The sequence below is a fragment of the Nycticebus coucang genome, chromosome 20 (genome assembly GCF_027406575.1).
Source record: "Nycticebus coucang isolate mNycCou1 chromosome 20, mNycCou1.pri, whole genome shotgun sequence".
In the NCBI taxonomy this organism is placed as follows: Eukaryota; Metazoa; Chordata; class Mammalia; order Primates; family Lorisidae; genus Nycticebus; species Nycticebus coucang.
This window is the reverse complement of record NC_069799.1, coordinates 30,881,967-30,954,055: the sequence shown is the minus strand read 5'-3', so window position 1 is coordinate 30,954,055 and position 72,089 is coordinate 30,881,967. Positions and strand designations below refer to the sequence as shown.

The 72,089-nt window shown below is 41.2% G+C and overlaps 1 protein-coding gene and 1 pseudogene across 2 annotated transcripts; one reads left to right on the top strand and one right to left on the bottom strand.

Moving 5' to 3' along the window:
* The window catches only part of LOC128572561 (uncharacterized), a 15,263-nt pseudogene extending 789 nt beyond the window's left edge, over positions 1 to 14,474 (bottom strand).
* A 24,094-nt stretch (positions 14,475 to 38,568) lies between these two features.
* LOC128572721 (zinc finger protein 729-like) lies at positions 38,569 to 64,372 on the top strand. Of its 2 annotated transcripts, XM_053572784.1 has the most exons (4): positions 38,569 to 38,731; positions 59,212 to 59,338; positions 60,105 to 60,200; positions 61,579 to 64,372. In XM_053572784.1, the coding sequence occupies exons 1-4, from the start codon at positions 38,729 to 38,731 to the stop codon at positions 64,125 to 64,127; spliced, it is 2,775 nt and encodes a 924-aa protein (XP_053428759.1). In that variant the 5' UTR covers positions 38,569 to 38,728; the 3' UTR covers positions 64,128 to 64,372. The 2 variants fall into 2 exon arrangements, with proteins under 2 accessions (XP_053428759.1, XP_053428760.1); XM_053572785.1 differs by lacking the exon at positions 59,212 to 59,338 and having other exon boundaries at positions 38,600 to 38,731.
* Positions 64,373 to 72,089: the final 7,717 nt, after the last annotated feature.

The window sequence follows — 72,089 nt, the reverse complement described above, 5'->3', positions numbered from 1 at the left end:
AGTTGTGTTCTCATTGACATGTGTTGGTATATTTCTGCATTTTGTTTATTTTTATTATTGTGTGTTTTTGTGTGTTCTTGGGAGAATGTCAGAGCTTGACTCAACAATGACCAAACTTTTGGAAGTTTCTTCTTCTTTTTTTTTTTCGTTGTGAGATAGTGTCTTACTATGTCACCCTTGGTAGAATTCACTGGCCTCACGATTCATAGCAAACTCAATCTCTTGAAATTTTCTAGCCATTCTCTTGCCTCAGCCTCCCAAGTAGCTGGAACTACTGGCCCCCACATCAATGCCTGGCTATTTTTCAAGATAGGGTCTTGCTGTTACTCAGGCTGGTCTGGACCCATGAACTCAGGCAATCTACCTGATTCCGCCTCCCAGAGTCCTGGGATTACAGTCATGAGCTGGACAATTTTTTTTTTTTTTTTTGAGACAGAGCCTCAAGCTGTCACCCTGGGTACAGTGCCTGTAATCACGGCTCACAGGAACCTCAAACTCTTGGGCTCAATCGATTCTGTTGCCTCAGCTTCCCAAATAGCTGATACTACAGGCACCAGCCACAATGCCCTGCTATTTTCTGTTGCTGTTGTTTTTGTTGCAGTTGTCATGGTTTTAGCTGTCCCAGGCTGGGTTTGAACTCGCCAGCCTTGGTGTATGTGACTGGTGCCCTACCCACTGAACTGGTGGCACTGCCTGAGCAAGAAATATTTTTTAAAAAATATATTTTACTGACATTCTGAATGTCAAGGGTAATAAAACGGCAACTATGATGGACATTCAGAGAAAACTAAAGACTTACAAAATTGCATTAAAGGGTAGATTAGGCACTGGCTTTAGTACATAGTTTTCCAAGTGGAGTACTTTAAATGTGACCATTGTGATATTCAGGAATGAGGTATGTAGCCGAGTCCTGATACAATAAAAATGTCAAGTTATATTGGTGTACATGAGGAGAAAATCATTACTTTCCTCCAGCAATTCATAGAAGAAACCATTAACAGTGTTAATTTTCTGGATGCTTCCTATGAGTTTATAAATACACACTTTTTAAAGAATAAATTATATCATTCTCCATTGTTCTTTTATTTACTATTTTCCTAGCTATGGTTAACTGACATGTATTTTTATCAGTCTGAGATCAGTTCTGAGGCCAATTTCATAAATTCTCAGGACTAGTGTCTATTGTAGGTCAACAATTCTTACTGTTAAAAATTCAGATCCCAACACAACTGAAACAGGTAAACTAAAAATTTTAGTGCACATGTAGGCACTTGTTTTGAAGACTTGTTCTGGTTTTAAACTGATTTCTAGTTTATCATGATTAAATTGTTTTCATTTACTGGAATAATAAAATGCTATTTTACAACTACAGTGAGAACTGGGTTTGGGAAGCTCAAGGTTGGGATGAAAAATTAAAGACAAATCTGACCTGCAATTCACACATTTTCACATACTAAAAATAAATTTTATTGAATAAAATGCAAAATTATGTAAAATTAAAAATACTCAAAACCATTAATGTTTTCTTATGCTCTATAATATGGAAGTTTAGTACATTTATATGATAAAATATTACATGATCCCAGTGTAAAATGCCAATGAAATACAGTAAAACTGGCCAGGCAGGTAACTCTCACCTGTAATCCCAGTTCTTTGGGAGGCTATGGCAGGAGGATTTCTTGAGCTCAGGAGTTCCAGACCACCCAGAGCAAGAGTGAGACCCTGTCTCTATTAAAAGTAGAAAAACTAACCTCAGCACCCATAGCACAGTGGTTATGGTGCCACTCACATGCACCGAGGCTGGTGGGTTCGAGCCTCGACCAGGCCAGCTAAAGAACATTTGCTACTGCAACAAGAAAATAACTGGGTATTGTGGGGGGGCATCTGTAGTCCCAGGTACTTGGGAGGCTGAGGCAGGAGAATCGCTGAAGCCCAAGAGAGTTGGAGGTGGCCGTGAGCTGTGATGGCATGGCACTCTACCAAGGGTGACATAGTGAGACTCTGTCTCAAAAAAATAGAAAAACTACCCAAGGGTGCTGGTGACAACTGTAGTCCCAGTTCCTCAGGAGGCTGAGGAAAGAGGATTGCTCTATGTCAACTATTTGAGGTTGAGCTATGCTGCCATGGCACTCTAGCCAGGGTGACAGAGTGAGAGTCTATCTAAAAACAAAAATGCAACAAATGTCACACAAAGGTCAAAATGTATATTAGATTTAGCATCGTATAATAAAATAAAATCCATCAGGACGGTCCCAAAGGAGTGGGGCACCAGCCCAATATGCTGGAGGTGGTGGGTTAAAACCCAGCCCCAGCCAAAAACTGCAAAAAAACAAAAAAAAAAAAGAAAATACAAGTTGAAAATAGGCAAATAATATTAAACGAGGAGAGGATATTTTTTTCTTTTTGTTAGTGACCAATATTAAAAGTATAAAGGAGGATCAGGGCCTATAAGTCAGTGGCTGGGGCACCAGCCACCTAGACTGAAGCTGGTGCTTTTGAACCCAGTCCAGGCCTGCCAAAGAACAATGACAACTACAACCCAAAAGTAGCTGGGCATTGTGGCGGGTGCCTGTCATCCCGGCTACTTGGGAGGCTGAGGCAAGGGAATCACTTAAGCCCAAGAGTTTGAGTTTGCTGTGAGCTGTGACGCCATGGCACTCTACCGAGGGCGACAAAGTAAGTCTCTGTCTCAAAGTAAAAAAAGTATAGCATATCAAAAAGCATTTAATACACCTTTTCTGCAATTTTATGCAAAGAAAATCTAAAGTAAATGACAAGATGATCTGCCAAGGCACAAAAATGTATAAACATTTCTCACTAGAAAGTGCTATCTTGGAGGCGGAGCAAGATGGCAGCTGAGTAACAGCTTCCTTGCATCTGGGCACCATGAGTCTGGGGATATAGGACTCCAGGCATCTCTGGCTGGTGGGATCTGCCTATCATCACTCCCGAGAGGATACAGGGAGTCAGCAAGAGACTTCTGGACCCCAAGAGGAGGACTAAAACAGTGGAAAACTGGCAAGTGGTCGCGTGTGTTCAATCCGTCTAAACCCGCCCGCAACTGTAAGTTCAGTAGCAGCAAGACTGCAAACCAGAAAGGCCTTACCTGTGAACTGTTTTGGTGTCTTTGGACTTGGCACTCAGCTGAACTGCCTTGGGGAGAGCCTGAGCGTGAGTGTGGAGAACTTTGGCCTTTGTCTGGGGCCCCAGTCTGAGCCGCTGAGCCAGACAGAGCTAATAGTGTTTGGCTCTGGGTCACGGGCAGCCATTGTGAGCGATCTGCCCCGGCAAGCTCCGCCCTCAAGGAAGCAGAGCTGGAATTGGGTGGGAGCTGGTAACCCAGTGACCAAGTAGCCTAAGGGTGGGGTCTGAGCCGCCTTGCATCCCTAACCCTCGGGGGCAGAGGGAGACCAGTTTTGGCACACAGGGTAAGTGGATAGCCACTTCAGCAGTGATTCCAGCGACAAGCACTTCCCTGGGAAAGCTTCTGCTCAGCAAGTGAACAGTTCAAAGTGCCTTTTAAGTGGGCTGAAGAGAGATTTAGAGTGTCTGCCTGCTGGAATTTGAGAAACTAGCAGCCTCCAGTCGTATCAGAACTGTGACTAACATCTCATACCCCAGAAGACCACGTGTTGCCCAGACAATATTCAATAACATATACATACTGCTTTGTTTTTGATTGTGGTTTTTTTTCTTTGTTGTTTGGTTGGTTTTTTTTGTTTATTTTGATGTTGTTGATTGTTGTTTTGTTTTTAAGTTCAACCTTTTCCATACAGATCCTTTTTCTTTCTCAATTTTTTTAGTTTAATTATAATTTCCCATTGCTGCCTATTTCAATAATTAGAACTTCATTTTTGTTAGTGTTTCTACCACTATTATTTGGTTTTTCCAGCCAATTTTATCCCGTAAAGTTTTCTGTGTGCTTGTTTTGGTTTGATTTATAGCATTTTTGTCTTTCCTCTCTACTTGGTGGAGGTGGGGTACTGTGTCTGATCAGGTTAGCAAAGAGCTGCTGACCTCAAGGGAACCACCCAACTGGGCACCCCCAGAAGGTGGTTTTTTTTTAAGGTTGTATCAAAGTACCCTACTGTACACCTATATTGTTCTGTCTCCCTCTTTCTGTGCCTCTCTTCCTTTTATCAATATTCCTTTTAACCACCCCCTCTCCTTTTTCTATTTTTCCTTTTTTCTTATCACTTGGTCCTCCTTTCTTTCATCCCTTTTTTGCTCTTCAACCTTCTAACACTTCTGGTCCTGTAACCCTAAGTCCACAAGCACAAGAACTTAAAGAGCAAGAGGAAGTGAAAGGAAAATTAGGGCAAGGAAACAGATAAAAGAAATCACTCATGAGGAAGAATCAGCAGAAAACTCCAGGCAACATGAAGAACCAGTCCAGAACAACCCCGCCAAGGGACCATGAGGTAGCTACTGCAGAGGATTCCACCTATACAGAAATGTTAGGAATGACAGAAAGGGAATTTAGAATACACATGTTGAAAACAATTGAAAGAAATGATGGAAACAATGAAGGAAACTGCTAATAAAGTAGAAAATAACCAAAAGGAAATTCAAAAAAAAAATCAAATAAGAGATGAACGATATGAAGAATATAAAAAGGATATAGCAGAGCTGAAGGAACTGAAACAGTCAATCAGGGAACTTAAAGATGCAATGGAAAGTATCAGCAACAGGTTAGATCATGCAGAAGAAAGAATTTCAGAGGTAGAAGACAAAGTTTTTGAGATAACTCAGATAGTAAAAGAGGCAGAAAAGAAGAGAGAGAAAGCAGAATGTTCACTGTCAGAATTATGGGACTTTATGAAGCGTTCCAAAATACGAGTTATAGGAATTCCAGAAGGGGAAGAAGAATGCCCCAGAGGAATGGAAGCCATACTAGAGAATATTATAAAAGAAGATTTCCCAAATATCACCAAAGATTCTGACACACTGCTTTCAGAGGGATATCGGACCCCAGGTCGCCTCAACTCTAACTGAGCTTCTCCAAGACACATTGTGATGAACCTGTCCAAAGTCAAGACAAAAGAAAAGATTCTGCAAGCTGCCAGGAGTAAGTGCCAGTTGACCTACAGGGGCAAATCCATCAAAGTGACCGCAGACTTCTCTAATGAAACTTTCCAAGCAAGAAGACAATGGTCATCTACCTTTAATCTACTTAAACAGAACAATTTCCAGCCCAGAATTCTGTACCCTGCTAAGCTAAGCTTCAAAATTGATGGAGAAATCAAATCATTTACGGATATACAAACATTGAGGAAATTCGCCAAAACAAGACCAGCTCTACAGGAAATACTTCAACCTGTTCTGCACACTGACCACCACAATGGATCAGCAGCAAAGTAAGAACTCAGAAATTAAAAGACAGAACCTAACCCCCACACTGATGCAAAAGATAAAACTAAGCAATGGACTCTCACAAAGTAAGATGAATAGGAATACTACCACACTTATCAATTATCTCCATAAATGTTAATGGCTTGAATTCCCCACTGAAGAGACATAGATTGGTTGACTGGATTAAAAAACACAAGCCATCCATTTGCTGTCTGCAAGAAACAAACCTGGCTTCAAAAGACAAATTAAAGCTCCGAGTCAAGGGTTGGAAGAAAATTTTTCAGGCAAATGGAATTCAGAAGAAAAGAGGAGTTACAATCTTATTTTCAGATACATGTGGATTTAAAGCAACTAAAGTCAAAAAAGACAAAGATGGTCACTTTATATTGGTCAAGGGAAAAATACAACAAGAAGACATTTCAATTCTAAATATCTATGCACCCAATTTAAATACTCCCAGATTCTTAAAACAGACCTTACTCAGTCTGAGCAATATGATATCTGATAATACCATAATAACAGGGGACCTTAACACTCCTCTTACACAGCTGGACAGATCCTCTAAACAGAAATTAAACAAGGATATAAGAGGCTTAAATGAGACCCTAGAACAACTGTGCTTGATCGACGCATATAGAACACTCCATGCCAAAGATAAAGAATATACATTCTTCTCTTCACCCCATGGAATATTCTCCAAAATTGATCATATCCTGGGACACAAAACAAATATCAACAGAATCAAAAGAATTGAAATTTTACCTTGTATCTTCTCAGACCATAAGGCACTAAAGGTGGAACTCAACTCTAAAAAAAATGCTCTACCCCACCCAAAGGCATGGAAATTAAAGAATCTTCGGTTGAATAACAGATGGGTGCAGGAAGAAATAAAACAGGAAATCATTAACTTCCTTGAGCATAACAACAATGAAGACACAAGCTACCAAAACCTGTGGGATACTGCAAAAGCACTTTTGAGAGGAAAGTTCATCTCTTTAGATGCCTATATTCGAAAAACAGAAAGAAGGCACATCAACAATCTCACAAGAGATCTTATGGAATTGGAAAAAGAAGAACAATCTAAGCCTAAACTCAGTAGAAGAAAAGAAATATCCAAAATCAAATCAGAGATCAATGAAATTGAAAACAAAAGAATCATTCAGAAAATTAATGAAACAAGGAGTTGCTTTTTGAAAAAATAAATAAAATAGATAAACCATTGGCCAGACTAACGAGGAATAGAAAAGCAAAATCTCTAGTAACCTCAATCAGAAATGATAAAGGGGAAATAACAACTGATCCCACAGAGATACAAGAGATCATCTCTGAATACTACCAGAAACTCTATGCCCAGAAATTTGACAATGTGAAAGAAATGGATCAATATTTGGAATCACACCCTCTCCCTAGACTCAGCCAGGAAGAAATAGACCTCCTGAACAGACCAATTTCAAGCACTGAGATCAAAGAAACAATAAAAAATCTTCCAACCAAAAACTGCCCTGGTCCAGATGACTTCACTCCAGAATTCTATCAAACCTTCAAGGAAGAGCTTATTCCTGTACTGCAGAAATTATTCCAAAAAATTGAGGAAGAAGGAATCTTCCCCAAAACATTCTATGAAGCAAACATCAACCTGACACCAAAACCAGGAAAAGACCCAACCAAAAAGGAGAATTTCAGACCAATCTCACTCATGAATATAGATGGAAAAATTCTCAACAAAATCCTAGCCAATAGATTACAGCTTATCATCAAAAAAGTCATTCATCATGATCAAGTAGGCTTCATCCCAGGGATGCAAGGCTGGTTTAACACATGCATGTCTATAAATGTTATCCGCCATATTAACAGAGGCAAAAACAAAGATCACATGATCCTCTCAATAGATGCAGAAAAAGCATTTGATAAAATCCAGCATCCTTTTCTAATTAGAACACTGAAGAGTATAGGCATATGTGGCACATTTCTAAAACTGATTGAAGCTATCTATGACAAACCACAGCCAATATTTTACTGAATGGAGTAAAACTGAAAGCTTTTCCTCTTAGAACTGGAACCAGACAAGGTTGTCCTCTGTCACCTTTACTATTCAACGTAGTGCTGGAAGTTCCAGCCAATACAATTAGGCAAGACAAGGAAATAAAGGGAATCCAAATGGGAGCAGAGGAGGTCAAACTCTCCCTCTTTGCTGACAACATGATCTTATACTTAGAGAACCCCAAAAACTCAACCACAAGACTCCTAGAAGTCATCAAAAAATACAGTAATGTTTCAGGATAGAAAATCAATGTCCACAGGTTAGTAGCCTTTATGTACACCAATAACAGTCAAGATGAGAAGCTAATTAAGGACACAACTCCCTTCACCATAGTCTCAAAGAAAATGAAATAACTAGGAGTATACCTAACGAAGGAGGTGAAGGACCTCTATAAAGAAAACTATGAAATCCTCAGAAAGGAAATAGCAGAGGATATTAACAAATGGAAGAACATACCATGCTCATGGATGGGAAGAATCAACATTGTTAAAATGTCTATACTTCCCAAAGCAATCTACCTATTCAATGCCATTCCTATCAAAATACCAACATCGTACTTTCAAGATTTGGAAAAAATGATTCTGCGTTTTGTATGGAACCAGAAAAAACCCCGTATAGCTAAGGCAGTTCTTAGTAATGAAAATAAAGCTGGGGGCATCAGCATACCAGATTTTAGTCTGGACTACAAAGCCAAAGTGCTCAAGACAGCATGGTACTGGCAGAAAAACAGAGACATAGACACTTTGAATCGAATTGAAAACCAAGAAATGAAACTAACATTTTACAACCACCTAATCTTTGATAAAGCAAACAAGAACATACCTTGGGGGAAAGACTCTCTATTCAATAAATGGTGTTGGGAGAACTGGATGTCTTCATGTAAAAGACTGAAACTGGACCCACACCTTTCCCCACTCACAAAAATTGATTCAAGATGGATAAAGGACTTAAACTTAAGGCATGAAACAATAAAAATCCTCCAAGAAAGCATAGGAAAAACACTGGAAGATATTGGCCTGGGGAAAGACTTCATGAAGAAGACTGCCATGGCAATTGCAACAACAACAAAAATAAACAAATGGGACTTCATTAAACTGAAAAGCTTCTGTACAGCTAAGGAGACAATAACCAAAGCAAAGAGACAACCTACACAATGGGAAAGGATATTTGCATATTTTCAATCAGACAAAAGCTTGATAACTAGGATCTATAGAGAACTCAAATTAATTCACATGAAAAAAGCCAACAATCCCTTATATCAATGGGCAAGAGACATGAATAGAACTTTCTGTAAAGACGACAGACGAATGGCTAACAAACACATGAAAAAATGTTCATCATCTCTATATATTAGAGAAATGCAAATCAAAACAACCCTGAGATATCATCTAACCCCAGTGAGAATGGCCCACATCACAAAATCTCAATACTGCAGATGCTTGCGTGGATGTGGAGAGAAGGGAACAGTTTTATACTGCTGGTGGGACTGCAAGCTAGTACAACCTTTCTGGAAGGAAGTATGGAGAAACCTCAAAGCACTCAAGCTAGACCTCCCATTTGATCCTGCAATCCCATTACTGGGCATCTACCCAGAAGGAAAGAAATCCTTTTATCATAAGGACACTTGTACTAGACTGTTTATTGCAGCTCAATTTACAATCGCCAAAATGTGGAAACAGCCTAAATGCCCACCAACCCAGGAATGGATTAACAAGCTGTTGTATATGTATGCCATGGAATACTATTCAGCCATTAAAAAAAAATGGAGACTTTACAACCTTCGTAAAGGCAGGATGGACGTGGAAGACATTATTCTTAGTAAAGCATCACAAGAATTGAGAAGCATGAATCCTATGTACTCAATTTTGATATGAGGACAATTAATGACAATTATGGTTATGGGGGGGGAACAGAAAGAGGGAAGGAGGGAGGTGAGTGGGGCCTTGGTGTGTATCACACTTTATGGGGGCAAGACATGATTGCAAGAGGGACTTTACCTAACAATTGCAATCAGTGTAACCTGTCTTATTGTACCCTCAATGAATCCCCAACAATAAAAAAAAAATAAATAAAGTGCTATCAAAGTTTAGTGGATTAAAGTCCTTCATGTGCTGAGACTAGAAGAGTGAAGATCTCCATCGTTTTCTGAATCAAAGAAAGAAGATAACAATATGTATTCACTTTGCTGCTTCTAATTTACAGAAACATGACTAATAAAACCCTCATCTGTTTTTAATTGTAAAGAATGGCATGACTGTTATAAAACATCCAAAAACATAAACCATGTTACATGATTATAAAATTTGTCAGTCGTCATAGCCCTCAAGGAAACTCACAGTTCAAGTTTCTGATTATATTGTTTAAATTCTTATATTAAGACCTCCACTACTCCTGTCATTTTTTTTTTTTTTTAGTGTGTGCCCAAAATTGTGAAGCTCATCCCCTGGAAAAATATGAGAAGAAGAAGACTTTGTCCTTGCACATAGAGCTTTATCCTCTGCTGAAGAGGGTCAAGAATCCTGCAGCTCAAGTCTCATGTGATCAACTGACAGCCTGTGACCTCCTGTCCAGGGATGGGGTGTGCCCATGTCTTTCCTAGGAGAAGCTGTGTGTTTCTTCACCCATAGCCGGATCCTTAGGATCGGACAGTGTAGGGTAAAGCCCTCAGCAGAAAAGAAAAAGTCCACCTGGGTGGCCATGGCATAGCCCTGTACTGCTGAGATCACAGGCTCCTGCACCAAGTGAACTATGAGAGGTGCTCATAGATTAGCAGAAAATGTATCTGCTGTGACCTCACCCAGGGTATCTATGTCTTGATAAACCACCTCAGACAGCATTGAGGGAGGTCACCATTCTTTTGGCAACACAGCAGGTGATTTTTTTTGGAACTTTAATCTGGATGATTTGGAACTGTAATCAGGGCCACTTGCTGTACCCAATATGGGCCCTTAGGGGATCCCTACCACAGACATCACAGTCCTTCTTCATGTCACCTCTGTACAATTTCAGAGACCATTGGTTTTTCTAAAGTCAAGCTGTGCTCCTCTTGTAGACCGTACTCTGTGCAGGAATCATGTGAGTGAGAGATTCCTCAAAACAGTGAATCCAAGTATGCTCATTCTAGAACCTTCCCATGCATTCTAGGTGAATCTAACTTGTCTCTTCTCCTCCCTGACCCCATCATACTGCCCAAGGCTGACCCCTCAATGTTCTCTGAATGCAGGATGCTAAAATCTTCTCACCAGTGAGAAATCCACTTGCCACCAAAGCCCTGTATAAATTACCTGTTTGTCTGTTTCTTGCACCAAACAAGCAAAATTCTACTTACTGCTTTTTCTTGGAACCTACTCATAGAAATGATTTTCCTTTTTCCAGGAATTCCCTAATCTGAGCTAAAATCAGATTCTGTGAATAAAATGAGTGTTTGAGTGAGCACCTCTAAGTGAACACCTTAGAAGTGCTAGTCCATGATGGATAATCAGGAGCTGAAGATGTCGCCCAAAATTGATTCTTCCTTTTCCAGAGTCTTGTCTGTGAAAGAGCTCCCAGTTCCCTTGCCAGGGAATACTGTGTTCAACTTTCCCCTGTCACCTCGCACATGGAAGAATCAAATCTTTTTTTTTTTTTTTTTACAGAATATAAAACTAAATTTATTTTTCATAAATGTGATTATGAGAATATATTAATAGGCAGTCAAGTTCACCCTCCTCACAATGAAATCACAGGATAAAATAAAAAGAAACAATCCTTACAGATACAGAATATTTAAAACATTTATATCAAGATCTTTGGGGGCGGAGACAAGATGGCTGACCGAAGCCAGCTTTCCACAGAGACTCCCGTCCAGAAGGAGAGTTAAAGGACAGAAATTGAGCAAGTAACATGGTGGATTAGAGCTGCACCAAGAGAGAAGTTTGAAGAACGCACATCAACCCCGCTGAGGCGAGCTGCGACCCCAAGGATACAAACAAAAGGTACAAAATCCATCACCAAGTGGACAGGACTCCCCTCCCCCATGAGAACAGCTTGGAGCCCCACAAACAAATGAACAGGGTTCAAAGGTCCTCTCACTCCACTCCACTGGAGAGACCCTCTAAAAACTGGACCTACTCCCCCTACTAGGGTGCCACGGCATTATCCTGCCAGGTATATCAAGATCTTCATTAAACACTGTCTGGCATTTCTCTTTATAAAAAGGAGACACAGCCCTCATAAATCCTATAAACACATTTAACATAAACAAGAGTAAAATTGAAAGGAAGTACTTTTAAAAGTTGTAAAATTAAACCACCTATTTAAATTAAGATCATCAAGAATCTACGAGATTCTTTTTTTTTTTTTCTGGCCGGGGCTGGGTTTGAACCCACCACCTCCGGCATATGGGACTGGTGCCCTACTCCTTGAGTGACAGGCGCTGCCCAATCTACGAGATTCTTATTATTCATGAGAGCAAGAGCTGGGTGAGACACTAACCAGGGTAGTGCTGTGGGAAAAATGATAGTCATTCATTTTATGTAACTTATAAGGCAAAATGAATACTATGAAAAACACTCCACAGCACATTTCAAAGTGTGAATTTTAGTAATATTCCATGGGAAAGAAACAGACTCTGTTACAGTGCTGGCTTAAGCACAAACACAGAGGTGTGACTGCTCAGAGCTGCCCTTCCTGTCTATTTTTAGAGGTTTAAGACTCCAGCCTTAAATAGTTTTGATAATAATACTTGTGGGTACAACTCAGCATGTAAGACATAGTCAAGGAAAAAGCCAGTTTTTTCCCTACTGTGTAGCCTAACTCTTTGGAATTTCTCTTTAAATTAATCCTGAGATCTTATTCATGGGATGTCACCAATTAAGGATCTTTAATAATCTTTTGTTTTCTGCTGTTTACCTGCTACCTTGAACATGCGAAACTAAAATCAGATGATCAATTAAAGAAGATTAATCTGTTAAAATCATCTTCCCTATAAAAGCAACTATCATACTCATTTGGAAGATGGGAATATTACTTGAATTGGAAACAGGGGGACACATTGTTGAAAAAGCACTTTTGGTTCACCAAGCTATCTTGGAGATGTGTCCTTAAGAGACTTCCATACTTGGGTGTAACGATTTCTTGTATCATCATCATGTTGTGGAGGACAGAAGTGCTGGCATTCTGCAGCTACTTAGGAGGGCTTTCAGAAGCTTATTATTTATAATGAATGCGCGTGTGCACACACACTACCTGTGTATACGTTAACATATGTGAACCTGCACACATTACATACCTGTACATACATACACACAACGCAGACTCATACACACATCCCACTAAAGCTGACCTTGTAGTCCAAAGAGATTCTCAAAATTACCACCTTTCCCAAACTCAGACCTTCTATTTTACTCCCACAACTCAAAATTATAGAAAATCATATTCTGAAAGTTTCATTCCAATTTGCAATATAAAACAACTGAGCAAACCAAATTCTATTAAGAAACAGAAGGATATCTAGGACTAAAGTACCATCCTTTGTACCCTTCAAAAACAAAAAATGTACATTAAAACATTATAAAAATTTTACAAGCACTTCTTTTTTATATTTTTAGGATAAAGAAAAGATCCTGAGTATAAAGGACCCAAACTTCCTGTGATGTGTACTCAGGATAAAAGGCAGATTAGAGAATGACAGAGCAGACCCCATCCCCCCTGCTTCCAAATCCAAAATCACATGGCATTTACAGATCAGAGAAAGTGACAGATTGTTTTATTTTATTTTTTCGTGAGACAGAGTCTCACTCTGTTAAGCAAGCTAGAGTGTCATGGTGTCACAGCTCACAGCAACCTCCAACTCCTGGGCTCAAGTGATCCTCCTGCCTCAGCCTCCATAGTAGCTGGGACTACAGGTATGTGCTACTGTTCCTGGCAAAGTTTTAAAGATTATTCTTTCTCTGAGTTCTTGGGGAAAGGAAAAAGACAAGACACAGGCCCGATTGTCTTTGGAGCGTTACTCTCTCCCCACCTGCTTGGCCTGACGGTCACTGAACCTGGTGCCTGTTGGCTCTGTCCTCAACTAGGCACAGCAGAGGGACACAGATAACTGCTTGCTCCTTACGTCCATTTTCGGCCCCGCAGCTCCTCATGTGTGGGATGAGACCAATCCGAGTTGATGCTTACACTTCTGGTTTTGCCCTCCCACTCCATCCTGCAGCCCTACTGGCACAGTGGCCCCAGCAGCAGGTGGCCCCGTCCCATCACGTCAGGAGTTCTCCTTGAGCAGCCCCAGTTTCCTGAGAACTGCACCGTGATGCCCTGGGGCTGAAAACCCGTGGCCCTGGGGAGGGGGCCCGACCGCCTCCAGGCGTCCTGGCCACAGTCGGGCTGCCGGGCAGGGCCGAGTCTGGGCAGAAGGTGACCATCTTCCCGGCCGGCACAAAGAGACTGGGCTGGCTCGTGAGCACGTTGTAGATGGTCCGGAAGCCGTTGGCGCTGGCCGGGGACTCGGTCTGCACGTCCCTGGACTGCTGGCTCCCAGCCTGCCCCCTGCCCGGGGGCCTTCTGCTTCCGAGGTCTGGCCCTGCTGGCCCAGGTCACCCGCGCCCGGCCTCACCTCTGTTCAGGGACAGGGCCCCTCAGTGACCGGTCCTCAGTGTCCCCCACCGTGAGGAACGAGACACCTGCGCTCTCTGCTGCTGCACGCTCACGACAGCCTTGGAGATGGTCTTGTTGAACCCCTTCCCCAGCTATTGGTCAGGCTGATATTGCTGGAGAAGTCGGAGTCCTCCATTCCCCAGGCCTGCTGTCGTTGGAGGGGGATGTGGGCGAAAGGCCTCGTTCCCTCCCAACTTCTGGGCGATCACCAGGTGGGTAGGAACCGAGGGAGGCAGTTTTGGGTGCTCTGCGGGAGCGGGAGAGAGCGGGTCCCTCCCGGGCTGGCCTGGAGCTGGCTGCCAGGTGGGGTTGGGGACACCAGAAGGGGCTCCGGTGTGGGTTCTGGTGCTGCAGCCTCCTCAGCCTCTAGGCTCCTGCACTCCAGGCCAGGAACATCCTCCTTCCTAACAAGTCCGGCACCTTGTTCTTCCTCCTCTCCAGCTGCGTGCATCCCATCCGGAAGTAATCTTGCTAGAGAAGACTGTCCTCCAGTGACATGACCCTAAGAAAAACCTGTGACCCACACAGCAAAATCTATCCCTTCAAAGTGATGTGTGAATATTGGTATAAGATATGGTTGTTGCCGGGCAGCGCCTGTGGCTCAGTGAGTAGGGCGCCGGCCCCATATGCCGAAGGTGGCAGGTTCAAACCCAGCCCCAGCCAAACTGCAACAAAAAAGTAGCCGGGTGCTGTGGCGGGGACCTGTAGTCCCAGCTACTCGGGAGGCTGAGGCAAGAGAATCGCTTAAGCCCAGGAGCTGGAGGTTGCTGTGAGCTGTGTGATGCCACGGCATTCTACCATGGGGCATAAAGTGAGACTCTGTCTCTACAAAAAAAAAAAAAAAAAAAAAGATATGGTTGTTGTCTTACAACATTGGGGCAAACTATTACTTTAACTGACACAGGAGGCAGAGCATCCTGAGAACTTGACACATTCTTCTCCAGGTATAACTGTTTTATGGCAGCAAGAAAATAAACCTTTTGGTCTGTCACGTTGGCCCCCACCCATACAAATCCTGACTGGTGACATTGTGGTTGTGATGGAGCATTGTGAAGTTTCTGAACACTTCTAATGGAGTACAAATTCTTATTAAACAAGATGTATACACCTGATTTATAGGAGATCCTTCTGCCAGACAAAAATGAGGCACATTGGTAGCATTTTTAGCAAAGTGAATCCAAACTTTTTTGTCTCATTGAAAAGGCATAATGTCTGTCCCTGTCCCTAACTTATAGACAAAAGTGTTACGAGGAGAAGAATGTTTCTTATATACATTTCTTTGCCACCAACCTGTTTTCAACATCCAGATGTGAAGTAGGGCATGTCAGGTTCTGCTGGGGTATGACTCGAGTGTTATGAGTCCAGGTCTTAAGTTCTGCTTGTTTTAACTGAAGTGAGAGGTAAAAAGTAAAATCTTTAAATCTGATACAAAACAGGTTGGGCATATGGTCATTCCTTTCATTACTCCTTCATTGGCCTACAGTTTAGAGTTAACATCTGTAGCTCAGCTCTTACTAAGCATCAAAGAATTCATTCTGGTGAGAAACCCTACAAATGTCAAAAATGTGGCAGAGCATTTAAGCATGCTTACTGTACATCAAAGAATTCATTCCGGAGAGAAACCCTACAAATGTCAAGAATGTGGCAGTGCCTTTAACCCGTACTCAACACTTTCTGTACATCAAAGAGTTCATTCTGGAGAGAAACCATGCAAATGTCAGAAATGTGACACAGCTTTTAAGAAATGTCGCTTCTATACCAATTTTCTTAAGTGTTCTGATCACGAAAGGATGCTGGATATTATCAAAAGCTTTTTGTGCAACAATTGAGAGAATCATATGGTCTTTGTTTTTTAATTTGTTTATGTGCTGAATTACATTTATAGATTTACATATATTGAACCAGCCTTGAGAGCCTGGGATAAAACTGACTTGGTCATGATGTATAATTTGTTTGATGTGTTGCTGGATTCTTTTTGTTAGGATCTTGTCGAATATTTTTCATCTATATTCATTAGTGATATTGGTCTATAATTTTCTTTTCTTGTTGTGTCTTTTCCTGGTTTGGGGATCAGGGTGATGTTTGCTTCATAGAACATGTTAGGAAGTCTTCCTTCTTTTTCTATATTTTGGAAGAGGTTGAGTAATATAGGTACTAGTTCTTTTTTAATGGTTTGGTAGAATTCTGACATGAAGCCATCTGGTCCCAGGCTTTTCTTTTGAGGGAGATTTTGTATGGTTGATGCTATTTCAGAACTTGATATAGGCCTGTTCAACATTTCCAGTTGATTCTGGCTAAGTCTTGGAAGGTGATGTGCTTTCAAGTATTTGTCACTTTCCTTCAGATTTTCATACTTGTGAAAATAAACTTTCTTGTAATATTCATTAAGGATTTTTTGAATTTCTTTCTTTCTTTTTTTTTTTTTTGTAGAGACAGAGTCTCACTTTATGGCCCTCGGTAGAGTGCCGTGGCCTCACACAGCTCACAGCAACCTCCAACTCCTGGGCTTAAGCGATTCTCTTGCCTCAGCCTCCCAAGTAGCTGGGACTACAGGCACCCGCCACAATGCCGGCTATTTTTTGGTTGCAGTTTGGCTGGGGCCGGGTTTGAACTTGCCACCCTCGATATATGGGACCAGTGCCTTACCAACAGAGCCACAGGCGACACCCAGGATTTTTTTAATTTCTTTTTTTTTTTCTTGAGACAGAGCCTCAAGCTATCACCCTGCGTAAGAGTGCTGTGACACCACAGCTAAAAGCAACATCCAAATCCTGGGCTCAAGCGATTGTCCTGCCTCCACCTGCCAAGTCGGTGGGACCAAAGGCGCCCACCACAACACCCGGCTATTTTTTGGTTGCAGCTGTCGTTGTTGTTTGGAGGGCCCAGCCTGGATTCAAACCTGCCAGCTCGAGTGTATGTGCCTGGCGCCTTAGCCACTTGAGCCACAGGTGCTGAGCCAGATTTTTTGAATTTCTGAGGAATCTGTTGTTATTATGTCTGATGATGAAATTAGATATTTTACTCTTTTTTTCCTGGTTAGGTTAGCCAAAGTTTTATCTATTTTATTGACCTTTTTAAAAAACCGACTTTTTGATTGATAGATCCGTTGTGTAATTTTTTTGTTTTCAATTTCATTTAATTTTGCTCTAATTTTGGTTATTTCTTTTCTTCTACTGGGTTTGGGGTTGGAATGGTCTTCCTTTTCCAGGTGCTTTAGATGTCCCATTATGTTGTTAACTGCCTCTCTTTCCGTTCTTTTGAGGAAGGTTTGCAGTGCTATACATTTCCCTCTTAGGACTGCCTTTGTGGTATCCCAGAGGTTCTGGTAATTCATGTCTTTATTGCCACTTTGTTCCAAAAATTTGTCAATTTCCTTCTTAATCTCATCTATGACCAAGCTATCATTCAGCATAAGGTTATTTAACTTCCATGTTTTTCTATGAGTATGCAGATTCCCGTTGTCACTGAGTTCAATTTTTATTCCATCATGGTCCGAGAAGATGCAAGGAATAATTTCTATTCCTTTAAATTTACTGAGGTTAGACTTGTGACCTAAGATGTGATTGATTTTGGAGTGTGTTCTGTGGACTGTTGAGAAATATGTGTATTTAGTTTTGGGATGAAATGTTCTGTAGATGTCTGCTAAATCCAAATGTTGCATGGTTAGGTTTAAATCTAAAATTTCTTTGCTCAGCTTCTTATTGGAGGATCTATCTAAAACTATCAAAGGAGTGTTAAAATCTCTGACTATTTTGGAGCTGGAGGAAATCAAATTGCTCATATCTTTTAGAGTTTCTCTTATAAATTGAGGTGCATTCTAGTTGGGTGCATTAATATTAATAATTGAAATCTCATCATATTGAGTATTACCCTTAAAAAATATGAAGTGGCCATTCTTACCCTTCCTTTTGTTGGTTTAAAGCCTATTGTATCTGCAAATAGAATTGCAACACCTGCTTTTTTCTGATTACCACTTGCCTGAAATATGGACGACCATCCTTTCACCCTGAGTCTATATTTATCCTTTAAGGTAAGATGTGATGCTTGTATGCAGCAAATATCTTACCTGAGTTTTTGTATCCAGTCAGCCAACCTGTGTCTCTTTAGAGGACAGTTTAAGCCGTTCACATTAAAGGACAATATTGATAAGTTTGGTAAAATTTTGGATATCGCGTTTTTCAAAAGTCCAGTGGACATTTTTAATACTTTCGCCACTGTGGAAGTTGGAATTTGATCAAAAGTTTCTGAGTGAGTTTACTTTTGTGGTAGAGGATTGAGCTGGTCATTATGGAGGATAGGTCTGAGAATATCCCGAAGAGCTGGTTTGGTTATGGCAAATTTCTTCAACATGTGAGTGTCATTAAAGTATTTAATTTCTGCATCATAAGTGAAGCTCACTTTAGCTGGATATTGGATCTAAGGTTGAAAGTTATTTTGTTTTAGGAGATTAAAAGTCGATGGCCACCCTCTTCTGGCTTGAAAAGTTTTAGCAGAGAGATCTGCAGTCATTTTGATATTCTTCACTTTGTAGGTTATGGTTTTCTTACGTCTGGCTGCTTTCAGAATCTTCTTCTTCATATTAACTTTAGTGAAGTTAATTATGATGTACCTGGGGGATGTCTTATTCTGGCTGAGTCATGCTGCGGTTCTGAAACTGTCTGCTATCCGAATTTCAGAATCTCTTAGCATGTCTGGAAAATTGTCTTTCACAATTTCATGGAGAAGAGCCTCTGCGCTGTGCGAAGACATTTCATCACTTTCTGGGATTTTAATGAGGTGGATATTAGCCTTCTTCAAATTATCCCATTCTCTGAGAGAATGATCCATTTTTGCTACCCATTTCACTTCTTCTTTGAATGTGTGGGAGTGTTCAAAGGCTTTGTCTTGAATGTCAAATCCTTTCTTCTGCTTGCTCCACTGTGTTACTGAGGGATTCTATTGCATTTTTCATATCTTTGAGGACCGCAAATTCTTGTTCCAATGTGTCAAAATCTTTGGTGGTTTTGTCTTTCAATTCGTTGAATTCTTGTGACAACTTTTGAATTTCTCCTCGAATTTGTAATTCCAACTGTTGAATTGCTCCTCGAATTTCTAATTTCAAATTTTCCTCCACTCTATTAATTTTGTTTACAATCCAAATTCTGAATTTGATTTTTGATATCTTGGCCGTCTGTTTATGAATGGGATATTCAGTTACATCTGTCATATCTTTCTTTAGGGTGGTTGATCTACTCTGGTTATTCATGTTACCAGAGTTTTTCTGCTGATTCCTCCCCATGGTTATTTTACACCATTTGACTTTTCCCCTGAAGCTTTGCCAAGAACCTGTACAGTGGTACGGCCTGAGAAACTGGGGCCCTGTTTGGTGTGGTGGGACTAAGTGGCTCTGTGTAGTTTTCAGCTGGTCTCTTTCTGATCCTAGTGAAACAGTTACGCTGGGTTGAAGTCTCAGCTGTGGGGAATACCACCAATTAAGTCACCCCACCCCCCACAGGCAACAATTGGAAAAGGAAAATCAAACCTTACTACAACCACACACCCAGGGCACACCTGGGATAGTCCTCGGGTGATTGGCTCAGTACAAAAGGTCCAAATCTATTGTCTCAGTCAGCGCCTGTCTCAGGTGAAAGAGTTTAAAAGTCTCTGGCAACTAGATTGTAGGGGTCTGCTGGCAACTCAAATATGACTTGCTCCGGGTGGTCCGTGAGTTTAGGAGGACCCACCCAGCAAATAGATTAGTCTGGGAAGGTTGGTTCCTCCTTGCCTACCTTGCACCTCTGTCACACCCAGTCACTGATAACCCCACAGGGCTGTGACTCAGTTGCCTCCAATGAGCAGATACTCCAGGGGTTTACACCTGCCTGAATCACAAGGAAATCTATGTCTCCTCAGCCAGGCCACTGCTGTCTGCCACTATCAGGCAGGGGGAGGTGGGGCCTGACAACCTTGGGCACTTGATGGAGGCTAGGGGTGTTCACTCAGTTCCAGCCCTGCCCTTGATTAAAGTTACTGACAGAACAGAACATCTTTGTGGAATTTGTTTCTGTCCCTGCTGAATTCCCCTGTAGAAGAAAAGCTGTTTTGAGTTCACAGAACCTGTGCCTCAGGCCCTGTCTTTGCTGCTGCCTTGTAGTTTGTATTCGCAGCACGGTTAGCTGTCAGTTCTAGCCTCCTGTCCTCCTTTGTCTAGGTTGATGATCCCCTGGGGGCCGGGTGCATCTTCGGCTCAGTAAAGGAATCCTCTGGGTCAGCCCTGCCCTGGAAGTCAGCCGGCACTGTGCGTATGTTTTCTATTCCCCATGCTCCACCCAGGCCCGTACCACCTCAGGCAAACCCTTTACTCACGAGGCCTGCGTTTAAATGCCATATCTGTTCTTCCGATGGTTGCCACCTGAGAAGATGCCCGGCCTCCTCTGGTTGCCCAGAGAGACAGGGGGTGTGATTTGAAAATATCCAGGGGCGAGCCCTATTGTTGCCAAAAACTGCTGCTGCTCTGCGCATCGGGGCACTACCACTCTGGCATGGTTCCCTCTTAGCCGACAGTCCTCTCCTCACTCCCATGCTGTGGAATCAGCACTGACCTGCAACAGCCCAGGCCCTGTCCACACCCCTTGAGAAATCACCCAAGAATCTGGACACCTGGGGGACAGGCCTCCAGACCTCAGAGTGTGAGTGGAGGGAAGTGCTGGGAACTCAGAATTGCAGGTAGAGAATATGTACAGTTTTACACAGTTTTATGCCTGGCACGAGAGAACCATGGCACCCTAGTAGGGGAAGTAGGTCCAGATTTTAGAGTGTCTCTCCCATGGTGTATAATGCGAGGACTTTCGAACTCTGCTTATTTGTTTATGGGGTACTCTGAGCCATTCTCGTGGGGTTGGGGACTCCCATCCATTTGATGATGAATTTTGTACCTTTTGTTTGTACCCTTGTTGTTGTAGCTCTCCTCAGCAAGGTTGATGTGCATTCTTCAACCTTCTCTCTTGGCGCAGCTCTAATCTGCCAAGTTACTTGCTAAATTTCTGCCCTTTAACTCTCCTTCTGGACGGGAGCCTCTGTGGAAAGCTGTCTTCAGTCAGCCATCTTGTCTCCACCCCTTCAGGTTTTCTGTTTTTAGTAAAGATGGGGTTTTAGTTTGCTCTGACTGGTCTCAAACTTCTGAGGTCAAGCATTCTCCCTGCCTCAGCCTCCCAAAGTGCTAGGAGTACAAGTGTGAGCCACTGTGCCAGACTTCACTTTGTTATAAATGTGACATATTATATCATTTTATATTGTGCATGTACTTTTAGGGAATTTCAGAAGTTCTAAAATTACATGCTTGAATGTATATGCTTTATAAAGGCTAAATTAGATAATTGTTATACACCCCACATTTATCAAAATCTGTTGGTTTTGTATTTTTTAGTTGGCTGCATGCAAATAGAAGCATTTCCATCTTCTGTTATCATTGTTTAACTGAATGACAATATAATTCCTTTCTAATTGTTCATTTCATATACCAATTTCACACCATATGTTACAATATCCATATTTTCCCTTATTTATAAATGCACGGTTTTTCTTTGTTTCTGAAAGCTGAATTACAGCCTTTCTCTTTTGTGTCAAGAGAGCACCAATGTAACAATCATATTAAAATGATGTTTTTCTAGTGTTAAACCCTAATCCTTAAAATATTTTTTCTTTTTTTTTTTAACAGCAACCTGTAATTCTTGAGCTGAAGCAATTCTCTTGCCTCAGCCTTCCAAGTAGCTGGGACTACAGACACCTGCCACAATGCCTGGGTACTTTTTGTTGCAGTTGTCTTTGTTTAGCTGGCCCAGGCTGTACTCAAACCTGCCACCCCAGTGTATGTGGCTGGTGTTGTAACCACTGTGCTATGCTCACCAAGCCCTTACTATTTTTTTCCTTCTTTCTCTCTTTTTTTTTTTTGAGACAGAGCCTCAAGTTGTCACCCTGAATACAATGCCATGGCGTCACAGCTCACAGCAACCTCCAACTCCTGGGCTCAAGTGATTCTCCTGTCTCTGCCTCCCAAGTAGCTGGGATTACAGGCACCTGCCACAATGCCCGGCTCTGTTTTTGTTTGTAGCCTTCATTGTTTTTTTGATGGGCCCAGGCTGGATTCGAGCCCTCCAGCTCAGGTGTACCTTGGCTGCTTAAGCCACAGTTGCCAAGCCAATATTTTCTTATCAGAGTTTTTATCAATAGTTTTTATGTGTTTTTATAAAATGTTATTGCCCTAAGTGTATGCTAAAGATTCAAAATTTGTGCTGCTCATGGATGTCTACTTATTTTTAAAATAAGGCATGGTGGCTCATGACTGTAATCCTAGCACTCTTGAAGTGGAGGTGTGTGCATTGCATGACCTCAGCCATTCCAGACCAGCCTAAGTAAGAGTGAGAACTTGTCTCTGCTAACAAAATAGAAAAATTAGCCAGGTGTTATGGCGCACACCTCTAATCAGAGCCACGTGGGATTCTGGGGCAAAAGGATCTCCTGAGGTCAGGAATTTGAGGTTGCTGTGAGCTGTGACGCTACAGTGCTCTAGCCTGGTGCAACAGAATGAGACTCTCAGTCTCAAAAACTAAAAGACTATCATTCAGATTACTTAAGTCATTTAGTATTTTTTTTTCACAATTTTCTTTTTTTGGAGACAGAGTCTTAAGCTGTCGCCCTGGGTAGACTGCCATGGCATCACAGCTCACAGGAACCTCCAACTCCTGGGCTCAAGTGATTCTCCTGCCTCTGCCCCTACAGGAGCTGGGACTTCAGGAACCTGCCACAAGTCCTGCCTATTTTTTTTTTTTTTTTGGCTGTAGTTGTCATTGTTGTTTGGCAGGCCTAGGCAGGATTCCAACAAGCAAGCTCTGGTGTATGTGGGTGGCGCCTTAGCGGCTTGAGCTACAGGTGCTGAGCCTTCTTCACAATTTAATGGGTTAAGTTTTCTTTCAATTTTGTTTTGGAATTGTGTGTAGTTCTTTTCTTTTTTTTTCTTTTGAGACAGAATCTCACTATCACCCTGGATAGAGTGCTGTGGCGTCATAGCTCACAACAACCTCAATCTCCTTGGCTTAAGTAAACCTTTTGCCTCAAAATCCCAGGTTGCTGGAACTACAGGAGTCTGCTACATGCCCTACTAATTTTTCAATCTTTGGTATAGATGAGGTCTCTGTCTCAAGCTGTGTGGAGAGTGGGCTGTGAGGCATCTGGGCCCCCACAGCTTGGGGAACATTTAGGGAATGAAACCCCAACTATTCCTCCATTCCTGAAATAACCATATTCCTTTCTACATGCTCCCTCTGCCAGAGTCACATAGCTCTTTCTTTGTCTAGTTAATTTTCAAGAACTGTGCAGAGATCCTTGTGATCTTTCAATGTTATATGTTGTCATATTTTAATGAAGTTGAGTAGAAACCACTAAGTCACATAGTTCTTCCTTTGTTTTGTTAACTGTGCAGAGCTCCTTGTGACCTCTCCCTTCTTACTTCTTGTCATATGTCAAAGAAGTTGAGTAGAAACCATTAACAAGATGATTTGTCCTTATTCAAGTCAATTACAGTTTCCGATCATATTGTAAAACCAAACATATGTGTTTTGTTTATGATACTTCCCTGTGGAGAACACTGTACAGATACTGTAAAATGAAGCTGATTTTGTGCTTTGGTGCTGGCTGGAGCCATCAGCTTAGTCAGACCTCCGAAACCCATCTTTTTTCTCTGTGTCTTCTCTTGTCCTATATTTTCCTTATTCCCCATGAATTCAACTCTGGTTGGCTCCCCTTTGCTGTGCTGGTTTGTGACAAGGCTGGCCACAAAGGTCTGTTTTCAAATGATCAACCCATGTAATTCTCCCAGAGTGTTAGGATTACAAACGTGAGGCACTGTGCTGGCCTGAAATGCCCCTTAACATTGTGCTTGGCTATTGTTAGAGATGAGGTCTCACTATCTCTGAGGCTGGTCTCAAACACATGAGGGCAAGTGATCCAGCCACCTCAGCCTTTCAGAGTGCTGAGAATACATACTGGCATGAAGCACTGCTCCCAGCCCCTTTATTTGCTTCTTGTAATTCCTCATTATGCAGTATATATTTGTTACATTTATGTACCTTAAAAATTATTAGGGCCCATGTACTGTATTATGCCCTCTACTAAATGTGCTTTGCAATTTTACAGAAAATTTTTGTATTTTTCACTGATAAAAAGTCAGTGGCATAATTTTGTATTTTATAAATTTCTTTCAGCTATATCTAATCATTCTGTTGCAGGAAGACGAGGCCCAGTGGAGAGAAAAAGCACCCAAACACCACGTTATAAGAGGAAAGGCTTTATTGACTGGCCAGGAGCTTACGGCATAGAAGAATTCTAAATGGCCATGCTCCCAAATGGCCTGGTCTTTCCCTTTTTATTGACAATGAAAAAGTTCTACCCCACATGTACCCTTCTCATTGGCCAGTTTGAATCAAGTGGGAGATGCTATTCCAGCCCCCGCAGAACTGCAGGATTTCACAGAAATGCAAATTTTCAAGTTCCAGGAAGTTAAGTCCACAAATTCCCAAGAGCTGAGTCACCATTGAGAGGACCCTGCAGATGTATCTTTGTGGTCTCCTTGAGAAGACCTGTTCTCCTAGACTCAACCTTCTCGGGTATCCTCTCTCAATTCTTTCCAAGACTGTTCTTAAGAACTGGGCATAAATATTTTATTCCCAGAGATAAACCTTATAATATATTAAAACTATGGCCCTGAGAATTTAAACTTAAGAAAAGACTGGGAAAGAGCAGATGAGTGTAAGTGAGAGAGGTGCTGATATTTTAGCACTTAGGTCTTAGGGACTGTGGCTCTTCTTGGGTTCTCTACTCAGGCCTTAATAGTACCATGGTGGTGAGCTAATATACATATGAGTTTTTACTTTCCCCTGTGACATTTTTGCCCTTTTTGCTGAAGTCCAAAAATCCAATTAAGACAAGTTCCTCGATGAGTTTCCTCCAGCTTCAGCCATGTGTTGACCAGCCAGCTCTCAATATGTGGCTAGAGCAGGGCATGTGGACATGATATCTCTAGATATCATCTTTTAAGTCCGGGCAAGTGGGTCGCTTGGCTTCTGCTGGCAGCAAACTCAGCAGAGTATGCACATTAGGCACAATAATTACTGTATATAATTGTATACTGTTTGACCAGTCTTTTAGCTCTATTTAACAGATTAGTTTAGTAAAACAGTTATGTCTCATTTTATGAGTTGACAGTACAGACAAGGCTGGGATTTAATACAGGTGGGTTACAGCCTTTTCTCTTTGAACTATTTATTTTCTCTTTACTAACAACAAAATATAGCAAAATGAACCTAGTTGCCAAAATAAACGGTACCTTCAGTGTACTGGGTCTGATTATTTGCATAGATTGCAGTAAGAATAATTATTAGCCGTCTAGGCTCTTGTTTCCTTTAAAATTGGCTTTTCTTGGGTGGTGCCTGTGGCTCAAAGGAGTAGAGCACCAGCTTCATATGCTGGAGGTGGTGGGTTCAAACCCAGCCCTGGCTAAATACTACAAAAAAAAAAAATTGGCTTTTCTTGGAACCTTTTATAAGGAATCTCAGACTGGACTTTCTAGAAAGCCTTTCACGAACCCAGGTTTCCTCTGTGCCATTAGATACGGGTATGCATTGGGTAAATTCCTCTTCTCTTGAGGTCCCCAAGCACATTTTAATTCCCAGAGGACCCGTCAGCAAGTGACCTTTGTTACTTATCACAGATCAGGAAATGTTACTGCCGGGTATGTGGTTAGTTTTCCAAAGGGCTTTTTTTTTTTTTTTTTTTTTGGCTTTTGAAAGTCAACCTTAATTCCTTAATGCAGTCTGGATACCTCTGGAAATGCTATTGCAGCCAAAGCCTTGGTAAGTTAACCAGTGCCTTCATTATGCTATAGAACAAAACAGATTCTTATTGAACTTACGCAAATAACTGTATTGTCAGGAATCAAGAATACTGACAAATGGCTTTTAAATTTTGGAGAAATCAAGGAGAGAGAAAAAAGTACATGTTTTGAACTCTGCTCATAAGTATATACTTGAAAAGTTGTAAATAGCTCAAAAGACAGAAAATTATTTTCTTGACTTCTGGAAAACAAAGCATAGAAAGAATCAATAATATTTCAAACAAAAAGCTATAACAAACTAGCCCATTTCCACATAAGTAATTTCTGTTCTGTTTGAAGTTAGCTCAGCAATACTCATAGATATGTTAACTTTCGTTTTTTTTTTTTTTGCAGTTTTTTTTTTTTGTCCGGGGCTGGGCTTGAACCCGCCACCTCTGGCATATGGGGCTGGTGCCCTACCCCTTTGAGCCACAGGCCCCACCCAAACTTTTGAACAAAAATTCTAAAGACAGTAGGAAAAATATTTCTTTTTCCTTTTAGGGATAAACTTGAGACTCAGTCTTTTTTAGATGAATTCAAATTATTACTGGTAATTTGTGTTAGGACAAACCAATGTCTTATACGTTAGGACAGACCAATGCTTTACAATATTGGGACATATATATACAACTATAATCCATACACAATCACCATTTCATATTTGACAATGTTTCTTATATATTTTTCTAAGAAGACCAAATTTAGAGTTGTGTTTTTTTTTGGTTTAGTTGGCCTGGACCAAGTTTGAATTTGCCAGCCTTGGTGAATGTATCCAGCGCTACAACCACAGTGCCACAGTTGCCGAGTTCTAAATTTTGGAAGTTTTGTCAAATATCAGAGGTTTAAAACATTTGTTCAAACAAGATTACAACTGCACTGGATTACATGTAAATGTCTTCACAAGTTTTATTTAACCTGCACAGACAGTTGGCTCATATTTTAGACACTTTTAACCTTTGTCTTGCCTTTCACATTTCTATACAACTATTTTGTTTCAAAACAAATTTATGACATAAGATACGAAGTTTCTCTAAAGTTCTGTAATGTTAGAGGAGTTAGGTGTTTAGCTTAACCTTAAGATTCTATGTGAACAGTTGGGAAGGGTAGTTAAATTTCATTTTCCTAGAGGCAATGAAGTTGAGGAATACACAGGGGGTTGTATTTTACCTTTTACTTTAGAGATGGAGGTGACAAAAGTAGGTTCATTGTCAGTGCCTGCTATTCCCCTGCATGTTCATTCCTCTTTTGGTGGGCTGCTGTCACAGAGGATCACCGTGGGACCTTGCTGTCACCCTGTAATTAGTACAGGAGGGCTCTTAGGGAATGGTGTCAGTCAGGGTGCTGGGGAACACTCATAAGGGAACCAAAATGTTGCAGGAAAACAGTGGATTAAAACAGACAGATATTTATACTAACAATATAGAGGAAGAAACCTCTAATTTCTGACAAGAGCTAGAAGTCCGGTGTCTCAAAGCATAGAATGCTGAGTTCTAGGGAATCTTTTTATTTATTTATTTATTTATTATTATTTTTTTTTTGTAGAGACAGAGTCTCACTTTATGGCCCTCGGTAGAGTGCCATGGCATCACACAGCTCACAACAACCTCCAACTCCTGGGCTTAAGTGATTGTCTTGCCTCAGCCTCCCAAGTAGCTGGGACTACAGGCGCCTGCCACAATACCTAGTTATTTTTTTTGGTTGCAGTTCAGCTGGAGCTGGGTACGAACCCGCCACCCTAGTATATGGGGCCGGCGCCTTACGGACTGAGCCACAGGCGCCGCCCTAGGGAATCTTTTTAAAACTCTTTTATACTTGTTTTCTTTTTCTCTTAATTTACATTTACTATCACACTCTCATATTCTCAAAACCAGAAACAGAACACCTTCTCATATATATATATATATATAATTTATTATTTTTTTTTTTTGTAGAGACAGAGTCTCACTGTACCGCCCTCAGGTAGAGTGCCATGGCATCACATAGCTCACAGCAACCTCTAACACTTGGGCTTACGCGATTCTCTTGCCTCAGCCTCCCAAGCAGCTGGGACTACAGGTGCCCGCCACAACGCCCGGATATTTTTTTTTTGTTGTTGTTGCAGTTTGGCCGGGGCTGGGTTTGAACCCACCACCTCGGCATATGGAGCCAGTGCCCTACTCACTGAGCCACAGGCGCCGTCCACCTTCTCATATTTTTAACAGGCCTGTGGGTGATCTAACACTCCGGGGGTTGATTGGATGTCTGCTTTCTGGGAGCCCTCAACTGGCCAGTAGGGCTGAGGCTTCTCATGCCTCCAAAAGCTTCTGACAGGTCAATAGCCTGGCAACCTGAGGACCCTATCTCTTTGGCCTTCCCTCAGAGCTCTATACAAATTACAACAATTGAATTTCACAAACAGTTGCATATTTTTCTAACAATTCACAACAAATAAGCACAATAAAATACCATGAATAATTATATTAATGTTTGCAGACACTAGTTAAAATGGCTTACCTCTGGAGGTAGACTTACAGGTAAATTTAGGAGTGATCGTCAGCTGGTCCCCTGGTTGGGGTTAGCCTGCCCCCCCTCCTGGAGGTTGTCTGAGGATCAGCAGAATAAGAAACAAACAGAGTAATGCCAAGTAGCTGCAGTTTTAAAAGGTAAAGAGGACTGTTTTTTTTTCTTTAGTTCCAATGAGTAATTAACCTTGGGTTTTCTGCTGAATGCCAGCACCTTATCTCAACGCTATTTGTAACATAGCAACCATAGCTTTTAGCAGTCAAAGGGAGGGACAATTTTACTAAACCATATATGAACTCTTTAATTGCCAGAAAGAGAGAGTCTCAACCGCAAGTAGGTTATAAGGCAGTAGGAGACATAGGGGATAAAAAAATTGTACGTTGAGATGTTGACAGACAAGAAAACACAGATGTTGACACCCAAACTTGAAATTGACCAATTTTTCTTTCTTTCTTTCTTTTTTTTTTTTGTAGAGACAGTCTCACTTTATGGCCCTCGGTAAAGTGCTGTGGCATCACAGCTTACAGTAACCTCCAACTCCTGGGCTTACGTGACTCTTTTGCCTCAGCCTCCTGAGTAGCTGGGACTACAGGCACCCAACACAACGCCTGGTTATTTTTTGGTTGCAGTTCAGCTGGGGCCGAGTTTGAACCTGCCACCCTCGGTATATGGGGCCGGCGCCTTACCGATTGAGCCACAGGCGCCCCCCCGAATTGACCAATTTTTCGAAAGGAATTCTGGCAAACCATTGGAAACAGCAAACACAAATTTGACAAACAAGTCACACACACCAGCACTGACACAAATTTGACAAACTACTCACACACCCCAGCTAAACAAACCGAACACCCACCCTCTTTGAGTCCTAAGAAGAGAAGAGACCAACAGACCCATACTCTGAGAGTCCAGACAAGAGAAACTAACAGCCTTGGCATGAAAAAGACTGACAAGTTTTACACAATCCTACTGATATGGAGAAGACTTGAGACAGACCAGACTCACCCCTGTGACCCCGGTGAACATTGCATGAGACCTGGACTCACTGCCGTGAGCCCTGTATGAGACCTGACCTGGCGTGGTGAGACATCTCCCCCTGCCTGGGGAACTGACTGTGTAGTTGCATCCAACTGGTCTGATTTCCCCCCCAAAATTCTCTAGAGATCAAAGAAAACTCACCTGGGTGCTGTTGCTTTATCACCAGTTTCAGAAGTTTTGGAAACCTATGCCCTGACTCCACATGTCTGAGGACTCCAGGGGCTGAGGAATGTCTCTCTGAGGGCTTCCCCTTTAGCTGTCAGGTGGCAGCAGGTCTAGGTTGGCATCTGGGGGTAGCAATCTCGCTGGGGCCTCCAGAAATGTTGTACTCATTTGCCACCTGAAGGAAAAACTCGGACCCCACTTCAATCTTGCTGGGGCCTCCAGAAATGTTGTAACTCATTTGCCACATGGAAGAAAAACTAGAATGCCACTTCAGGTATAAATCAGATGGTGATCTATTACACCTGTGCAGATGGGCTGCTGCCCTGAAGGGCATATGGTCCTGAAGAAAGGAGCAGGGTGATTTTTATACTCTTTTGGTGCTACGTGGCAAGCCAAGCAAAAACAGATGCAGAATGTGGCTGTTGGTTAGCTCAGGGGGTAGCTTGGGGCAAAGTTATAGTCAGGGGGCTGGATGGCTCAGGAGGTTACATCGTGGCAGCTGGCTTGCGGACAAACTTGACTTGGGAAATTTTGCTTGAGTAAGCTTTCCACCATTGTTTAGCCTTTGCTAGGGGTTTGTGGTAAGTTCTACCATTGTTTTACCTGTTGCTTGGAGTTTTGGGGAACTCAGGGACCTTCCTTGTCCTAAAAACTGTTCTCAGAATTAACCCACATGGGGGTGGGTTGAGACGTGCAGAGACTCAGGCTGAGACAGTAAGGGGCCTTTAGGGGTCTTTTTGCTAGGTACTATAAAACATGGTGCTTGGGTGCTCTTTCTCTCCATTGGGCCTCATCTTCCTGCAACATAAAGAGCAGAAAGTATGATTTAGTGGACTTGATGAATGTGTTGGAGTCTCAGGGAAACTTGCCTGTTCCCCTTAGGTTGGTTCACTGAAAATATCAATTCATAGTTATGGTAGATTAATTAGAGAAAGATTTATTTCCAAATACCATGTGCATGGAGTGAACCGAAAGAATGATTTCCCAAAGTATCTCCAACTCCTGGGCTTAGGTTGATTCTCTTGCCTCAGCCTCCCAAGTAGCTGGGACTACAGGCACCTGCCACAACGCCTGCCTACTTTTTTGTTGCAGTTTGGCTGGGGCCAGGTTTGAACCTGCCACCCTTGGTATATGGGGTCAGCACCCTATGCATTGAGCCACAGGCACCGCCTGTCAGTGGCTTTTAAAAATGTCTTTTAGAAGGAAGGGGCGGAGAGAAACTGGAAAGTATTGGTGTAGCTAGTGGTGCTGGGGGGATAGATAGATGTAGGGGGAAAAGAGAGAGACAGGTATCGTGCTTCAAATAACCTTATCACAGGTCTATTAGCATGTGATAAAGAGTCTAGCAGCCTTTTAAGATAGAGGAAAGTCTTCCTTTAAAATGCCCTGATAACAAATAGCCTTTAATTCAAAATAATTTTTAGACCTAGGAATCATATTTTGCAGTGAAATTTTCTTAGCTCCTTCAATGTTTAACATCTACCCATGACAAAATGTCCCAATGCAGTAAATATTTGAATGTGATCAGAAAATTATCAAATCTAATAGACATAAGATGATATATACCATAGATAAAACGTTTGTGTGTAGAAAATATGGGAAGGCCTTAAATTTATGCTCTCACATTGGAAAACATGAGATAATTCATTTTATGGAAAAGGAGTACAAATGTAAAGAGAATTGGGAAATCTTTACATCTTGCTCAAGCCTGTCTAATCACAAGGGGCTGGAGAACTCTACCAATACTGGAGAACTCTACCAATGTAAAAATTATGCAAGTGTCTTACCTGGAGCTTAAAATACTCTAACCATAAGAGAATTTATAATGGAGGGAAACCCTACAAATGTCAAAATGTGGAAAAGCCTTTAACCAGTATTCACACCTTTCTGTATATCACAGTATTCATTCTTAAGAGAAATCCTACAAATGTCAACAATGTGAAAAATTCTTTATTTTTATTTTATTTAATTCATTATTATTTTCTCTTGGTTATAGTGCTATGGACTCAGCATCTCAAGTAGCTAAGACTACAGGCACCTGCCACAACACCTGGTTATTTTTTGTTGCAGTTTGGCCGGGGTTGGGTTTGAACCTGCCATCCTTGGTATACCGGGACAGCACTCTATTCTCTGAGTCACAGGCACTGCCCAATGTAAAAATTTTTTTAACCAGTACTCAAGCCTTTCTGTACATCAAAGAATTCATTTTGGGCCAGGGGCAGCAGCTCACGCCTGTAATACTAGCACTCTGGGAGGCTGAGGCTAGTGGATTGCTTGAGCTCACGAGTTCAAGACCAGCCTGAGAAAAAGTGAGACACTGTCTCTACTAAAAATAGAAAAACTGAGGCAAGAGGTTTGCTTGAGCCCAAAAGTTGGAGGTAACTGTGACCTTTGATGCCATGGCACTCTAACCAAGGCTTGAGAGTCTGTCCCACCACCCCCCAAAAATTTATTTTTCAGAGAAATCCTACAAATATTAATAATATGGCAAAGCCTTTAACTAGTACTCATAACTACTAGACATCAAAGTATTCATTCTAGAGAGAAATTCTACATATGTCAACCAAGTGGCAAAGCCTTTAATGAGTAGTCAAACGTTTCTGCACATCAAAGAATTCATTCTGGAGAGAAACCCTACAAATGTTAAGAATGTGGCAAAGCCTATAACTGGTATTCACACCTTTCTAGACATAAAAGAAGTTCTTATGAATAAAAACTCTAGTCATGTGAAGAACATAGCAAAGCCTTTAATGAGCATATGAACCTTTCTAGATATAAAATAATTTATTCTGGAGAGAAACTTATTAATACAAACAGTGTGGCAAACCCTTTAACATGTTCAAACCTCACTGTACATAAATTAATTCATACTGGACAGAAACACTCCAAATATGGAGAATGCGGCAGTAGTGCCACCAGAGTACCTGGTGTTCATAACTTGCTAAGCACAAAAGAATTCACTGTGGTGAGAAATCCTACAAATGTGTGCAGTGCAGGAATGCCTTTAACCAGAGCTCAAACCTTACCATACATTAGAAAATCCATATTGGAGAGAAATCTTACAAATGTGAATATTGTGGCAAATGTTTTAACTAGTCTTCAGCCCTTAGTAAACATAAGAGAAATCGTAGCAGAGAAAAATGGTGACAACATGAAGTAGTGGAAAATCCTCATGTCAGTAGTCACCTGTAATCCATACATGGATTTACAACAGATTTTATTGGATTAAATGCGTAATTACCTACAATGTAAAATACTGAGATCATTAATGTATATCTCATGCTCTGTAACATATAAATTGTTTGATGAAGCGCAAAAGAAAGCCAAGTGTTATGCCCAGGAATCCCCCCAAAGACCACTCACCAGACAAGTCGAATTAAAGAGAAGTCCTTCTTTTTTCTTTTTTTAAAGAGGAGTCCTTTTATTGAAGAGCCGGCTGGCAACTGCCCCAGTGTCCCAGCATGGGGTTTCTGGGTGCAACCCCGAGTTGTCTAAGGCTCTGACTTTTATAAGACAAAATATTTCCAGGGGTCAGAAAAACATAGTCATAGAAATGAAAAACAGCAGCGAGGGTAAATCATGAGAGCAATTAATAATTTTCCATTGCACAGCAGGTACAGTCAGATAGGGAGGAGGACTCGCAGGTGAGGGTAATAAACAACATGATCATAAAAAACTATAATCATAAGGGCTACGTGGTCAGTAACTTACATTACTAACAATTTTACCTACAGGCATTTACAGTTATACTGGGAGGGAAAACAAGAGGAACTAGTTTTTAGAAGTGATGAAATGTAACCAAAAGGGAGTAAACAGTAAAATGGAGTCAAACTTGCTCTTTTAACATTTTCATATAATATACAAACAGCATGAAGACCACCTTACATATTCTCACTGGTTTTTCTTCAGGAGTTACACCTGCAACTCTTCAGTGAGAAGAGGGTTGTCATAAAAGTAATTAGTGACTTTCTATACAATATTAATAATTTTAACAGTTCTAACTAAATACACTTAAAATACTATGCAATGGGTGGGGCAGCAAGTGGAATCAGTTTTTTCTAAAGCAATAAAATGTAGCAAAACAGCCCTCTTTGCCTTCCCACTGATTCTCTGGAAAAGGAATTATATTAAAATGGAGTTAGGCTTGCTTCTTTTTTATCCCAACACAAGTACTACTATTTTTCCTACATAAAAATGAAGTATACCTTTTTTTTGAGACAGAGTCTCAGTTGGTCACCCTTGGTAGAGTGTCGTGGCATTTTAGATCACAGCAACCTCAAATTCTTGGGTTCAATCAATTCTCTTGCCTCAGCAAAAGACCCTCCTGAGTAGCTGGGACTACAAACACGTGTCACAATGCTTGAAGTACACTTATAAATATTGCATGACCCCCAGGCAAAATGCCAATAAAAATATACCACAAATGTAGTCAGGCACAGAGTCTCTGACCTGTAATTCTAGCACTCTGAGAGGGGAAAGCAGGAGAATTGCTTGAGCTCAGGAATTTCAGAGCAGCCAGAGGAACAAAAATTCGAAAAATAGAAAAACCACTCAAGGCTGGTGGTATACCCCAGTAGTCTCAGATACTCAGGAGGCTGAGGAAAGAGTATTGCTTTAGCTCAACTATTTGAGGTTGCTGTCAGGTATGATGATGCCATGGCACTCTAGCCGGAGTGACATCATCACAAAAGGATATATACAACACATGTTACACAAATGACAATACCTGTGTTAGATTTAATATCCTACAATAACATGAGATCAAAATAAATGTAAGAAAGCTTAAAATTAGACAAATAATTTTAACCAGGTAGAGAATATTGTTTTTCTTTTTGTTAGTGACCAATATTAAAAATATAGAGGGAATACATATTATCAATAAGCATTTAATATATCTTTTTTTTTTTTTTGTAGAGAAAGAGTCTCACTTTATGGCCCTCGGTAGAGTGCCATGGCCTCACACAGCTCACAGCAACCTCTAACTCCTGGGCTTAAGCGATTCTCTTGCCTCAGCCTCCCGAGTAGCTGGGACTACAGGGCATTTAATATATCTTGTCTAAGATTTTATATAAAGAAATTATAAAGTATGGGCAGCGCCTGTGGCTCAGTGAGTAGGGTGCTGGTCCCATATACTGAGGGTGACAGGTTTGATCCCGGCCCAGGCCAAACTGCAACAACAACAAAAAAAAAATAGCGGGTATTGTGACAAGCACCTATAATCCCAACTACTCAGGAGACTGAGGCAAGAGAATTGCCTAAGCCCAAGAGCTGGAGGTTGCTGTGAGCTGTGACGCAATGGCACTCTACTGAGGGCGACAAAGTGAAACTCTGTCTCAAAAGAGAGATAAAGAAATTGTAAAGTAGATGACAATACAAACATGATTTCACCAAGGTTTCTTTTTCTTTCTTTTTTTTCTGGAGACAGAGCCTCAAGCTGTCACCCTGGGTAGGGTGCTATGGCATCACAGCTCACAGCAACCTCCAACTCCTGGGCTCAAGCAAATCTCTTGCCCTGGCCTCCCAAGTATCTGGGACTACAGTTGCCCGCCACAACACCCAGCTATTTTTTTGTTGTAGCCATCATTGTTTTTTGGTTGGCCTGGGCTGGATTTGAACCACCAGCTCAGTTGTATGTGGCTGGTGCCTTTACCGCTTGAGCCATAGGCACTGAGCCAACCGAGATTTCTTCAGACAGAGAAAATGTAAACATTTCTCCTTAGAAAGGTCTGACGAAGGCTCAGCGCCTGTAGTACAGTGGTTACCGTACCAGCCACATACACTGTAGCTGGCAGGTTGAAACGTGGCCTGGGCCAGCTAAACAACAATGAGAACTGCAACAACAACAACAACAACAAAATAGCTAGTTGTTGTGGTGGGAAACTGCATTCCCAGCTACTTAGGAAACTGAGGCAAGGGAATCACTTAAGCCTAAGAGTTTCAGGTTGCTGTGACACCACAGTACTCTACCAAGGACTGCGGCTTGATACTCTGTCTCAGAAAAAGAAAGAAAGAAAGGGTGGTCAAAAGTCATTGGATAAGTGTCCTCCATGCAGTCAGAGAAGAAGAGTGACGATCTCCACCATTTTCTCAGTAAGAGAACGAGGATAACAACATGTATTCACTTTGCTGCTGCTTGTAATATACAGAAGAAAATGAATAATGAAACCCTCATATATTTTTAATTATAAACAAAGGCATGATTGTCATAAAACATCCAAAAGACACAAACTGTGTTTTATCGATATAAAATTTGTCAGTCAACCTAGCCCTCAGGAAAACTCTGTTCAACTTTCTGATAATTTTGTTCAAATTCTTTTACTATGACCTTTACTAGTGCTCTCTTTTTTTGTTTTTTGAGTGTGTGTCCAAAATTGTGAAGCTGGTCATCTGGAACAATATGAGAAATATCAGGTCTTTGTCCTTCTACCCAGAGCTGCATCCTCTGCCAAAGAGGGTCAGGTCCTAGCTTGTTGCATCTGATTCACTGACAGGCTGTGACCCCCTGTCCAGGGATGGGTATGTCCTTCCTAGGAGCTGTATGTTTCTCCACCCAGGCTGAATCCATAGGATCAGGCAATGTAGAACAGCTCTCATCAGAGAAGACAAAGGCCACATGGGTACCCACGACATAGGTCTGCTCTGCTGTGCTCACAGGCACCTGCACCAGGTGAGCTCAGAAAGCTGCTCCCAGGTTAGAAGAAAGGCATGTTGTGGTTTCCATGCCTGTAATCCTAGCACTCTCGGAGGCTGAGGTGGGTGGATTGCCTGAGCTCATGTGTTCGAGACCAGCTTGAGCAAGAGGGAGACCCTGGACTACAAAATAGCCAGGTGTTGTGGTGGCACCTATAGTCCCAGCTAGTTAAGAGGCTGAGGGAAGAGGATTGCTTAAACCCAAGAGTCTGAGGTTGCTGTGAGCTGTTATGCATTGGCATTCTACTGAGAGTGACACAGTGAAACTCTGTGTCAAAAACAAACAAACAAAAAAATAGATTAGGACTTCCCCCCAGGCTATGTCTTAATAAATGACCTCAGACACAGCATTGACAGAGGTCACCAGTCTTTTAAAACAGCACAGCAGGTGATCTTTAGGGAACTGCAATCTGGACCACTTGCTGTGCCCAGTGTGGGCCCTTAGTGCATTGCTACCACAGGGAACAGGCATGGTCAATGTCACTGCTCTGTACAATGTCAGAGACCTTTGGTTTGTTTTCAAAGTCAAGCTGTGCTCATCTTGTAGACGCTACTCTGTGCAGGAATTATGTGAGTGAGAGACTCACCAGAACCATTTCCAAGGTTGCTCAGTTGCTTATACTGGAACCTTCTCATGCACCTTCAGGTGAATCTCACGTGTCCCTCCTCCTCCTCCCTGACCTGGTCATTCACTGCAAGACCTATCATCCCCCCACCCTCACAATATTCTCTGAGTGCAGGATGCTAACATCCTCTCAGCACTGAGAAACCCACTTTCTACCAAACCCCTTTGAAAGTTATTTTTTTTGGTCTGTTTAGGGGGCAGAGAAGAATTCTACCTGCTGCTTTATCTTGGAAGCTGCCCATGGAAATTATTTTCTTTTTTCTGGAATTCATCCATCTGAGCTCAAATCAGATTTTGTGGATAAAATGAATGAGTAAGCACCTTGAAGGGAACACCTTAGAAGCCCTAGTCTGTCCTGGATAATCAGGAGCTGTGGTTGTCACCTAAAAGCTGATTCTCTTTTTTCCAGAGTCCAGAATCTAAGAGGTCCTGGCTGTCAGAGATCTCTCAGTTCTCCTGCCAGGGAATACTGTGTTAATCCCTGTCACCTCTAACCTGGAAGTGAGAGAGGATACTGAGAAGGGTGAGGTCTAGAAGTACAGATCTTCTCAAGGAGACCACAAGGATATACCTGCAGGGTCCTCTCCATGGTGACTCAGATCTTGGGATTTTTTTTTTTTTTTTGAGACAAGAGTCTCAAGCTGTCACCCTGGGTAGAGTGCCATGGCATCACAGCTCACAGCAACCTCCAAATCTTGGGCTTAAGAAATTCTTTTGCCTCAGCCTCCCAAGTAGTTGGAACCACAGGCGTCCACCACACACTTGGCTATTTTTTGGTTGCAGTTGTCATTTTTGTTCAGCAGACCCGGGCTATGTTCAAACTCACCACCCTAGGTGTAATCCTCTAGACCTAAGATCCCTAGATAATAGAGCCCATGTGGAGACTTCTGGAGAGTTCTTCAGTTCTTTCGCCCTTCCAGAAGCTCTGGTGCTTTTCTGTATTCCTTTCTAACTTCTAATAAAATCCTATCTTACCACTGATCTGTGGTCTGTGGGTTCATTCCTCAAATCCTGAGACCAAGGACCTACTGAAAAGTGAAATTCCAGTATTCCTACTGAAAAGTGAAATCCTCCTGCATTGCCAACTCCCTCACTGGAGCCCTGACCCTTCTCTGAACTGCCATAGCATTTGCTTTTCTGACTCCCAGCGTGTTAATCTATTAGGTTACTAAGTTCCTTATGTGCATGTTTTTAGCTAGACATCATAATGTATATTGAAAAAAAATACAAATAAAATAAAATAAAAATCTTTAAAAGAAAACGCCTTCAAAGCAAACTCTAACTTCTACTGAAATAATAAGTGCGCAAGCCTAGTACAGAGTAAACACTCCGTAGTTTTTCATTCCTTTAGTCGAAATTTGTTAAAGAGCTACTCTGTGGCAAGTATGGTGTTCCTGGAATGTCCAGATGAATAAAGTCATTGTCCTTGTCCTTAATTTAAAAAAAGGGGGGGGGGGGCTGTGGTGAAGAAACTGTTAGCCTTCTTGCCTCTTTCAGTCTCTTGTTGGACGGCATTCTTGTCACTCAAGGTTAGGGAGGTGGGGCCTGAGGACCTGTCCAGTCAGGGATGCTCCAGAATGAACTGTCCAATCAGATGCACAGCTAGAAGGAAGAAGGCGGCTCCGGGAATCCAGAGCAGCCTTTCACTGATCTGGGCTACCCTCTTCAGTTTTTTCGTGTCCTGGACAATCCAGGTGTCTCTACGGCCGCCTCTGTCACCCTGTGAACTGCAGGTACCGGGAGATTTGTAGGGACGACACCGGGACATCCAGGAAGCTGGGAAATGGTGAGTACCGGAGACTGGGTGTCCTGAGAGGGGGAGGAGCGTGGTTGGGGCCAGAAGTGAGTGTGGCGGAACCTGGCAATTTCACTTCAGTTTTACAGTCTTCAGACTGAAATTTGCCACTGGCACCTTTGGCTCTCAGACCCTGTGAGCAAAAGGTGGAGTGGGGCAGGCAGCGGGGACTACTGCTGCGGCCCCTTCCCGAGTTGGTTAATTGGACCAAGGCCCAGAGCTCTCTTGGAGCAACAGTGTGCCTGGAGCGCCGGGTGTTCCTGCCACGTGGTGACAGTGGAAGAGTCCTCAGGAAGAATCCTAACTGGGTGTGTGGGGCTTGTTTCTGGGAGAGGCTGTAGTCCGTGGGGCCCCCAATCCCCCCATTCTGTTAAAAATAAACTTCGGGCCGGGAAGGGTGGGTCAGGCTGTTGCCAAATCAAAAGTGGCTCGGTTGCCTGTAATCCTAGTTAAACACAGAGACAGGAAGTTGATTCGTGAAAAGGCTTCATTATCGGAAAGGCCGGCAATTCTGGGGAGCAGCGGGAGTAATTTTTTAAAATATTTTGTCTGTGTAACACATTTTAAGAATTTGTATAGGGGATAATTTCCAAAGTATATTAAAAATATACTTATGTGATTAACAGCATTTGGGTAGTTAAAAATATGTAACAGTCAAAAACTTATCGAAGAAAATCATCAAAAAAATCATTAAACATGCTATGAACTTGTTCTATAGTGCCTCATTACTTCCTTGGGTTTCTTTTCTCTTTTTTTAATCTTTATTCCCTATTTCTGATTTGGCCTGTTTGACTGACTTACTGCTCCTATGTTTTCAAGTGCATTCTCAATTCACAAATAGCTAAGAAGGTGTGGGGGTGTCTGTGTCTACCATAGTCTCTACTATTATTTATTTTATTTTCATGTCTATGAAATTGATTTCAAATGGAAATAATTTCTTGAGACCCAGTGCAAGGAGGAGGAGATAACCTGAGTGGAAGTAGTGGAAAATTAGAAACAAAGACATCCAAGAAATATATAAAACACACATGAGGGTAGAGATAGGATGGGGTCGGAAGGTCTGTCTGCAGCCAGCACGGAACTGTGGAAGCAGCTTTTATAAAGTATCTTTAATAAGGTAAATATTAACATCTGGGGTAAGGATTAACTTTAAAGAGGAAAAGCTGTAATAAGGAAAGTATGTCGGGGCTATGTGACTTCTGGCAGTTGAAAAGAATGTTAATCTAGGAGAAGTGGCTGGGGGGTGGGGTGGGGGAGTCGTTCCCTAGAGGCTTCCGCTGGCTGTGATGGGCCCTGGCCACCTCACAGCCCCTTCCCCACAATAATTGTTATGATTAGTTAAGCTCACATGGGTGCTGTGCTTTTAATTTTGTTTTTTGAAATTTGTGAAACAGCGGGTACATATGAATGGTATGCAATGTATTTTGTAACATAGTAAAAAGCTTGCAACTTAGAGCATAAAGGTTTGGATTTAGGTATCGTTGGGTCATTATGAGAATCCTTTAGCTAGGAAGTGTTGGATATTCTGAAAAATGTTATTTGTTGTATTTTTTGGACTATGTCTTTTATACATTTTAAGTTATTTTTCTTTTTTGAGACAGAGCCTCAAGATGTTGCTGTGGGTAGAGTGCTGTTGCATCAAAGCTCACAGCAACCTCCAGCTCTTGGGTTTAAGAAATTCTCTTACCTCAGTCTCTAAAGTAGCTGGGACTACAGGTGCCTGCCACAATGCCTGGCTTTTTTCTTTTTCTGTTTTTTTGGTTGTAGTTGTCGTTGTTTGGCAGGCCTGGGATTTGAATCTGCCCTCTCTGGTGTATGTGGCTGGCGCCTTAGCCGCTTGAGCTACAGGCGTCGAGCCTTTCTTTTTTTTTTAAATTAATTAATTTTTGTTGTTGTTGTTGTTGTTTTTGGCCTGGGTGGGTTTGAACCCACCACCTTCGGTATATGGGGCCGGCGCCCCACTCCTTTGAGCCACAGGTGCCGCCCCCAGCCTTTTTTTTTGTTTTTGAGACAGAGTCACACTATATCACCCGTGGTAGAGTGCTGTAGTTTCACAGCTCACAACAACCTCAAACTCTTGGGCTTAAGTGATTCTTTTACCTCAGCCTCCCAAAGAGCCGGGACTACAGGTGACCATCTCAACACCCCACTTACTTTTGTTGCAGTTGACATTGTTGTGTAGCTGGCTGGCACTGGGTTCGAAGCCACCACCCTTGTTTATGTGGCTGGCGCTGTAACCTCTGTGTTAAGGGCACCGAGCCCATTTCAACTTATTTTCAATGAATTGCTAACTGTTAGATAAATCGAAGCAGTATTTATTTTTACATCTATGATTGTGTTTTAATAATCAATAATGGCTACTTGATTTTTTTAGTGTAACTTCTTGTACTTATTTTAATTCAATGTTCAGCATTTATGGCTTGAGAAATTGTATTAAGGACCTTAATGATGTCATAGGCAAATGGATTAGTCTTCAGGTTGAGTTTAATAGCTAGTGTTGGTAAAGTGGTGTATTTAGCAGTATTACAAAGATGTAGTTGGCTATGATAGTTTTCAGGGAGGTTAGTATCTTAAGTTTAGACTGGTTGGACTTAAAAGTTTTGTACCCAGGGTAGAAAAGGAGTTAATCTTAGTGAACAAGGTTTTCCTATGTTGTAGCAGAGATATATGAAAAAGCCTGGGTGCCATGTAATAAGAACTATCTTCAGGTTAAGATGGCGTGTGTCTTGGCACAAGGTACAAAGGCAGTTAAGTTACAGTTAAATAAGGAATTATTAAGATATGGGAAAGGGCACCTTTTAAAGTTAATATATTTATGATCAGTAGTTACAGTTTTCACTAGTATAGCATTTATTTCACCAAAATGGGTCAAGGTTCTGGGGTAAGCACACAGCTGTGTATGACAAGTCTTAAGATGACTGGGGATTGTATGTCTTCAGCCTTTTCTTTTAAAGAGACAGTCTCATTTGTCACTGTCAGTAGGGTGCGGTGACATCACAGCTCACAGCAAACTCCAGCTCATGGGCTTAGAGGATTCTTTTGCCTCAGGCTCCCTAGTAGCTGGACTACAGGTGCCCGCCACAATGCCCAGCTATTTTTTTGTTGGTGTTTGAACACTCCACCCTTGATATATGGGGCTGGCGCTCTACTGAGGACGCAGGTGCCTCCCAATATTTCTTTAGTCTTAATGTGGTGTTTCCTCCAAGAGAGGCAGTCTAGTTTTTGTGGGCCTCAGCTGCTTCTCAAGTGAGTCCTGGACGTTTCACTGCTATGATGTCATCTACAGAACTTTTCCTGGACTAGCCTACTTTTGTTTCAGCTGTTTTTCTCAGGCTGGTCTTTCCAGGCTTTGAGTTGGACTTGGTTACCAAGATAAAAGAGATGTAGGTGTTATCTGGGGTCTGGGAAGAGAGAATTTGGGCACTTGCTGCATTTGTTGTACATACTTTTGTACTTTAAGATTATATTCGGCTTGCCGTGACATTTAAATTGAGACTGCCTGGAAGGGTTTATAATAAACAACTTGGTAAGGATTTAATTTGACCCTGCTTTTAGGGACTACCTTAATTCACAGTAGTTGGAGGGATAATACCTGGTTTTAATGTAAATGGATCTCCTGGAATTGTTTGGCAACGTTTTCTATTAGTATATGATTTATTTTCTTTTTACTTTTGCTAATGATTTAGGTCTATAGGCTTTGGATGTGGGTATTTGAGTGAAATCTATCACCTAGTTTTCTTTTTTTTTTTTTTGTAGAGACAGAGTCTCACTTTATGGCCCTCGGTAGAGTGCCATGGCATCACAAGGCTCACAGCAACCTCCAACTCCTGGGCCTAAGTGATTCTCTTGCCTCAGCCTGCCGAGTAGCTGGGACTACAGGCGCCCGCCACAACGCCCGGCTATTTGATTGCAGTTTGGCCAGGGCCGGGTTTGAACCCACCACCCTCAGTATATGGGGTCAGTGCCTTACCGACTTAGCCACAGGCGCTGTCCTATCACCTATCACCTAGTTTTCAAACAGCATTATCTTATGGTAGGGTCAGTGTGTTTTTTTATATATGTTCTCTGTTTAGGGTTTGTTTCTTATACAAAGCAAACACTGAGTATTTGTTTTTGATTGTCTGGGTGAGTTGCCTGTTTACAACTTACTGGGGAAGGAACTCAGTTAAGGCTGTTACCTTTTTTATTTCTTTTCTTATAGGTGGGATTGAAATCAGATAGGTTTAGAGGTGGCATTAAGTGGGCCGTTATTGTCAGTCTTTCAGCTTGCTTTGGTGCAGTGTCACCCTCTGGTTTTCTGTTGGCACAGGATTAAGTCTTTTCTGGTGTCCTGTGCAATGCGTGACTGTCACTGTGCGGGAAACAAGGCAGTTTCTAATAGTTGTAAAACTGAACTGTTTTTTTTTTTTTTTGTAGAGACAGAGTCTCACTTTATGGCCCTCAGAAGAGTGCTGTGGCATCACACAGCTCACAGCAACCTCCAGCTCCTGGGCTTAAGCGATTCTCTTGCCTCAGCCTCCCGTGTAGCTGGGACTACAGGCGCCCGCCACAACACCCGGCTATTTTTTTTGTTGTTGCAGTTTGGCCGGGGCTGGGTTTGAACCCGCCACCCTCGGCATATGGGGCCGGCGCCCTACTCACTGAGCCACAGGCGCCGCCCAAAACTGAACTGTTTTTAACAAGTATTTTTCCCTGCCCTAGTAATCTCCCTTTTTTTCTATATGGCATATTGAGTATGAAGAATTAGATAAGAAAATTTGAAGTCCATGTAATGTTTAGTGTTTTTCTTTTTGACGTTCTAATGTTCTGGTTAGGGCCCTTAGTTCAGCTTTTGGGCTGATGTCCCTGGTGCAGGGGCTTTCATTTCTAGCAACCTTTCTGCAATCACTACTGTATCACTTGCCCTTCGTGTTCCTTTTTCAATATAACTGCTTCCGTATATACATGGAGTCCAGTCTACCTCTTTGGAAGGGTTGTCTGACAGAATCTCCTTGGCTAGAAAAGACTTGTTCAGTTACCACTAGACATTCATGTTCTTTTGGTTCTTGATTAAGGTTAGTAGGTAGAGGGGCTGGGTTCAGTCCACCTATCACTTGCAGTTGTATTTCAGGGTTAGTAAGTAACATAGTGTAGGGAGCACAGCAAAACTTGCCCTTTTCCCTTAGTTGTTTCACCGGCGCCTGTGTCTCAGTGAGTGGGGCGTTGGCCCCATATGCCGAGGGTGGTGGCTTCGGGGGGACCCAGCCCCGGCCAAACTGCAACAGAAAAATAGCCGGGCGTTGTGGCGCGCGCTTGTAGTCCCAGCTCCTCGGGAGGCTGAGGCAAGAGAATCGCGTAAGCCCAAGAGTTAGAGGTTGCTGTGAACCGTGTGACGCCACGGCACTCTACCCGAGGGCGGTACAGTGAGACTCTGTCTCTACAAAAAAAACAAACAAACAAAAAAAAAACTGAAAGATCAGTTCACAATTATGGCAGATTATTAAGAGTAAGGTTTCGGGCGGCGCCTGTGGCTCAAGGAGTAGGGCGCCGGTCCCATATGCCAGAGGTGGCGGGTTCAAACCTAGCCCTGGCCAAAAACCAAAAAAAAAAAAAAAAAAAGAGTAAGGTTTCTTTCCACATACTATGCAGAAGAGGGGAACTGCAAGAATTATTACCCAGTGGCTCAATGATAGTCAGAGACTTTTATAGATGCCTTTTAGAAGGGATGGTGGAGAATATGCAAAGTATAGGTGCACCGAGTGGTTGCTAGGGAGTGGATGTGTAGATGGAGGGAAACAAATTCACATGTAAATTAACGTGAGAGACAGGTTTTATAGTTTAAATGATTTGGGGCCAGGTCTCTAGCATTGAGAAAAGGAAGTCTGCAGCCCCTTTTGTTTCCCAATCAGGTTAATCAGTTTTTAGAGATAGAGGAAAATTTCTAATGTTTTTCTGAACATGTTGCAGTTTGGCTGGGGCCGGGTTTGAACCCGCCACCCTTGGTATATGGGGCTGGCACCTTACCAACTGAGCCACAGCTGCCACCCTGTTCTCTGAACATGAATGGCCTTTAATTCAAAGCCCAGAAGCTGGAGTTTGCTGAGAGCTATGTGACACTCTGGCACTCTACTGGGGGCGACAATAAAGTGAGACTCTGTCTCTACAAAAAAAAGTTTAATTGTTTAGACAAATATGCTGCTGGTCTGGGAATAGTGCCAAGTTCTTCCATCAGTACTCCAAGACTAAATCCCTGTCTTCTGTCTTTAATGCACATATAGAAATAGCTTACACAGGCCAAAAGCAGAGGCCTTAGATTAAGTTTCTACAGTTAAGTTTTAACTCTTTAGTCTGATACAGAGGAGAATTTTCCTTCTCTTTTTTCTTTTTTTGAGACAGCGCCTGAAGCTATCACTCTGGGTAGAGTGCCCTGTGTCACAGCTCATAGCAACCTAAACTCCTGGCTTAAGTGATTCTCTTGCCTCAGCCTCCTGAATCGCTGGGACTACAGGTTGCACCGGCTACAATGCCCAGCAATTTTTTGGTTGTAATTGTCATTGTTTGGCAGGCCCAGGCTGGATTCTAACCCGCTAGCTCTGGTATATGTGGCTGGTGCCTTAGCCACTTCAACTACAGGCGCCACTCATTTTCCTGTGCTTTCAAGGACTCATATTGATAGAGGAAGATGAGGCCCAGTGGAGAGAAAGAGCACCCAAACACCATGTTTATAAGAGGAAGGGTTTTATTCACTGGCTGGGAGCTTATGGCATAGAAGAATTCCAAATGGCCGAGCTCCCTGACTGGCTTGGTCTTTTCCTTTTTATTGACAATCAAAAAGTTCCAGCCCACAGTTACCTTCCTCATTGTCCAGTTTGAATGAAGTGGTAGATGCTATTCCAGCCCCCACAGAACTACAGGAATTCACAGAAGTGGAAATTTCCAAGTTCCAGGAAGTTAAGTTTACAAATTCCCAAGAGCTGAGTCACCATAGATACACCCTGCAGATGTATCCTTATGGTCTCCTTGAGAAGACCTGTTTTAGACCACAGCTTTCTCGGGTAACCTGTCTCAATATAAGGGTTTAGGGATTAAGCCGTAGTTAGGAATCCACACTTGGTAGAAAATTATCTTATCTAGAAATCCCTAAAGCTGTTGTAGTGATTGGAAAATATAATTATTTTATTTTATTTTTTAATAGGCTACCTTGTCCAGAACCAAGAAACTCACTTTCTACATTGACGGTTGAGCTTTTTACTTTTATACCCAATAGCACCCTTCAGCAAAATGGTTCAGTGTTAATGTTGTGTTATTTAGGCATTCCTGATCATCCGGGCCAGTGATTAATAATTTACAAGTTTTTTTTTTTTTTTTTTTTTTGGTAGAGACAGAGTCTCACTTTATGGCCCTCGGTAGAGTGCCGTGGCCTCACACAGCTCACAGCAACCTCCAACTCCTGGGCTTAAGCGATTCTCTTGCCTCAGCCTCCCGAGTAGCTGGGACTACAGGCACCCGCCACAACGCCCGGCTAAATTTACAAGTTTTAACGTGCATTGTAAGTTAAGCTACAAAAAGATTGTGGGGGTGTTCATTTCTACTAAAATGCCTGTAATCCTAGCACTCTCTGAGGCCAATGTGGGTGGATTGCTTGGGTTTTGGAGTTGGAGACCAGCCCGAGCAAGAACAAGACCCACAGCTTGGTGCCCATAGCACAGTGGTTACGGTGTCAGCCACATACACCAAGGGTGGCGAGTTCAAACCCGGCCCAGGCCAGCTAAACAACTGCAAGAAAAAAGTAGCCAGACATTGTGGTGGGAGCCTGTAGTCCCAGCTACTTGGGAGGCTGAGGCAAGAGAATTGCTTAAGCCCAAGAGTTTGAGGTTGCTGTGAGCTGTGACGCCACAGTACTCTACCCAGGGTGAGAAACTGAGACTCTGTCTCAAAAAATAAAAGAAAGAACAAGATCCATCTCTAGTTTAAAATAGAAAAATGAGTGAGAGGTCATGTACGACAACTGTAATCCCAGCTACTGGGTGAGAGGTTATTCCAAGTTGTGAACAAAAGAAAATTGAGTCCAGATTCTGTGTGGGCAACATGGCCTTTATTCACTTGCATGCACGTAGGCTAGGTTCAAAAAAGAAGTCAGCACATTGGTTAAGGCAGGGTGGGAATATAAGTGTTTGGGAAGATGGGGATTGGTACATTTATTCCTTCCTGGGCAGGACTTGTGTGCCCTTGTTTTTGTGGTCCTGTTCTCGGTTTTTGCCCTATCATTCAGATCATTTTAGTCTATTATAAGGAGGTGCAGGGCAGTGCCTGTGGCCCATATGCCTGTGGTATATAGGGTGCCAGCCCCATATACCAAGGGTGGTGGGTTCAAACCTGGCCTCAACCAAACTGCAACAAAAAAATTGCTGGGTGTTGTGGCAGGTGCCTGAAATCCCAGCTACGCTGGAGGCTGAGGCAATATAATCGCCTAAGCTCAGGAGCTGGAGATTGCTGTGAGCCGTGAAGCTATGGGACTCTACTAAGGGTGACAGAGTGAAACTCTGTCTCTAAAAAAAAAGGTCTTAAATGACTCAGCTTCTGGGCTTGACCTCTGCTTTTGCATAAAGATTTGGTCCTAAGATTTTTAGTTTCTTTTATAGGCCAATAGCTCAACCAATACTTGAACAAACTCTACACTGCCCTCTCTCATGGGTCCTTGATAGCGCCTGTCTTCTGATTATTTTCATTCCATAAACCCTCTTTCATGCTGTCTCTGTGGTGACTGTCAGTGTCTCCTGAAATTATGTCCATGAGTTCAAGGAAGCATCCCTAGACCTGTTGTAAGAACAGATGGAAATTAGAAATACCAGACGAATACCCCAATTTGAACATAAAGATTTTGCCTTCTTCCTCTTCCTTAAAGGTTTTAATTTAGAAAATTTTGTATGTAAGTGTTTTTTTCTGCCTCTTTGAAATGTAAGTACATAATTTTACCAGATAAATAATCTTCTTACCTCCTTTTCAAATTCAGGTCTGTCTTTCTCCAGGGCTCAGGACTCATTGCTTTGAAATATAAATAGTCCAGGAGATAGCAACCTTTGTCAGAGTTCCTGTTGTGGTGCAGGACCTCCCGTTAGTATTCCTCTGGCTCCTTGTTTGCAAACTATCTTCCATAATGTAGACAAGTGAAGATTTTTCTGTCCTTTGAATATAGTCCAGTACAAACATAAAAGGCCTTTCCAAGTATAAGGTGAATTCAGGGTGAAATATATATTACCAATGGTGCTGTCAAGTCTTGTAAGTGAGGACTAATTATGGTGACTTCGTTGATCTTCACAATCTCCGAGATGAACATCACACTTTGTTTTAATTGTGTAATGTGGCAGTTCTTTTTCTGTCTACCATTTTGAAGGGTATTTTGGAATTGGAAATAATTCTCTTTGTAATTATAAAGTATTTTTACATACCATCCAGACTTACCACATATGATATAAACACAGAAGAGTCCCATGGAGTGTTACTCTAGGGGGCGCTTTTCTTTCTTTCTTTCTTTTTTTTATTGTTGGGGATTCATTGAGGGAACAATAAGCCAGGTTACACTGATTGCAATTGTTAGGCAAAATCCCTCTTTCAATCATGTCTTGCTCCAATAAAGTGTGACACACACCAAGGCCCCACCCCCCTCCCTCCATCAATCTTTCTGCTTTTCCTCATATTAAAATTAATTGTCATTAATTGTCCTCATATTAAAATTGAGTACATAGGATTCATGCTTCTCCATTCTTGTGATGCTTTACTAAGAATAATGTTTTCCACTTCCATCCAGGTTAATACGAAGGATGTAAAGTCTCCATTTTTTTAAATAGCTGAATAGTATTCCATGGTATACATATACCACAGCTTGTTAATCCATTCCTGGGTTGGTGGGCATTTAGGCTGTTTCCACATTTTGGCGATTGTAAATTGAGCTGCAATAAACGGTCTAGTACAAGTGTCCTTATGATAAAAGGATTTCTTTCCTTCTGGGTAGATGCCCAGTAATGGCATTGCAGGATCAAATGGGAGGTCTAGCTTGAGTGCTTTGAGGTTTCTCCATACTTCCTTCCAGAAAGGTTGTACTAGTTTGCAGTCCCACCAGCAGTGTAAAAGTGTTCCCTTCTTTAACATCCATGCCAGCATCTGCAGTTTTGAGATTTTGTGATGTGAGCCATTCTCACGGGGGTTAGATGGTATCTAAGGGTGGTTTTGATTTGCATTTCTCTAATTAATAGAGATGATGAACAATTTTTCATATATTTGTTAGCCATTCGTCTGTCCTCTTTAGAGAAGGTTCTATTCATGTCTCTTGCCCATTGATATATGGGATTGTTGGCGTTTTTCATGTGGATTAATTTGAGTTCTCTATAGATCCTAGTTATCAAGCTTTTGTCTGATTGAAAATATGCAAATATCCTTCCCCATTGTGTAGGTTGTCTCTTTGCTTTGGTTATTGTCTCCTTGGCTGTACAGAAACTTTTCAGTTTAATGAAGTCCCATTTGTTTATTTTTGTTGTTACAATTGCCATGGCAGTCTTCTTCATGAAGTCTTTTCCTAGGCCAATATCTTCCAGTGTTTTTCCTATGCTTTCTTTGAGGATTTTTATTGTTTCATGCCTTAAATTTAAGTCCTTTATCCATCTTGAATCAATTTTTGTGAGTGGGGAAAGGTGTGGGTCCAGTTTCAGTCTTTTACATGTAGACATCAAGTTCTCCCAATATCATTGATTGAATAGGGAGTCTTTCCCCCAAGGTATGTTATTGTTTGGTTTATCGAAGATTAGGTGATTGTAAGACGTTAGTTTCATTTCTTGGTTTTCAATTTGATTCCAAGTGTCTATGTCTGTATTTTTGTGCCAGTACCATGCTGTCTTGACCACTATGGCTTTGTAGTACAGACTAAAATCTGGTATGCTGATGCCCCCAGCTTTATTTTTATTACTAAGAACTGCCTTAGCTATACGGGGTTTTTTCTGGTTCCATACAAAACGCAGAATCATTTTTTCCAATTCTTGAAAGTATGATGTTGGTATTTTGATAGGAATGGCATTGAATAGGTAGATTGCTTTGGGAAGTATAGACATTTTAACAATGTTGATTCTTCCCATCCATGAGCATGGTATGTTCTTCCATTTGTTAATATCCTCTGCTATTTCCTTTCTGAGAATTTCATAATTATCTTTATAGAGGTCCTTCACCTCCTTCGTTAGGTATATTCCTAGGTATTTCATTTTCTTTGAAACTATGGTGAAGGGAGTTGTGTTCTTAATTAGCTTCTCATCTTGACCGTTATTGGCGTATACAAAGGCTACTGACTGGTGGACATTGATTTTCTATCCTGAAACATTACTGTATTTTTTGATGACTTCTAGGAGTCTTGTGGTTGAGTCTTTGGAGTTCTCCAAGTATAAGATCATGTCGTCAGCAAAGAGGGAGAGTTTGACCTCCTCTGCTCCCATTTGGATTCCCTTTATATCCTTGTCTTGCCTAATTGTATTGGCTAGAACTTCCAGCACTATGTTGAATAGTAAAGGTGACAGAGGACAACCTTGTCTGGTTCCAGTTCTAAGATGAAAAGATTTTAGTTTTACTCCATTCAGTAAAATATCGGCTGTGGGTTTGTCCTAGATAGCTTCAATCAATTTTAGAAATGTGCCACCTATGCCTATGCTCTTCAGTGTTCTAATTAGAAAAGGATGCTGGATTTTATCAAATGCTTTTTCTGCATCTATTGAGAGGATCATATGATCTTTATTTTTGCCTCTGTTAATATGGTGGATAACGTTTATGGACTTCCGTATGTTAAACCAGCCTCATATCCATGGGATGAAACCTACTTGATCATGATGAATGACTTTTTTGATGATAAGCTGTAATCTATTGGCTAGGATTTTGTTGAGAATTTTTGCATCTATATTCATGAGTGAGATTGGTCTGAAATTCTCCTTTTTGGTTGGGTCTTTTCCTGGTTTAGGTATCAGGGTAATGTTTGCTTCATAGAATGTGTTGGGGAAGATTCTTCTTCCTCAATTTTTTGGAATAATTTCTGCAGTACAGGAATAAGCTCTTCCTTGAAGGTTTGATAGAATTCTGGTGTGAAGCTATCTGGACCAGGGCATTTTTTGGTTGGAAGATTTTTTATTGTTTCTTTAATCTCAGTGCTTGAAATTGGTCTGTTCAGGAGCTCTATTTCTTCCTGGCTAAGTATAAAGAGAGGGTATGATTCTAAATATTGATCCATTTCCTTCACATTGTCAAATTTCTGGGCATAGAGTTTCTGGTAGTATTCAGAGATGATCTCTTGTATCTCTGTGGGATCAGTTGTTATTTCCCCTTTATCATTTCTGATTGAGGTTACTAGAGATTTTACTTTTCTATTTCTCGTTACTCTGGCCAAAGTTTATCTATTTTATTAATTTTTTCAAAAAACCAACTCCTTGTTTCATTAATTTTCTGAATGATTCTTTTGTTTTCAATTTCATTGATCTCTGACTTGATTTTGGATATTTCTTTTCTTCTACTGAGTTTAGGCTTAGATTGCTCATCTTTTTCCAATTCCATAAGATGGCTTGTGAGATTGTTGATGTGCCTTCTTTCTGTTTTTCGAATGTAGGCACCTAAAAGTGATTAATTTTCCTCTCAAAACTGCTTTTGCAGTATCCCACAGGTTTTGGTAGCTTGTGTCTTCATTGTTGTTATGCTCAAGGAAGTTAATGATTTCCTGTTTTATTTTTCCTGCACCCATCTGTTATTCAACTGAAGATTGTTTAATTTCCATGCCTTTGTGTGGGGTCAAGTGTTTTTGTTAGAGTTGAGTTCCACCTTTAGTGCCTTATGGTTTGAGAAGATACTAGGTAAAATTTCAAATCTTTTGATTCTGTTTTATTTATTTTGTGTCCCAGGATATGATCAGTTTTGGAGAATGTTCCATAGTGTGATGAGAAGAATGTATATTCTTTATCTTTGGGATAGAGTGTTCTATATGCGTCTATCAAGCACAGTTGTTCTAGGGTCTCATTTTTTTTTTTTTTTTTTTTTTTGGCCGGGGCTGGGTTTGAACCTGCCACCTCCGGCATATGGGACTGGCGCCCTACCCCTTGAGCCACAGGCGCCGCCCTCTAGGGTCTCATTTAAATCTCTTATATCTTTGTTTAATTTCTGTTTAGAGGATCTGTCCAGATCTGTAAGAGGAGTGTTAAAGTTCCCTGTTATTATGGTATTATCAGATATCATATTGCTCAGACTGAGTAAGGTCTGTTTCAAGAATTAGGGAGCATTTAAATTTTGTGCATAAATATTTAGAATTGAAGCGTCTTCTTGTTGTATTTTTCCCTTGACCAATATAAAGTGACCATCTTTGTCTTTTTTGACTTTAGTTGCTTTAAATCCACATGTATCTGAAAATAAGACTGCAACTCCTCTTTTTCTTCTGAATTCCATTTGTCTGAAAATGTCTTCCAACCCTTGACTCGTGTTTTTCATTTGTCTTTTGAAGCCAGGTGTGTTTCTTGTAGACAGCAAATTGATGGCTTGTGTTTTTTAATCCAGTCAGCCAATCTATGTCTCTTCAGTGGGGAATTCAAGCCATGAACAATTATTGAGATAATTGATAAGTGTGGTAGTATTCCTATTCATCTTATTTTGTGAGAGTCCATTGTTTAGTTTTATCTTTTGCATCAGTGTGGAGGTTAGGTTCTGTCCTTAATTTCTGAATTCTCACTTTGCTGCTGATCCATTGTGATGGTCAGTGTGTAGAACTGGTTGAAGTGTTTCCTGTAGAGCTGGTCTTGTTGTGGCGAATTTCCTCAATGTTTGTATATCCATAATGATTTGATTTCTCCCTCAGTTTTAAAGCTTAGCTTAGCAGGGTACAGAATTCTGGGCTGGAAATTGTTCTGATAAGTAGATTAAAGGTAGATGACCATTGTCTTCTTGCTTGGAAAGTTTTATTAGAGAATTCTGTGGTCAGACTGATGGATTTGTCCTTGTAGGTCAACTGGCGCTTACTCCTGGCAGCTTGTAGAATCTTTTCTTTTGTCTTGACTTTGGACAGGTTCATCACAATGTGTCTTGGAGAAGCTCGGTTAGAGTTGAGGCGACCTGGGGTGCGATATCCCTCTGAAAGGAGTGTGTCAGAATCTTTGGTGATATTTGGGAAATTTTCTTTTATAATATTCTCTAGTATGGCTTCCATTCCTCTGGGGCATTCTTCTTCCCCTTCTGGGATTCCTATAACTCATATGTTGGAACGCTTCATAAAGTCCCATAATTCTGACACTGAATGTTCTGCTTTCTCTCTCTTCTTTTCTGCCTCTTTTACTATCTGTGTTATATCAAGAACTTTGTCTTCTACCTCTGAAATTCTTTCTTCTGCATGGTCTAACCTGTTGCTGATACTTTCCATTGCATTTTTAAGTTCCCTAATTGACTGTTTCAGTTCCTTCAGCTCTGCTATATCCTTTCTATATTCTTCATATCGTTCCTCTCTTATTTGATTTTGTTTTTGAATTTCCTTTTGATTATTTTCCACTTTATTAGCAGTTTCCTTCATTGTTTCCATCATTTCTTTCATTGTTTTCAGCATGTGTATTCTAAATTCCCTTTCTGTCATTCCTAACATTTCTGTATAGGTGGAATCGTCTGCAGTAGCTACCTCATGGTCCCTTGGCGGGGTTGTTCTGGACTGCTTCTTCATGTTGCCTGGAGTTTTCTGCTGATCTTCCTCATGAGTGATTTCTTTTATCTGTTTCCTTGCCCTAATTTTCCTTTCACTTCCTCTTGCTCTTTAAGTTCTCATGCCTGTGGACTAAGGGTTCAATGAGTCCTTTTGGTACAGGATCAGAAAAATGAGAAGGTTGAAGAACAAGAAAGGGATGAAAGAAACGAGGAACGAGCGAAAAGAAAAAAAATAGAGAAAGGAGAGGGGGTGGGTAAAAGGAATATTGACAAAAAGAAGAGAGGCACAGAAAGAGGGAGGCAGAGCGATATAGATGTACAGTAGGGTACTTTGACACAACCGTAAAAAAAACACACCTTCTGGGGGTACCCAATTGGGTGTTTCCCTTGAGGTCAGCAGCTCTTTGCTAACCTGATCAGACACAGTACCCCATCTCCACCAAGTAGAGAGGAAAGACAAAAATGCTATAAATCAAACCAAAACAAGGAAACAGAAAACTTTACGGGATAAAATTTGGTGAAAAACCAAGTAATAATGGTAGAAACACTGGCAAAAATGAAGTTCTAGTTATTGAAAAAGGCAGCAATGGGAAATTATAATTAAACTAGAAAAATTGAGAAAGAAAAAAATCTGTATGGAAAAGGTTGAAATGGAAAAACAAAACAACACGAACAACATCAAAATAAACAAAAAAACAACACAACCAAAAACAAAGCAATATGTGTATGTTGTTGAATATTGTCTGGGCAACATGTGATCTTCTGGCGTATGAGATGTTAATCACAGTACTGATACGACTGGAGGCTGCTGATTTCTCAAACCCCAGCAGGTAGACACCCTAAATCTCTCTTTAGCCCACTTAAAAGGCACTTTGAACTTGTAAACTTGCTGAGCAGAAGCTTTCCCAGGAAAGTGCTTGTCACTGGAATCAGTGCTGAAGTGGCTATCCACTTACCCAGTGTACCAAAACTGGTCTCACTCTGCCCCTGAGGGTTAGGGCTGTAAGGCAGCTCATACCCCGGACTTAGGCTACTCAGTTGATAGGTTACCAGCTCCCGCCAGATTCTTGTTCTGCGACCCTGAGGACGAAGCTTTCCAGGGCAGATCACTCACAATGGCTCCCTGTGGCCCACAGCCAAGCATTATTAGCTCCGTCTGGCTCAGCAGCTCAGACTGGGGTCCTAGACAATGGCCATAGTTATCCGCACTCCCGCTCAGGCTCTCCCCAAAGTAGTTCAACTGAGTGCCAAGTCCAAAGATACCAAAACAGTTCACAGGTAAGGCCTTTCCGGTTTGCAGTCTCCAGCTACTGTACTTAGAGTTGCCTGCGGGTTTAGACCAATTGAACAGACGCGAGCACTTGCAGGTTTTCCACTGTTTTAGTCCTCCTCTTGGGGTCTGGAAGTCTCTCACTGACTCCCTGTATCCTCACAGGGATGATGATAGGCAGATCCCATCAGCCAGAGATGCCTGGAGTCCTATCTCCGCAGACTCACGGTGCCCAGATGCAAGGAAGCTGTTACATGGCCTCCATCTTGCTCTCTCTGCTAGGGGGCGATTTTCATCGCAGCCTACCTGTCACAGCTCACAATTGTACAGCAAAGTGCATGGTGTCCCAAATAATGAAGCCACAATGGTCTGTCTGCCTATTTTCAATATCTATTCTTGAGCAGTTGTAGTACACAGTGTTACCAAAAATGCTCCTACAGTCACAATACATAGGGAAAATAGAAAATTACAGCTCTATGTTATATCTCTATTTATAAAATAGTTGTTAAGAAATGTCACAAAACAGGCTGGGAGTGGTGCCTCACGCCTGTAATCTTAGCACTTGGGGAAGCAGAGGTGGGTGGATTGCTTGAGCTCATGAGTTTGAGAACAGCCTGATCAAAAAATGAGATCCATCTCTACTAAAAATAGAAAAACTGAGGCAAGAGGATCGCTTGAGCCCCACTTGCAGGTTGCTGTGAGCTATGATGCCGCCACACTCTATCCAGGGCAACAGCTTGAGTCTCTGTCTCAAAAATGTCACAGAACATTTACAAAGTATTCTGTATGGCTTAGCCACCTCTTTGTAAAATTGATATTATTAGACTTGCAACTGATCCTGGGAGTATGAGGCTACAAACTTAAGCTGGATCACATATGTGCATCGAGTACACTTGAAGAATTTCCACTTCCCTATTTCTTCTTTTTCCTACTTCCCATGTATGTACCCAGGGCCCTAGCTGCATCCACATGTGACCAAGACTCAAATTTGCAGTTTGCAATTTTCAATTCAGGTTTTTATTCAGATACTACTTCCTTCTGTCAGCTCTAGAAATTTTAAAGGTTCAGCACAGAATGCTATGTTTCAAGATTGTGATGGCTGGTCTTCCCTGGAAAAAGAGGATTTATGTTATTACGAAAGTGTGGCAAAAATAAATAAATAAATAAATAAATAAATAAATAAATGGTGTTGGCCACTGAGGTGCCTTGCACCCATAAGGTCATACTGTGGGAGGCTGAAGGTGGTGGATTGCTTGAGGTCAGGAATTTGAGACCAAACTCAGCAAGATCCAGACCCTGTCTCTGGCCTCTGTAGTCCCAACTATTCAGGAGGCTGAGACAAGATCCTTTGAGAGCAGGAGCTGGAGGTTGCTATGGTGGCCAAGACGCTCTACGGAGAGTGACAAAGTGAGACTCTGTCTCAAAAAAATTAAATAAATAAAAGTGTTGAGCAGAAGGGAATCTATGGTGTCTTTACTTTCTCCAGCTGAGTGTTACTATAGTCTAGGAGAAGTAACACTAGCAATATGTGAAATTGTCAAAGAAGCCACTTCATGCACCCACTTAAAAGCAGCAAAATCTGAGGCAAACCCAACGTTTACAAATCATTTCTGAAACCAAACTCAACATACAGGGGTTGTTGGAAGAAAATGCAGGTTATTCAAGAGCAACATGGAGAGATGGCTGAAAAATGTTGGAAAGACCACCTCATGTTCCTCAGCTGACCAAAAGGTGGTGAAAGGGGAAAGAAGCTTGGGAAACTGTGCAGGAGCTTTCTATGTGTAGGTGCCCCTGGCTTGTTGCAAAGGTTACTTGCCATCTGGCAGTATGCTGGACCAGGACTGAAGTGGAGGTTTCCTTCAGGCGGAATTCTGCAATCTTGATTCTTTGGTTAATTGCTTAAACACCCATTCCTAAAATTCTTAAACAAGTACATACATAGCCATTGTAAAAAAAGTGACTATTTGTTTCAAGATAGAGTAATTGCTGCTATTGCAGGATCTCATACTTAGAGAGGCCCAGGATACGGAATACCTTGTGTGGGTAATAAAGCCTGGGAGGTGATAGTTACCTGAGTGGTTCTCAGCCCAGGCTTCCAGGTAGGATTCCATGGCCAGTTTGAAGAAATGCCATCATCTGTGATTCCACCTTCCCACAAATTCTATTAGTCTGGATTGTGTCATCCACATGGCTTTAATTATTATCCCCATGTGATGTTAAGTTTAGGCCAGTGTCAAGCATGAGAGTTTTAAAATGTGTTGAGCCTTATGTCCCAAGGGAGGTCACAGGGCCTGCCCTGCTTGTGCTTCATGGGGACAGGACAGCACCACCAACGTTCCATTGCCATAGCTGAAATTGCTAGCAGGGGAGGGGACCTGAGGGCAAAAAATATGAAAGTCACACTTTGGTCTTTATGTGGAAGCTCCTTGTTCCCGATTGTCTCCTGTAATAAAGAACAGGAAAGGGTAGATATATATATATATCTATATTTCTTTTGCTTCAAGGTTTCTCTGCCTGTAGATGTGGTGGGAGCAGGTGAAGGGGTTGTGCTCATGCCTTTAAAGCCGTATTATCAAGATGCAGGTGGAATATACATCCGGGTAATCTCACCTGAGAAGGAAATCAAGGGCAGGCAGGGAAAGAGAAAGAACTGGTTGCTTCTCAGCTAAATGTGTCCTAACACAGGGCTGTGACTATCTTTTCTCCTGCAATATCTCACGTTTAGAAGTTGGAAATCTTCTCTACTTGTGATGTTCCTGCTTAATGAGCTTGTTTCAAATACTCTTTTGCCCTTTTCTTGTAACAGTGAAAAGCCTCTGAGAAATCCTTCGGCCCTCCGTATACAGCAGTGTCTGCTCTCCATTCTCTCCATCCAAATTCCCATATGCCCTGGAGAATTTTCATCACAAATTTATGTTTATAAAAAATTATGTTCTGTAGTTCTGCAAATTTTCCCTTGTGCCTGTTTTAAATGGAAATAAGTGGATCCCCATATTACCCGGTGTGGATGATGTTGGGTCATTGGATATTAGCAAAGCAGGGGACTACGTACTGCTCAGTTTCAGTCCAGAAGCCCCCTCGGTGCTGTGTAAAATAAGGCGACACATGCAGTTTACAGAAGATGGCATGAACAGCCTAAAGTAACTCAAGGTTCTCAAAATCAGAATTATTAGAAAAGCCTTGCTTTCTCGGATGCTAAAGAAGAGTTTTTAAAGACAGCATTAGAGATTAGAAGATCCGGCAGATATCTGTACCTTCAGTGTTTTTTTTTTGTTGTTGTTGTTGTTTGTTTTTGTTTTTTTTTTTGAGACAGAGTCTCAAGCTTTCACCCTGGGCAGAGTGCCTTGGTGTTACAGCTAAGAGCAACCTCTAACTCTTGGGCTTAAGCGATTCTCTTGCCTCAGCCTCCCAGGTAGCTGGGACTGCAGGCACCTGCAACAATGCCTGGCTAATTTTTGGTTGTAGTTGTCATTGTTTAGCAGGCCTGGGCTTGGATTTGAACCCACCATCCCCGGTGTGTGTGGCTGGCACTCTCACCGCTGAGCAACAGGCACCAAGCCTGTACTTTCAACTTTGAAAAAAGATTTTTAAGTGGTTTTTATCAGAATATGATTAAGTACTTTGGGGAGAGTATCAACTCATGCACATTCTGAGATTCTCTTTTTATACCTTGTTTGGAAAATAAAGGCTTTAATGGTTGTTTACTGGATCAACATTCAACTGGGATAAATCCAGTCTGACATGTGATAAAGTATTATCATGGAACAGAAATACTGGCATCCTGTTGAGCTTGTTGGAAATTCAAAAATAAAGCTTCACCTAAATTCTTCTGAATAAAAACTGCATTTGAGGCTTGGCGCCCATAGCACAGTAGTTACTCGCCAGCCACATGCACCAAGGCTGGGTGGTTCCTGCCCGGCCCATGCCAGCTAAACAACAGTAACAACTGCAAGAAGAAAATAGCCAGGCTTTGTGGTGGGTGCGTGGAGTCCCACCTACTTGGGAAGCTGAGGCAAGAGAATTGCTGAAGCCCAAGAGGTGTGAGCTGTGACACCATTGCACTTTACTGAGGGCAATATAGTGAGACTATTTCTCAAAAAAAAAAAAAAAAGAAAAGAAAACTGCATTTGACAAGATCTCCAGTTCATGCTTGCACACATTAAAATCTTAGGGCTTCCATTTACTTCACCATGATATTTTCACGTAAGAAATACGCACAGCTTATAGTGTATGATGTAAGTAGGCGCAAGAATCAACATGCCTGTATTGTTGGCCTTATTTTTGCATTGTAAAGACAAAAAGCACAGTGTCTATACTGGGGTTGTGGATATTATCCCACCATCTATTCTCAGTGTTAGAGAGCACATGAGGGACTATCTCTCTGCTATACTTATCACATTAATACCATTCAGTCATGTAAGTCAAAAGAAGTTCTCACCCACTCATTTATGTAAAAATGAAATTGAGTCTTCTCATGGCATCATGATGAATATTGTTGTTTTTTAGATTTCTAGTTTTTTTTTTCCAGGAACTATTGACCTTCAGAGATGTGTCTATAGAATTCTCTATGGATGAGTGGGACTGCCTGGACCCTGCTCAGCACAATTTGTATCGGGATGTCATGTTAGAGACCTACAGACACCTGGTCTTCCTTGGTGAGGATAACTTACATACACATTTCTTAACTGTACACTAAGCATTTCAGATTGTTTCTCTGTAGGTGGGTTTGGGGAGATTCTTCTTTGACTTCATTAGTTTCAGATTGTTGTTTCTAAGGAAAACATAAGTTCTTGGTATAGAAAAGAGAATATTTCAGATGTTATCTTGGCATTAATCTTAGTCTTTTTTTTTGTAGAGACAGAGTTTCACTTTATGGCCCTAGGCAGAGTGCCATGGCATCACATAGCTCACAGCAACCTCCAACTCTTGGGCTTAAGCTATTCTCTTGCCTCAGCCTCCCAAGTAGCTGGGACTACAGGTGCCCGCCACAACACCCGGCTATTTTTTTTGTTTGTTTGTTTTTGCAGTTCGGCCGGGGCCGGGCCTGAACCCGCCACCCTCGGTATATGGGGCCGGCACCCTACCGACTGAGCCACAGGTGCCGCCCAATCTTAGTCTTTCTTGAGCTGATAAATATCCTTCGCTACATTGATGGTAATTTCAAAAATGTAGAGGCTTATAATTGTTGCCCATACCTTTAAGTCTAGTTTGTAGCCCCAAATTTTATTTCCATAGTACAAAGTAGTTTAGCATTTTAAATTCTTTTAAAATATTGTAATGTTTCTGTCAGAAACCTCTATTTTTAGATTATTCTTTTAGGATCTCTAAAATGATGTGTTCTCTATTCTACAAAGGTTCTAGATTGTTTACTGATGAAGTCCAGTAAGCGTCATGTTATCGTTTTTTTTTCTAATGAAACAGGGCTTGCTGTGTCTAAGCCAGATCTCATCACCTGTCTGGAGCAAAGGAAAGAACCGTGGATAGTGAAGACTCACCAGACAGTGGTCAAGCACCCAGGTAGGTTGGAGTGAATGAAGCAGATAACTCTGGTCAGAGGTCCAAAGTTCAAGGAGGAAACCACGCAATGCAATGTGATTAGGGAAACTCCGCTTAATTGGAAATGAGTTCTGGGAAACCTGGGTTTCTTTCTCTTGTTACATAAAGGCACCTCTGTTCTTGTTTTCATTTCTTATGTTTATTTTCTCATTGAGACAAAGGCTCACTGTATTGCCATCAGACCAGCGTGCCATGGCATCAGCCTAGCACAGGGCAGTCTTAACTATCTTGGTTCAAGTGAAGGTTCGAGGCATTTAAGTATACATTCTGAAATTGTTTTGCCTGTGGAGTTTTGTGGCTATTTTCTAGCCGAAGCATTTTCCCCACATATCCAGATAAGAGCTTGTAATCACTTGGTAGACCTCAATCTGTTGTTGTCTTGGAGTCTCTCTGGTGCTGTAACAATATTTTACCTTTGCTTTCAGTTTTATGAAAACTGCACCATTCTTGGGCGGCGTCTATGGCTCAAAAAAGTAGGGCGCTTGCTACATATGCCGGAAGTGGTGGGTTCAAACAGAGCCCCAGACAAAAACTGCAAAAAAAAAAAAAAAAAAAAGAAAAGAAGAAAGAAACAAAAAACTGCACCATTCCCTTCAGCACTCTCCCTCATGGGAGACAAAACCTATTTTTAGAAAAGCCCTGAAAAGCCATTAGAGTTAATTTAGGTCTCTATTTTTCTTTTGAGGAAAAAGTTTACTTTCATATGGACAATGCTGTTTTCAGATGCGGGAACGACTGTGGTCTATAAGTAGAACAAACTTGTCTTCCCATATTTTGCACCTTTTGTCATTATCATTGTTTTTCTTATTTTATTTTATATAGTTATATATTTTTGAGACAGTGTATCTTTCACCACGGATAGAGTGCTGTGGTATTATAGTTAACAGGAACCGCAACCTCCTGGCCTCAAGAGATACTCTCGCCTTAAGCTTGTTAAGTTGCTGGGGCAACAGGTGTCTGCCACTCGCCCCACTAATTTTTTCTAATTTTGGTATAAACAGGGCTCAGACTGCTCTCAAATGCCTGTGTTGAAGCAATCCACCCACTCACTGTCCCACAGTGCTAGGTTTACAGACACTATCCACTGCACCTGGCCTGTACATGCCTCTTCACATTGTGCTCACCTGCTGGGCTGAAAATTCTCACTTCATTCTTATAATCCCTAAAATGCAGTATATATTTCTTACATGTATCTCAAAACTTATTAGGGCATTTGTGCTGTCCTATGCCATCTTGCTACTATGCTGGGCATAATTTTACAGACAAAATTTGTAATGTATATTTATTCAATTGTGATGAAATGCAATGACATAATTTTGTATTTTTAAATTTCTTTCAGTTATATGTGATCATTCTACCCAGAGCAATTCAAAAGTGCTTGGCGTGAATATTTTATTACCAGTGATAATCCTGAGAAGATATGAAGAGGATAGCCCTGAGAATTTAAACTCAGTAAAAGACTGGGATAGGGCGTGTGAGTATAAGCAGCAGAAAGTATGTTACAATGGAGTGGACGGAAGTTTATCAGCTATGCATGGTAAAACCTGCGAATGCAGTAAATGTTTCAAAGTTGTCAGAAAATTATCAAATACAAATAGATGTAAGATGATATGTACCAGGGAAACAACATTGGAATGTAAAAAATATGGGAAAACCTTAAAACTATGCTCAAACTTTGGTAAACATAAGATAAACCATTTTGTGGAAAAGCAGTACAAATGTAAAGATTGTTGCAAAGTCTTTAAATCTTGCTCAAGACTGTCTAAGCACGGGGTAGTTCATACTGCAGAGAAAATTTCCCATTGTGAGAATGATGACAAGCGTCTTAGCCACAGCTCAAAATATTCTAACTATAAGACAAATTATAATGTGGAGAAGCCCTGCAAATGTAAAGAATGTGGCAAATCCTGTAACGATGACTCATCCCTTTCTGTACATAAAAGAATTCATTCTGGAGAGAAACCCCACATATGTGAAGAATGTGGAAAAGCCTTTAACAATTCCTCAACTCTTTCTGTACATAAAAGGATTCATTCTGGAGAGAAACCCTACAAATGTGAAGAATGTGGAAAAGCCTTTAACTGGTACTCAAACTTTTCTGTACATAAAAGAATTCATTCTGGAGAGAAACCCTACAAATGTGAAGAATGTGGAAAAGCCTTTAACTGGTACTCAAACTTTTCTGTACATAAAAGAATTCATTCTGGAGAGAAAACATACAAATGTGAAGAATGTGGAAAAGCCTTTTACCGGCACTCACACCTTTCTGTACATAAAAAAACTCATTCTGGAGAGAAACCCTACAAATGTGAAGAATGTGGAAAAGCCTTTAAACAGTACTCATCCCTTTCTGTACATAAAAAAACTCATTCTGGAGAGAAACCCTACAAATGTGAAGAATGTGGAAAAGCCTTTAAACAGTACTCATCCCTTTCTGTACATAAAAGAATTCATTCTGGAGAGAAACCCTACAAATGTGAAGAATGTGGCAAAGCCTTTAAACAGTACTCATCCCTTTCTGTACATAAAAGAATTCATTCTGGAGAGAAACCCTACAAATGTGAAGAATGTGGAAAAGCCTTTAAACAGTACTCATCCCTTTCTGTACATAAAAGAATTCATTCTGGAGAGAAACCCTACAAATGTGAAGAATGTGGAAAAGCCTTTAAACAGTACTCATCCCTTTCTGTACATAAAAGAATTCATTCTGGAGAGAAACCATACAAATGTGAAGAATGTGGAAAAGCCTTTTACCGGCACTCACACCTTTCTGTACATAAAAAAACTCATTCTGGAGAGAAACCCTACAAATGTGAAGAATGTGGAAAAGCCTTTAAACTGTACTCATACCTTTCTGTACATAAAAGAATTCATTCTGGAGAGAAACCCTACAAATGTGAAGAATGTGGAAAAGCCTTTAACGATTCCTCAACTTTTTCTGTGCATAAAAGAATTCACTCTGGAGAGAAACCCTACAAATGTGAAGAATGTGGCAAAGCCTTTAAACAGTACTCAAACTTTTCTGTACATAAAAGAATTCATTCTGGAGAGAAACCCTACAAATGTGAAGAATGTGGGAAAGCCTTTGCACAGTGCTCATCCCTTTCTGTACATAAAAGAATTCATTCTGGAGAGAAACCCTACAAATGTGAAGAATGTGGAAAAGCTTTTAACGAGTCCTCAACCCTTTCTATGCATCAAAGAATTCATTCTGGGGAGAAACCATACAAATGTGAAGAATGTGGAAAAGCATTTAAATATTACTCAAACTTTTCTGTACATCAAAGAATTCATTCTGGAGAGAAACCATACAAATGTGAAGAATGTGGCAAAGCCTTCAACCGGTACTCACACCTTTCTGTACATAAAAGAATTCATTCTGGAGAGAAACCCTACAAATGTGAAGAATGTGGCAAAGCCTTTAAGGATTCCTCAAACCTTTCTGTACATAAAAGAATTCATTCTGGAGAGAAACCCTACAAATGTGAAGAATGTGGAAAAGCCTTTAACGATTCCTCAACTCTTTCTGTACATAAAAGAATTCATTCTGGAGAGAAACCCTACAAATGTGAAGAATGTGGAAAAGCCTTTAACCAGTGCTCAACCCTTTCTGTACATAAAAGAATTCATTCTGGGGAGAAACCCTATAAATGTGAAGAATGTGGAAAAGCCTTTAACTGGTACTCAACCCTGTCTGTACATAAAAGAATTCATTCTGAGGAGAAACCATACAAATGTGAAGAATGTGGCAAAGCATTTAAATATTGCTCAAACCTTTCTGTACATAAAAGAATTCATTCTGGAGAGAAACCCTACAAATGTGAAGAATGTGGGAAAGCCTTTGCACAGTGCTCACACTTGTCTGTACATAAAAGAATTCATTCTTGATAGAAACCCTATGAATGGCAACAATGTGGCAAATTCTTTAATCACTACTCACACCTTTCTGTACATAAAAAAAAATTCATTCTGGAGAAAAAGGTTACAAATATGAATACTGTGGCAAACTCTTTTACTCAGAGTCAAACCAGCCTGTACATTAAAAGAAAATGAGATAACATGGAAACCCTAGAAATGTGAAGAATGTGGCAGTACCTTACTTGGTGTTTGTAACTTAATGAAGGTTATAGGAATTTACACTGGAGAGAAATTCCACAACTGTGAACGGTTTGGTGATGCAGTTAACCAGAGCTCAAAGTTCACTACACATAAAAATTCATATTGGAGATTAATCTTACAAATGAGAATAATATGGCAAACGTTTTAACTGATCCTTGGCCCTTAGTAAACATAAGAGAAATTCATGTCAGAAAAATCAGAATATGAAGGTGTGTGGAAGCTTTATGCCAGAAATCACAGTTTTCTGTACATATTAGAATTCATGTTGAACAGAAAGGCTATAAATGTGAAGAAGGTGACAAGTGTTTAACTTCTGCTCAAACCTTTCTCTATGAAATTTATGACAGAACAAAACCCCTTCAACTCTGAAGACAGTGTCGAATCCAGGATTCACACATTTCAGTACAGAACAGGATTCATAGAGATATTCTACAATTGTGAAGAATATGACAATGTCCTTAAATGTTTCTCATACTTTTGTAATCATAATTCATATGGAAGAAATTCTCTACAAATGTCAATGATGTCTTAAAGTTGTGTTTATCATGTTTTGTAGGGCTAGGGAGAGACAGGGGCAGGTGATTCTAGGGCATCCTTGCTCATAATGAGAAGGAACAAAATTGCCAGAGTGGGCTGCCAAGAGAGGAAAGTATTTCAGGAAGGCTTTCAAAAACTGAACTGATGATTGCTCTACAAAAATGACTCTCAGAGGTAGAGACGCCCCAGGGTGGAGATAGGGCCAAGGCCACTAAAAGGGGTCTTTGTAGCATGCATACAAGTAAGGTGACAGTAGCCTCAAGGGACCCATTTTCATAAACACAGTAAAATATTCACCAGTTTTTTTTTTTTTATTTGAGACAGAGTTTCACTTATTAACCCTCGGTAGAGTGCTGTAGTGTCTCTGTTCACAGCAACCTCCAAATCCTTTGGCCCAGGTGATTCTGTTGCCTTAGCCTCCCTAGCAGGTGGGACTACAATCACTTATCACAGTTTACAAATACTATGACAACTTCTAGAAATGGCTTTACAGGGATAGAAATGGGAGGACTCTCCATTCGGGAATTTTTCTCCCTTTCCAGTAAAAATAGTAAATATATTATTCCCCTCCCCCCACCACTTAACATAGATTTGGAAAATTGTCATGAACGGGAAAAATCTCACTAACCCAGGGTGGTCTCCACTTGATAAGGTGGATGTCTCCCTTCTCTGGAGTGTACTGTGCTTTAATAAACTTTGACCTTTTGCTCACTTGTACCTACTTGTTCTGCTCATTTGTTCCACTGTCTTGGTACCAGTAACTATGCTGTGTCACCTGGAACCAAAAACCAGGGATCACACACTTGACATCTGTTCCCCATATGTGACATTTTAGTGCCAAAATCTGGGAGGAAAGTGTACATTTTCAGCAAGATAAGGTAATGGAACATTAGACATTCTGAATTCACGCTGCCTGATGCACAGTACTTATCACACTTACAGCTTTCACTCTCTTTGCTTTCTAAGTAATGTAGCTCCTTACCTACCCCTGCTCCATTTCCTTCTTTTTTTTTTTTCCCATCTCCACAATGCACATCATCCTCCAGTTCATCCTGATATTGAAAAGCATACAAAGGGGCGTCTGGCTCAACAAGCAGAACATTAAACCAGATTTTTAAGGTCTTGATATGGAGAATTGGGATGAAGAGACAGCAAGAGAAAGCCAGGCCAGCATCAGTGCCCAAGAAACAGAAGGAAGCTTTGAAATGATTGCTACCACTAGGGAAGAAGGTTGTCAGGAACAGAGTTACTCTAGGGTCAGGCAAGAAGCCAGCAGGCCAGAGCCCTTCCCGCATCATGACTATGGGTTCCTGGAGTCAGGAATGGCTCAGGAAGTAGCCTCTGTTGGGACCATCCCCTCACTACTAGAGAGATGCCCTGGAAGTGACATTTCTCTCTCCTGAAGATGGAGGATCAAACTTGCCTTCTAGACCCTGTGAAATCCCTGAACCAGCTCTGACTCTGGAACTCTTTTAGTTTGGTGGACACACTCCAGCTTCAGACAAGGTCCACCTGAGATGCTGGGAAGGCTGGTTGTTAGGTTTCTGTCTCTCTGTGTCACAGTAAAGAAAGTGATGTTCATAACATGAGAGCCACCCCTCTATTCTCCCCAAATATTCAGGGCCTCTCTTTCCCTCTCATATCTTTTGTAAAAATGGAAGGTAAAATATAAACCTACAGTGTACTCTAAAGTCCCTCTGCTCCCTGGTTGATGATGCCTTGTTTATTTTTTCTTTTAGTGCTTTCCAGCTGACCTACCCCGTTGTTTGATAAAGTCTGAACTTTAAGAGACGTAAATCCTGTAAAACTACCTTCCCAGGCCTTTACATAGAAAAGACTTAACTGGGATCACATTTCCATTAAAAATAGGGAAAAAACTTAATGCAAGACGGAACCAGTATGTAAGGGAGAGATGTGAAGAAACTCATGAATACGAAGAAACATGGGTGGAAAGGAACACTAAAAGGAAAGAGAATGATTTCGTGTCGGACAAAACTTAGTAACAATATTTCTTCTAAAATAAGTGATGATTTAAGAAGAAAATATGCTTTTTTTTTTTTTCTTTTGAGACATAGTCTGAAGCTGTTACCCTGGGTAGAGTGCTATAATATCACTGCTCACAGCAATTTCAAACTCTCGGCCATAAGCGATCCTCTTTCCTCAGCTTCCTAAGTAGCTGCACTAAGGCCCTCACCACCAATATCAGACCAGATATTTTTTGGGTTATAGTTGTCATTGTTTGGTGGGCCCAGGTTTGATTTGAACCCACCAGATCTGGTGTATGTGGCTGGCACCTTAGCTGCTTGAGCTACATGTGCCGATCCAAGAAGAAAATTTTCTGACAAACATTGGCTTCAGCACGTCAAAAATGGTCTGTGTAAGGGCTAACATTTGCAAAGGCAAATTTATGAAAAATTTTGTATGTGAACAGGTTGGCCTAACTGAAAAGGGAATCTCCAGGTAAGTGTTAGTTTTGTTTTGAGATTTTGTTTAAAACCTCATCAGATTGCTCTATATTTGCTGAAAGTGACAAACATCAATTATTAGGCATCAGTCTGCCACGATATTATTAAATCTGCTGCTCTGTATTTTCTTCTGCCTGCCTCAAGCTGTATTTCCTTAGTTATGGGTTTCGAGATCACTACCCAAGGTTATGAGTTACTCTTTTGAAAATGAAGCAAAGAAAAACAGGAGCGAACTTTATCCTTTAAAACACTAGCCTCTTTTTCTTACTGCCTGACATTTTCACTCCTTCCTCTGTGTCTTTAATTCACTCCTCACACGTCTTGGCTTTTTGTTGCTAAGATAAGAAGACAGACTATGGATGTGTATCTGCTGCCACCCTTGAACAACACATTTTTTCTTTAACAAGAAATGGCCAAACTGGACCATTTCTGGTTGTGGTATAAACTGGGGACTACCTGCTCTCCTTACTCCCCTTTTTGAGTTGTGACTTTCTCAATCAAGTAAGATGGATTTTTCCCCTGCTTCATGAATGGTGTCTCTTTTATAAACCTGTGGCCTTGATCATATGCCCTTGGCTTAAAGCTCTAGTTTGCCACCCCTCAAGTGGAGGCAAATGGTCTATGTTAAACCTCCTCACAGACTCCCTGAAAAGATCCAGGAAGACACCCCAGACTCCTCTCAGGCTGAATCAATGGGCCGCTGTTTCACTGTGGTCAGTAGTAAAACTTCAGGCAGACAGGGAGGTCATGTGACCAAGAGGACTTGGTGAGGCAAAGGCTAAAAAGAGGTACCCAGGCAGAGGTAAGTCTGAAACTCGGGAATTGAGGGTAGAAAGTGGGTGCATGCTTGTTAAGGAATGCCACCTGCCACTGGAATCTGACCTTGGGACTCTGAGTGAGAAAATGCAGAACTCGGGCAGCGCCTGTGGCTCAGTGAGTAGGGCGCCGGCCCCATAAGCCGAGAGTGGCGGGTTCAAACCCGGCCCCGGCCAAACTGCAAAAAAAAAAATATATCCGGGCATTGTGGCGGGCGCCTGTAGTCCCAGCTGCTCGGGAGGCTGAGGCAAGAGAATCACGGAACCCCACGAGTTGGAGGTTGCTGTGAGCTGTGTGACGCCACGGCACTCTACCCGAGGGCAGTACAGTGAGACTCTGCCTCTACAAAAAAAAAAAAAAAGAAAGAAAGAAAATGCAGAACTCAGCCCACTCTGGCAACCTGAGATGGGCACAACATTTTCCTCAGGCCCAGGTAATACTTGGTCCATGACAATGATGCCTTCATGGGCAGCCAACTGTTTGTTACAATGGCTCTAGGGATGCCCAGCGCAAAGGGTAGTCTACCCTCTCTTTACCTATGGAAAGCTGTGGGCCAAGGCTTTCTAATAAATACTGGGGCTACGTATTCATTGCTTAATACTTCACTCTCCCCTCTGACTAAGCAAGCTGGTTCTGTAGCAGCAGTGACAGGACAGCTGGAACACAAATTCTTTCTTCAACCTCTTACGTGCTAGATTGCAGAAAAAGTTGACTCATCAGTTCCTTTAGATGCCTGATTTCCTTGTCTATTGTTGGGGAGAGAATTATTGTCTAAATTAAATACTCACGATTACTGATTCTCTAGGAAACAATAGCCTTCCCATGAAGGTACTCTCTGAACATACCTGGTAGGTGTTTACTCTATTGTCTGGAGGATGAGGAGAGATGCCCAGAAATCAACATCCAGGTAAATTTCTCTATCTGGGAAGAGCTTCCCCCTGGGAAACCTCAGGACTACCTCAGTAGAGATTCACTTAATACTAAAAATGTTCACACCCTCAGAAACAGGAAGTATTAGTAGACCTCGCGCCTTTGATTGACAAATTTATGAGATATGGCTTTCACAAGTTTGTGCTGTGGAATAACATGCTACAAATACAGATGAGAGTCAATCTGTTACCCAAATAGCAAATGGTAACACGCTTTTTAATCTTTTTTTTTTTTTTTGCTTAAAGTTAATGTCTTTAATTTATAATGTGCTTTATATACATTGTTTGAAATTATTTTGTGAATTATTTTATTATAGCTAAGTCAGTCATACAGTACCTCAAAGACAGACACAAAGTCTTAATTACTATGTATTTCCAAACTGAAAAAGCTTCTGTTTGCACAGCCTGTAGGGCCAAAAGGTATTTTTTGTCCCCAATGCTTTCTTGGAAAATAAAAAAATAAAAAGACATAATTCCCAAATATCAATTAACAAGTTCAGAAAATATCATTTTATTTTCTTCTCATAGAGTAAAACACAGAAACTTTCTTTAACTGTTGCCAGAATAGACATTAACAGTAAAGGATTACTGTTCGGTGGTGAAACCACTGGTTGTATAACATTTGTAGGGCAAGCAGAGATTATTATATTTACATGAGCAAATTTCTCATATCTAATTCTGATTTCTAATATCTGGTTAGAATAAATGGGTAGTCATTAAAAAAAACTGAAGGTGATACTAATTAAAAGATTTTTATAATAATTTTGTGTATAATACATATGATTTAGATATTATGAATATACCTAAGTATACATATATAAATCACCTTTCTAAACATAAGTAATAAACTAAATCTAAAATTTAATTATAGGGTTATAGGTTAATTTATAATTTAATTATATAGTTATAGGTTAACTGATGACTCCATGCTGAACCTCAGAGTCAAAGCATACTCTTATTGGACACACTTTTTTTTTTTTTTTGTAGAGACAGAGTCTTACTTTACGGCCCTCGGTAGAGTGCTGTGGCATCACACAGCTCACAGCAACCTCCAACTCCTGGGCTTAGGCGATTCTCCTGCCTCAGCCTCCCGAGTAGCTGGGACTACAGGCGCCCACCACAACGCCCGGCTTGGACATACTCTTATTTGACAATGTGAATGTTGCTTTCTTGGCATTGTTGTTATTATTGCTTGATATTTTGATGCAGCAATCGTCTGATTTTTTTTCTGAATGTATTTATCTTCATTAATTCTTTGCGAGTTTTGTTTCTAGTCTTTGTCTTTAACATCGTTATTGTTGTTGAATTTTAAGCCTTTTGCGTTTTATGACAAGGGTGGAAACCTAATAAACACATGTATATGTAAAAGGAAAAATAAAAAAGTAAGTCAGAGAAGACTAACTCATTCATTCAGCAAATATTTTCTAGAGTTTAACCTGAACAAGATTATCTGCTGTGGGCAGCGCCTGTGGCTCAAGGACTAGGGCGCGGGTCCCATATGCTGGAGGTGGCGGATTCAAACCTAGCCCCAGCCAAAAACCAAAAAAAAAAAAAAAAAGAGAAAAGAAATAAGTTGATAAGTGGAATTTTGGGAGGCACCTGTGGCTCAAGGAGTAGGGTGCCGGTCCCATATGCCGGAGGTGGCGGGTTCAAACCCAGCCCTGGCCAAAACCCACAAAATATTGGCTCAAGGAATAGAGCGCCAGCCCCATATGCCGGAGGTGGCAGGTTCAAACCCAGCCCGGGCCAAAAACTGCAAAAAAAAAAAAAAAAAAAAAAGATTATCTGCTGAGTATTTTGGGATAACAGTAAAAAATCAGTTTTGAACCCACTACTCTAAAATTGTGTGATCTGATATAAACATATGTTCAAAATAAGCTTTTTAAAGTGATGTCATCTTTACTGGGCCAATATTTACATTAAAGCAATGATGTAAAATACAAAAAGAATAAAAATTATATATCTGTGTTAATTTGAAGATTTCTCAATTTTTTTATTTTTATTAGTTCCCTAATTAACCTTCATGACAGTATTCCAACCCAATGTTCTTTCCTGAGGCTACAGTCTTCTATTTGTAAAATTCATCAAATCCATTTTCCAAGTATTAAAGTATTGAATCAAGGATTAAGTTTCAAGATATTTGTTTCCTTCAGTTCACAAGGAGAACTCTGGATTATACACTTCATGACTTAGGTGTACAGTAAGAGTAAACATGCAATAAAATATTTCTAGTAATAAACACTTTAATCTCATATGGTATAGCACACAGGTTAAATTACAGGAATTTTAATTTATGATGTAACTTATGACTAAAAGACTCTGGCATATTCACCTGCTTCTCACTGCCATGTTTAATCATAGTTCCATTCTACAAACGATTGATGAGGTCATGGCCAGACTATCATGTTGCTTCACATCACTGCTGGTCTCCCCGCAGCCATCAGTGAGGTGTGTGGATGCAGCTTCCTGGTTCAGGACCAGAAGCTGAGCAAATAAGCATTGTCACTGCAAAGGTATGACTCAAAGCTTTGCATCAGAATTATCCTTATCTTTGAACAAACCAGGCTCTTCTGGACCAAGACAAAATAAAGCTCTGAATTCAGGTGTGAAATGAAGTGTCCGAAGAAGGGAATAGAGATGACAGGATCTACCCTGATTTCTGATTCTGCTTAAATTGGTGAATTCTCTAGGAGGAGGTGACTCCAAAACGTTAGTCTTTAATTTTTTCCCTTGTCCATACTGATTATTTGTCACACTGGAATAATCCCCTCCAAATAGATCCTCAAACATTGTACAACTAAATACTACCTGGCTAAGGCACAGCCCCAGCCCCAGCCAGAACACACAGTGGATGAACCGGCCCCAACTGGGCGCCGGCTTGTTGGCGAGGATGTGTGTTCGAAATGTGATTATCTTAATTTTTATTTCTTTTTGTAATTATAAAGAAATTTATTTGAGATTTGAGAATTATGTTTGTGAACTTG

What these genes read in the sequence shown, in the direction of transcription:
- LOC128572721 (XM_053572784.1), top strand. An exon ending in CAGACACCTGGTCTTCCTTG is followed by an intron (nt 59,339 to 60,104) that starts GTGAGGATAACT and finishes CTAATGAAACAG; the next exon opens with GGCTTGCTGTGTCTAAGCCA. An exon ending in GACAGTGGTCAAGCACCCAG is followed by an intron (nt 60,201 to 61,578) that starts GTAGGTTGGAGT and finishes AATTTCTTTCAG; the next exon opens with TTATATGTGATCATTCTACC.